This window comes from Pocillopora damicornis, chromosome 9 (genome assembly GCF_964200805.1).
Source record: "Pocillopora damicornis chromosome 9, jaPocDami1.2, whole genome shotgun sequence".
NCBI classification, from domain to species: Eukaryota; Metazoa; Cnidaria; class Anthozoa; order Scleractinia; family Pocilloporidae; genus Pocillopora; species Pocillopora damicornis.
In genome coordinates, this window is record NC_142678.1 from 16,190,318 (window position 1) to 16,251,265 (window position 60,948).

Here is a 60,948-nt window from a genome sequence, read left to right on the forward strand (position 1 = left end):
ATCCTTCAAATATTTTTGCTACGCACGGGAAAAACCTGTTAATGAACAGCTCACCGTTTACTGCATGAGATATATATTAACTTTTCAGCGTTCTTTGTTATGTGGATGTGGATGTGTTACAAAAAAACATCCATTTCTTCTGCAACAACCAAAAACCCTCTCTCATCCTTAATTAAATTTTAACAAAGACTCTTCGCAATGATTTTAAAATTGGGTATATCCTCGGGTATCCCTCAGTTTTAGCAAGGAGATATTCGGTCACGTGATGCGTTTAGACCAATTGTGCTCAAGCAACAATTAATGATGGATTACAAACATTGGTATGAAAATAAGTAACTCTTATTGAACACTGACAAAAACCGTAACTTACTGCTTTAAGTAAAAATGGAAACCATGCCGCGAAGCCATCAGGCGGAACCCTGTAATCTTCAGCATCTACACCCCTGGTGCATACAACAGGCTTTTTACAATCATGCAACTCTGCTTCTGACCAGAAGTGCAGACATTCTTCCTCCTTGCAGCCACTTGCATGATGGGTGTTACAATTTTTCACCATCGCTCTTGTGCAACAAATTGGACAGCAAACTGACATTTCGTAAACCATGTTCTTCAACCAATGAAACTCTCTCCGCATGCATTCGAGAATCAGTCCCAGTTGACGGCACACAGTACGAGCAAACTCTACTTGAGGAGTATCTTGACTGAATGCAGATGGTAGATTCAGCCTTTCATTCTTGGAAGCCTCTGCCTTGCACTTCCCATGGTGAACAACAACTTCAATGAAAGAGGAACGGCAGAGAAGGATCAGAGAGATGCCTTTAGCCGGGTGTGTGTAGAACCTGACGAAATTGTGATGTACTTGAGGGTGTTCTTGGTTGAGACCTTCCTTTGTGCACCATTGCATGACCATCAGGACTAGACGAGGAAACAGTCCAATTGGTAATTGACCGGATTTAAACTTCACAAAAAGAGATGGAATACCCGCAGATGAAAACAAATTGGTGACATTCTTCGGGGGGGACATCAACATGGAAGGTACAAGATACTCACTAGGTGACCCACACTGGTCAGACGACGGCCAAGGGCATAACAAGCCAAATTTCTCCATCATGTTGATAAGACTGTTAACGTCAAAATTTTCTCGGGTGTCAAAAAGGGGATCCCATAAGTCGTTTAGGAGTTTTTTTTCCAAGATTCCCTTTTCCTCAAGCTTTTTCCACTGTTCTCTATGTTCTCTTTTACTCTTCTTGAAGGGCGGAATGGTAATCACCTTCTTGAAGACGTCTACCAACCACTGTGGATCCAAAATAACGATTTTGTCTAACTCCGGGGTGTCGTCAAAATGAATCAAAACTCTCTGGTCGTGTAAGAGGTTCAACATAGTTAGAAACTGCTCTTCGATGGAAATTCCGCATACCTCAAGTGCAATTCTTTTCGCGTTTTCGACGTGAATCCATTTGGTTCCGTCCTTAACCATCTCTCGTAGAGCCTTTTCAAATCTCAGCCATTTGATTGGAATGACCTCTTTCAGCTGAGGCAGCTTCTTGGCAATGTCAAGCACCTCTTTCCTCAAGCGAATAACCCCTTCACATTCTACCTTACTCCCAGATTTAGTGTTGTCTACGACAAAGAAGTCCACAATTTGTTTACCATAACTTTTTTCCTGCAAATTGCCAAAAATCTCACTTGCAAGCTCTTCAGGATCTGCACCTTTGTACGGCTTGTCAGCATGGGTAAAGACCAGAATAACTGGGGGCTGCAGCAGTTCTGGTTGCATGGAAGTTGAAGGGGTTTCGCGAGGCTTCTCACTGTTTGGAATCAAACTAGAAACCGAGGACATCCAAAAGTCGAGATAATCCATATTACTCTTCTCACAAAGAACGTCTTTAATAGACTTGAATAATCCTCGCTTCACTCGGGATATAGACTTCTCCTCTGGATTTCGGTTAAGATTATAAACCAAAAGGTAAATTGCACCTCTTGTTAGGAAAAGTGGGTGGGTAGAATAATAAACTGACTGCCCGCCAAAATCCCACAAAGTTGAAAAGATTTCATCTTTGTCTTCGTCAACGCGCACAACTTGAAGCAGCTTGGTAACCAATGATGCTATTTCTTCTGGCACGGCTTTAACCTTTGGTGCACCGGATGACGCACCATTATGATTTAGGGAAGATGGACCTCCATTCTCCTCAGATACATTGTCGTAACGAGATGGGCTAGGCTTGAGTTCTTTTCTTCGTTCGTTTTTCTCGAGGCTGTTAACAATATATTGAGCTGTGTGTTTTTCAAAAGAGATTGGCTCCATGCTCGAATCTCTTTCGTGGGTTGCCTCTCCCATTTTCCAAACTTCCGTTGATACTTTACAATAGGAAGGATCTGTTTCGATACCAATAGTACTGCTTTCTTTTGAATTGAATTCCTCTCCTTTCAGTGATCTCTTTAAACTTGTTTTTCCCGACTGACCTTGCCCAATGAACATGATTGGCACTCTTTTCACACTAGTTTTTCCTTCTTCGATGGCTCGATGGTAAGCTTCGAGGGCCTTAGGGCCTCGAGCAGTGATTTCCACAGGAACTGCAACAAAATAGTAAAACAATAAGACAACAAATAAACAACAAATAGAACAAAAAAATGGTGTTTCTGACGAATGAGTCTGCGAATAAGGCAGAAATAAATATTTTGTCGGCAAGAGATACCACAAGGCCTGGGCCTTAGGCCCGAGCATCATGGGTAATGATGCAGTGGTATAAGGGAAAGTATAGCACGTGGCGTCCATCTAGGCTTCAGAACCAACCGTTCACCTCTGGCTGATGACAAATTCAGTGGCCTCTTGGAGCAGACCGTTTCTCAGATCAAATGGTCGAACGAAGAATCGGCGGAAAGTCAGATGAAGGAGACCAAGCGCCTCAAATTCAACGGGTCTCTTAAGAAAAACAAAGTGACTAGAGGACCGCTACAACTCAGGTGTAGTTCTTTCCTTTGTTAATATTGAAGCTAGTAGTTTGCCTTTGCAATCAGAATTAGGAAGTGCCATTGCTGATTCTTTCCTGTTAGATTCCTTCGGATTCAGGCTGTCTTGCAGTTGATTTGACCTTTTCTTCTGTACGTGGAGGGCTTAGAAAATTTCTGGATTTTTGACGTACTTTGGAAGTTTCGCAATTTGTCCTAAATGTTATTATGCAGGGTTACAAAATTCCCTTCCTCCAAATTCCAACACCGTTTGCTAAGAGAAACAATAATTCTGCTCGTGAGAATAGTGATTTTGTTTCGCAAGCTGTCAGCGATTTACTTCGTTTGGACCTAATTGCATAACTTGCTTGTAAGCCCGATATCATTAACCCGCTTTCAGTTTCTACCCGTAGTTCGGGAAAGCAAAGGCTCGTTTTGAATCTTCGACATGTCAACCAGTTAATATACGAGCAGAAGTTCAAATGTGAAGATCTGGGTGTCGTTACGCAGTTGTTTGATCGTAATTATTACTTGTTTAAATTTGACCTTCAGTCTGGTTATCACCACATTGAAATTTTCCCAAACCACAGAAAATTTCTCGCTTTTGCTTGGGATTTTGGGAGCGGGGTTTCAAGATATTTTCAGTTCTGAAAATTTTCAGAGCTCATAGAGCCTCTGTACTTCCTTTCGGGTTTTTTTCAGCCCCGTATGTTTTCACATCGATTTTGAAGCCATTAAAGAAATCGTGGAGGAGCCAGGGCATCCCTGTAGCTATTTTCCTCGACGACGGTTTAGGAGGGGGAACAGATTTTGTTTCTGCTAAAGTTAACAGTTTAGTCGTCCATTCAGATTTGCTCAAGTCTGGATTTGTTCCTAATGAGGAAAAGTCCCTTTGGGAGCCTCTCCAAGTTATCACCTGGTTGGGTGTGATTCTCGACACTATTGATGGGACTATACAAGCAACCGATGAACGTATTGAAAAGTTAAACGCTGGCCTTGTTGAGCTGCTGTCTTGTCAACCTCCCCGGAAAGTGCACGTGAAAGGAGTCGCCATTGTAACGGGTCAAATAATTTCCCTCTCTCCCTATGTGGGTTCCGTCGCCCGTATTATGACTACATTTCTTTTCTTGGTTGTGAATTTGGCGCGCTCTTCGGAAAGCGAAGTTTTTCTCTCAGACGACTCTCTTTCAGAAATCAGTTTCTGAAAGAACAACTTGGTATTCTTCAATAGCAAGGTTTGTTGGTCGGTCCAGTCCCTTCCGGTCAGGGTCACCTTTTCAGATGCCCCCAATTCGGCTTGTGGTGCTTTCGTAAAAGACTCAAATTTAGTATCTTATCAGAACTGGTCTGCTGTAGTACGTGCCTAAAGTTCTACATGGAGAGAACTCAAAGCTGTTTGCCTCGCCTTGGAAGCTTTCGCGAGTCATTTTTCTGGTGTTAAGGTTATTTGGTATTCCGATAACCAGAACGTCGAATCTATTCTTCCAAACGGTAGTAGGGAAGCTGACATGCACCAGTTGGCCCTCCTTGTTATCCAAATATGTCTTGAGTTTCACATATCACTGGAGGTTAAGTAGATCCCTTGGGAGCTTAACGCTAAGGCTGACGCAATAAGCAATTTAACCGATTATGATGACTATACCATTAACGAAGCTATCTTTCAAAGAATTAACCTATTTTGGGGGCCCCACACCGTTGACAGATTTGCTTGTTCCTATAACGCTAAGGTACCAAGATTTAACACTGAGATTTTTTCAGACTGGCTGTGTAGTAGTAGATGCCTTCTCCCCAGTTTGGGGGCACGATAATGATTGGATTTGTCCTCCAGTGTGCCTATTAATTAGAGGGGTAAAGCACATGGAATTGTGTAAGGCGAGAGGAACGGTTATCCTCCCCTTGTCGAAGTCCTCTTGCTTCTGGACTTTATTTTGTAGAGACCGTATGCAATGGAACAGTTTCGTAATTGACTGGGTGTTTTTACCCAAGTTCTCAGGTCTCTTTATCAGAGGGAAAGCCCGAAACTCGCTTTCGGTTCCAGACCCCTGGACTTTGATGCTATAGCCCTTCGAATTGATTTCGCCGCCCCAGATCTCCCTGTGCTTACGTAGGCTTCTGTACGAAGTTCAGTAAAGACTGTGATCGTTGTAATTAGCCCGGCGGGCTTTTGTATTCACCGCGGAAGTTTTCTCTTCCGGGTGCAAACGTGATTTTGTTTCAGTCAATCCCAGCGTTATTGCTCTAAGTCATTTGTACTTAGTTTATGGGTTGTTTGGCACTTACTCAGGCTTGAAGTGACTTAAATCATAGAATTGCTCGTCAATATTGCGTATTGCGTTATGACCCGTTTTTGTGTCAAGAATTTATTCAGCATTTTTTTGAAATTAATGGAACCCATTTGTGGTCCACTTTGCAGATTCCAGTTGTCTATGTATTCTCTGTTGGAGTTTGATTATTCCCGGTTATTCTATTTATCTATTTCTTTAGTTATTTCTTGTTGGATTGTACTCCTCACTTTGCCTTATTTTATCTCTCGTTTAGATATTTTTCATTCGGGATTTAGGGCATTCCGGGACGGACCGCTTGACAACTTGCTTGAGGGACTGAAAGATCGACTGAAGACGACTGTACTCTCTTCCAAAGCAAATGGGACTGTTATGGTATACAACCAAGCTTTCCGCGGATGGAATCAGTTTGCAAGCGATAAGTTAGACGGGAAAGCCTTTCCCGCTAGCCCTTTTCATGTGGCTTTGTATTTACAACATCTTCTAGAGGAAACCCACTCCCCTAGCGTCTTCTAGTGGAAACCCACTCCCCTAACGCGGTCGATTCTGCTTTCTATGGCTTAAAATTGGCCTGTGACTTGGCAGGAATCCCCTCCCCAACTGATGACCCAATTGCTGAAGTCGTGAGGACGACGTCCAAAAGAGCTCTTGGTACCAGTGTCCTTAGTCGTAAAGAACCTATTTCGGCCCTTTTAATCCACGACATTATTAACAAATCAGACTTTGATAACCTTGTAAAGTTGCGTAATGTTACCATGTATGTTTTATCTTTTGCCGGTTTCTTTAGGTTTGACGATGTGTCTAGAATTAGAAGTGATATTTCCTTTAAAGAAGGCTTCATGATTATTAAGGTTTTGAAAAGCAAGAATGACCAGCTCCGTAAAGGCGACGAAGTCGTTAACTTACAATTGTCTAGTTCTGTATGCCCCGTTGAGTTGCTTAAGAGGTGTTTAGTTATGTTTAAGATACCCCCTGATTCCAAAGATTTTATTTCAAGCCTATTTCCAAAGGGAAGGGCTCTTGCAAGCTTGTTTCCCCTGATAAGCCCATTAGTTACTCTACTATTAGAGGGGCTTTTCGCTGGGACCTGCAAAGTCTCGGAGTTGAACCGTCCAAGTTGGGTTTGCATTCTCTGAGATCTGGAGGAGCCATTACGATAGCAAATAATGGAGTAAACGACAGAGTTTTCCAACGACATGGTTGTTGGAAATCGGTACAAGCCAAAGACACATACGTAGACGATAATTTTGAACAATGACTCGAAGTATCGCGTTTTCTTGGGCTCTGAAGGCGTTTTCGTGTTCTTTTTGGTGGTATTATATCACCTAGCCTCGTGCGTCTTGCCCAATTCTTTGTCAGTCTATGTATGCCTCGGGTTGGTTCTCGGCAGGCTTCCCTAAATAAACTTATTTGGTGTACACTACTGTGTTATTTGTTGTGTAGTGGAGACAAAATAGGGCATTTACTATCTACAGACCTATTCTAAGTGTAAGATTATTTGGCTCAAGGGTAGGAATTGTCATTTCTAGTTAGAATGGAGAGTAAGTCGGCGGGTGTCATGGGATCACCTCAAATAAGGATCTACCTCGCGATTTTACAGTTATTCCTTGAAATAACAATTTCTGTAATGTTGCAAGGTGTTTTGCTTTGTTGCTTTTTAATACTGTGCAATTTTATTTTAGACTACCATCGTACTACCATAGTTGTACAGTTGTAGGTTGCTTGTTTCATTTTCTTATTCAAATTCTTTTATTATTTTTTTAAGAACACTGCCAGCGAAAAAGAAAAAGTATCCCCGGGTGAAAGCCTTACATAAACTAGAACGGCAAACGATGTTGAAATATTCAGAAATTTGTGAGTAAGTATTTCTTGACAAAAAGATAACCACACAATTAATTTTCGAGGAAAGATACAAAACTCACTTGATTCATGTTCGTTATCGTCTTCTCCTCCAATTTGACGAGCCTGTCGATCATCATAATGCAAGCGTTAATACTTTTAGTCGTTTACTGTTCCATCTTCATGTTTAGGTTTAAATACTGAAAAGTGTCGCCTGAAGGCCCAAAAAGGCAACTCCCCCTTTGACTGTGCTCTAAAGTATTTGCTGTTAACAGGCAGATTAAGTTATGGTCGAAGTGAAAAATCAAAATCAGGAAGGAAGGACAGAATGTCACCTTACCTCTTTAAAAATATCAAGGTCAGGATACCTTTTAAACCGCCGCAACGAAACCAGAGACGTCCTCATTGGCATAGATATTTGGCCGCGTGGAGGCGCTGTGTTGGCTGCATCAACAGTGTGATAATTGAATGTGAAGAGAATCAGGAAAAAGTTTCCTCCATGAACACGTGTTGGATATGAGATGGTTAATACCGATTATATCCTAGGATAAGTGCCAACGCTCCAATAAATGCCCTCCCCCGAATAAGCACCCACCCACTAGGCCATGATGTCAAACAAGTGCCCCCCTTGAAAAAGCGCCCTCCCTCCGTCTTCACTTTCACTGCCTAATGGATCAAGAGGAATGCAACGATCTGCATATCGTTGACGAGAATAATGATAATCGATATTTAAGAACATGCCGATACATCTGTGTGTAAAGTGTTGAATAAGACTACGGTGCGCTTGACTACCAACCACTGTTTTAACAAACGAAAGACATTTTTGTGGACTCTACGTCTTCGTAGCAGTTTTTTTTTCTTTGAAAAGGTTACCCAGCCTTAAATTACATTTCGCTGAAATGAAAACTTATTAAGCGCTCTCTCTATTCAGCCGCCCTCTTTGCCCCTCCTCTCAGCCGAAATTTTGAATAAGCGCCAGGCGCCTATAGAGTGGTAAAGTGTGATGTCACGGTTCCATGGTAACCATTTTCTTGGTTCTAAACAATTCGAGATCGAGCCAATAACAAGAAGAGATTGAACCACATCGACGCAATGCGCTATTATGTTTTGTCACATTCAGTGCTACAAATTTACTCTAAATATTCGTCTATAGTTTTTAAACGTTTACTTCTTTGATTTGCAACTTTAAGAGTTTCTAGACTGTGTTGAAAGGTTTTTTTTTTTGGCGATTATCGTCGCATTCATGTACGATCTTATCGGCCACGGTGAAGTGTTTCGTCCCTGACTGCAATCATCAATCGGAAAGTCATACCTGTCAGTATTTTCGTTTTCCAAAGGATGAAAAACAACATAAACGCTGGAGGACCTCATCAGGTAAGTTTTTCACGGTATCTTTTAGATGAGTTTGTTTTACTTGACAGGGATTACGCTTATGGTCGCAGCCGATTTGCAATTACCGAACTTGCCTTTCAGGAGGGTAGATCGTGTGTTTTTTTATCGTGGACATCCACGCTTCTGGGATTTCTATTCCACTATCCCTGTTGATGTTTTTATCTTACCTTATGTCAAAGTTCTGTCCGAACAGCTTCGCCGCTGCCTACAACAACAAGGCGTACGCGCTGTTTTCAAGTCGGAGACTACGCTAAGATCTCAGTTAGTACGACCAAAAGACGCTGTCGACCCGGCTAAACAAGATGGCGTAGTTTATAGGATTCCCTGTGAATGCGGCAAGGTGTACATCGGAGAGACTGGAAGACCTATGCAAGACAGAATTAAGGAGCACGATCGCAGGGACCGCACAGAGGGAGGGGCTGGGGGGGCTTTAGCCCCCCCACTTTTTTGCAAGAATAAAAATAAATTAAACAAAAAATAATTTAACAAAAAATTTTCCCTCACGCATTCTTCTTTAGCCCCCCCACTCGAAAACTTGCTGCGCGGTCCCTGGATCGAGACATTCGACTCGCCCGTACCGAGATCTCCGCCGTTTCAGAGCATGCCCACAACACCGGACACAAGCCACTCTGGAACGAAGTAAAGTTTATCGATCGTGACCCTTATACTACAAGCGCAAGGTCAAAGAGGCAATTCATATAAGACTTCACCCTAACAACATCAACAGGGATAGTGGAATAGAAATTCGAGAAGCGTGGATGTCCACGATCAAAAAACACATCAACAGGAGAGCCGTGCGACAGCGGACCGCCGAGGGAGCAAATCACTGAGTGAACAGCAAGGATCGAAATACACCAATCAGAGCTGTTGAGAAAACAACTGATCACGGCAGAGCATCATGCTTTATAAGATCACGCATAAACAGTCGACCTCATCGCCTGAAGAAGGCTAGCAGTATGCAGTCGAAACGTCGCGATCTACATCACACGTGACTACATCGTGAGACAACGAAAAACTTAGCTTTTATTGATTTCGTAGCTAATAAGTGCGAAAGGAATAATTAATCAATTGAACTTTGTATTTTTCGTTACTGCAGTGGGAGCTTACTAAATTTGTCCTTGAAACTCTGGAATTTTTTTCAAATTTAAGCAACTGGAAGTCAAAGTTACTTTCGACCGCCCAAATCACATGACATAAGCAAAGCTTTACGACCGAACCTGATTGTCGTTTGAATATCCAGAACTCATTTTCGTGCTCCGAGCGTACGAGTTACGGATTACGACTGAGTTACAAACTTACTTAGACAAGTATTTAGTTAAATTTATTAATTAAACTTCAAGCTTATCCTGAAGCGTTGTGTACTTAAACAAATATTTTCTGCGCAGTAGCGAACAGAAGAAACTATTATTATGGCTACTCGAACAGATTTCAAAGGAGAGCATTTCTATCTAAAGATCATTGCTGAACCTTGAAATTTCGTCGAAAATGTTCCAAGTCATCCTGGAATTCAGTAAGGTAACCGGCCGTTCTTTCTATTGCGTGAGCGTTTTACTTTTCCTAGACCATAACACATGATAAAACGTCAATGTCGAGTACAATTTTAAAGTAGAACGTCAAAGACGTGTACGTATACGTAATATTGTGATATCGCAAGAGATGACATTGAGTGTGCAGCCCACTTCGTATCCGAACGCCCGATCCGAGCAACGAAAAATCCAAGCTCCGAATGACCTTTTCCTAAAATTCTTATGTACGTAGTAAACCTCTAAATGGATAAAACGCTAAAACGGGTTCCCTTCAACGTATTAAGCGGTCAGATAACAAGCAATGCACTGTGGAAGTAAGGTGAGGTATTTTTATTGAGAATTTGACTTATTTTTTATTCCTTAGAGCGGTGGTAAATATTCCCATACAAACTCTTATAATTTTGCCACGACTGTTATTTCGCAAGATGATCATCTCACAGCTGGAGCTTGGGCCGCCTGTGTTCTGGCAAGCCTTTCTCCGATTGCTGCCGTTACCTGCTTTCCTCACGCGACAAACTTTCTGAAAGAGCGAGTTGCGTGACTAATCATGCTACTAAGAAAGTCTACGCAAGAGACTATCACCGGATATTAATTGAGCAAGCAATATCTTTTATTTCTCAGAGAAATATTGTTCCCCAGTATTCTTTCCTCTTTTCGTTACCGCAAGATGGGTTCGGATGAGCAATTGCAATTTGCAATTGTAATTTAGTATGTCAACCAAGCATGGCAACGGTCGTTCGTTTTCATGCGCGATCCAAAATCTCAAGCTTTATACCACACTACCAAACATTAGATTATGAGTCTCTAACGAATGGCCCCTACGTATGAACGTTTTGAAAATCATTTGAAATAGTTCGTTTCGTTTGCATTGATTTTGTTTCGCAAAGGACAGTAAGCCGTGGAATTTGGCCTTGAATTAAACCCACTTGAGCGTAAAGTTATAAAGTTTTGGTTCTTGCCTGTATTTAACATAAATCACGTCTCACTACCACTCACGCTCCTTAGAATCTGAACGAACCAGACGTTTATAGACCATGTGGCACACTTGATCAAAAGCCTTGGAAGTACGGTGAACGGAAAAGGATTCATAACAACTTCGATCGATGCGATTCAAGACTTATAATAATTTGTATGCCTATATCCAACGTTACTTTAAGTTAATTAGTCGTGACATAGGAGAACGTTAAAAGGAACCTTAAACATTCATTCTTTAGCCGTTAAAAGTATTATCACTGGCCTTATTCTCTAAAGAGATAGCACACTTGATAGGCAGCGTAACACACAAGAGGGACTGAATATTGCAACGAGTTCTTCCCGACACAGACATGTTTCATGTCAGAGAAATCGGTTATAATTACCTTGTTCATGATGACGCCTCTGTCCTTTCCCACGGAAAAGATGTCTCAGTCTGTTCATCGGAGTTGCTTGAACTTTAGCTGCGTAAAACACGGACCATATCAAAACTTTCAATTCATTTCCTCGTGAAATGTACTACTTGATCACCAGGGCGGAAGTCGATGGATACGTCACAACATTACGGAACATTCTAAATTCTCGATGGAGGGGGGGAGGGGGGGGGTACATATGGAAAGATTGTAAAGCTGAAGTTTAGCCCTCAGGTGATAAAACCAAATTATAGTATTTCAAGGCCTCACTCTAGTTAAAGACACAAAACATCGTTCAAAATATGGTTTGGCAGCCATTATATCTTTTTATTGTCATAAAAATATTAACAGCTCTACAGTTTTGAATATTACCCAAAATAGATAAAAAGCTAAATTCTATCAAAAGTCGTTCACTTTCTTGCTACTCTACAGACGCTGAAGTAAAATTTAATAACCCTCATCAGAAGCCCAAAATGGGCGCCTGCTCTCATTAGATATGCTATGGCAAGCTGTTCCATAATACTACCATGTCGAAGTCATTTGAACGCCAGTTCTTAAAAGCGATTATTTCACCGAATGACGTTGTTGTGTATTCAGTTGAAATACCTACCTAGATTCAGTTCTCTTAAACAAAATGCTAAACAAAATGTTAAAATCAGCTCGACCGGTCCTTTTTCTACGAAATTTTTTCAATAGGTGATCTAAACCTCAAACGTCACAATCTCAAATCTTACTAAATTGCTGATTAATAAATGAAATATAGATATAAATTGTCCTTAATACAATATCATCCTCCGGACTCTAACTCAGGTAACTCAAACTCAAAGCAGTTTTTCAAGAAATAGATTTTCATTTCATTTACCGTTACAACGATCAACAGCTCATCGTTGTTTATTGTCTACTCAAGTTTAAGTTAGCGAGGTTTTTTTTTTTTAAATAAGGTTTTCCTTTACTGTCCTTTAAACGGTTATGAGCCAAAAGAAAATTGATTGTGTTTTACATTCCTTTAAAAAGTGCTGCATGAAACTATTGCACTTTTCAAAAACTTCTGTCCTTAGGCTTATGTCAAAACTGTATTGAAAATAGGTGTAGCGTAACCTTCCGTTTCCTTTACGAGCGCAATGGGAATCTCCGTTTTTTTTATATATCACTGTATTTCTTCTATCCTCTTTTAACACTGATTTGTACATCACTTAACCCTTTACACCCTAACATCAGAATTCATATTCACCATACTGTTTTCAGTACATTTACTAAGGTGCTGACAAGGAGAATTTGTCTAACAATCAAGAGTTCCTTCAGTTGGTGATCATTTCCTTTATTCTCATGACATTAATGAATGATTCAGGGGTGATTTTGTAAGGAGAAATTAGATGCTAGTCACTCTTAGGGGTCAAGGGGTTAAACTAGAATTAACTGTCATGTTCAGTATTCAAGGAGGTCGTTTCACTACGAAGAAACACAATAATTCAGACAACAACTATTACCCTTTCTGCTTTAAAGCAAATCAGCCCACATAGGGAAGTCGCATTCTACAAGCTTGTCGTACAATTCTCCCACATTGCGAATAAAGCCTTGTTTACGAGCATGGGCCAACGCGGCATCGCAAGGGTTTAGTACTCGATTGTCAAGGAAACGGATTTCTGCCGGACTCAAACCCAGTCGCTCTGCCAGTAACTGCCATTCCTTTCCACCTGAAATACCAGGTAACAGTTTACAGAATTAGAATAATTCCAAACTATTTCATACTTCACAGGCGACATACCTTGCATGCAGTGAACAAATGTCGCCTTGTAAGATTCGTTATAATCATTGTTATTATCAATGTTATGATTGTTGTCATCGTCATTGTTATCATTATTATCTCATTTTGTTACAGGTAATGCTATTTAGTTTTTATGGTTAAACTTAAATGAATCATTATTGTTGTTGGTGGTGCTATTGATTGGTTACAAAACCATAAGGGAAAAGGTTCCGTTTGGGTTTAAATTGGTCCGCGATTAGTCAAGAAAACTCGCACTACCAAATAAAATGCAAAATCAAATCCATTTGCGACTCACATGTAATCATTTGTGAACTTTCCACGCCACGCCACGCTTCAAGAAGTTTGCGTGATTTGTTTTTTTTACTGAGGTCTCTTACATTATTGCTTCCTTGCCCAAATTGTCCAAAGTGATTTCTATGGTTTACGACACTTGATTGTAATGTTCGATTGATTGTTCGATCTTAATAAATATCTCCTTGAAATTATGAATGCTTAAAGTCACCATATTAGTGTACTGTACCAAACTTGTAGGGTACACTCTACTCTCGTCAAATCTTTGTTTTATTGTTTATCGTCGCCAACAACACGTCACAAACTTAGTACACTCTCTCCTTAAACCTTTCACCCTAATCCTTTCGTCTCCTTTTTCAATTTAAGCCTAACTGTGAATGCACAAGTGTCACGTCACCCAACTTCTGTTTAGTACTTACCGCATAAATGGATCGTCAGATTCTCTCTCTGTCTGATGGGAATATTAGCCACGTCACAAGCTTCAGGTAACAATGGACCTAAGTAGTAAAGAGAAAATACTTCCTTGGAATAAAATGAGACGCCAATTAAATCAATCTCGCTTTTATTTAAATGTCACGGATAATTCACCAAAGCGATACACAAATGGAGCAGAGGAAACATTAAATAAAATCGATCGCTTAGAGGAATGCTAACCACTCGGCATTTACAAATCACCGGCGAATGACATGTTATGTGTCGTCAAGTTTTTCTATAGCGTGATTCGATAAAATTATCCTCTCCAGCTGTCTGCATTCAGCAGAATTAAAACCATCATACCTGTTGTGCCAGCAGGTGTAATCTCTCGAAACCTTTCAACAACATCAAGTCTCTCTACAGATTTCGCCTGCAAACAAAGGCAGCGAATCTGGCGCTTAGTCTTTGAGTCTGGCTCTTCAAGTGCTTCGTGTTTCCATGAGCGAATCTTAAGTAGTTGAGCAACAACATGATTAGCATCGGAGTTCTCTAACAGCACCGTATTTGAGAGGGCAAGGGCTTGCTCGTCATCATCTGTTCAAAGTAAAAGGAAAAGATACAAAAAGGAATACGCTTAGGGCAACAGGATACCGAACGCATAGCTTTTTAGCTTCTTGTGGCGCTTAGGGAGGAAAAGGCAGAATTTGTTTCCTGTCCTATATCTCTAACTATAAAAGAACCTTTGAAAGAGACAGATATAGGTAAAGAGTAAGTTGATGAATAACATTTAATTCATACCTAGTATAGACAACTACAAACTCGAAGATTTCATTTTCATATCTAAGAATATTCCCTTCTACAACAAACCACGAATATCAACTCATTGCTCTTTTAAAGCTGACGAAATGTCAATTTCTAAAACTACAATTGGTTTACCTTCGATCACATCTTCAAGATACAAATTAGCTTTGGAGCCGAGTCCCTTTACATTTAGCTGTTGAAAATGAGGGAAAATTTATTTGTCACTACAATTTAATTCACCGTTCCCTGTAAATATGTTTTCGCCGCTTTCAATGATATGCCAATATCAATGAAATCCTTCAAATCATTTAGACATGTATTCTACTTTAACGCGGATTATTCGTCGGAAATCTACTGAGGATATCGTGAAGTGACATTTTCCACCATCATTCTTTTCGTTAATGAGATATCACGTGTGTCTCTTAATGGATTTCCACGTTTTTCGCGTTTTTTAACGGAAGTGAGCCTCATTTTAAACCCTCTGACTGTAGAAAGTAATCCATAGAAAGGCCTTTACTTTTTCGACCACAAATGATTTTAGTTTTAAGCTTTCAGTATGATATTGCCGAAATGTTGCTTTCCCAAAAATAAGACACGCCTTAACATATTTTCGTTACCTGTTTGCTAAACCAAACCCCCATAAGCTTGACTGGAACTCTATAGTCTTCAACAACAGGAGACTTCGTACATATGAGGGGTTCCTGGCAGTCGCGTAACTCAGACTCTGACCAGAAATGCAAACACTTTTCATCCTTGCAACGACGCACATTATGATTATGGCAGTGACTTGCAAACTCTCGTGTACAACAAACTGGACAACATAGTAACATTTCGTACGCCATATTCTTCAAACAGTGGAACTCTCTACGCATGCATTCAAGAGTTAAACCTAGTTTCCGGCACACCTTTTGTGCCACATCTACCTGGACTGTCTCGCAATTTGATTCTTCAAACAGACTTTTTTTTGTCCTGTGAACGACAACCTCTATGACAGAGGAACGGCATAAAAGGATTATAGAACAGCCCTGTGAAGGGTGAGTAAAGAATCTTGCAAAGTTTTGGCAGAGTTTAGGCCGCAGCTGGCTGCAAAACTCCGTGGTGCACCACTGAAATATTATCAGCACAAGGCGAGAGAACAGGCCGAGGGGAACTTGGCCCGATGCAAACTTTACAAAAAGAGGTGGAATACCTGAAGAGGCAATGAGCTGATTGATGTCATCCTTTGGTGGAAACATCAACATGGAAGGTACAAGGTATTCATTGAATGAGTTTTTTTCAGACGAAGAAGGCCAGGGACACAGCAAACAGAACTTCTCCATCAACGCCACGAGGCTGGACGATGTCTCTTCAGTGTCAAACAATGGGCGCCACACATGCTGTAATAGTCTCTCGTCTATAATTCCCGTTGTTTCAAGCTTTAGCCACAGTTCCTCGAATTTCTTTCCTTTTTTCTCCGAAGGTTTAATGGCAATGACTTTTTTGAAGATTTCTATTAGCCACTGCGGATCCAAGATAACAATCTTCTTCAATTCTGGAGTGTCATCGAAATGGATCAAACTTCTCTGGTCATGCAGAAAGGTCAGTAATGCCTGAAACTGAACTTCACTCGAAATTCCACATTCCTTGTTTGCGATTCTCCAAGCTTCGTCGCGGGAGATCCACCTAACTTCATCTTCAAGAATGCCTTGTAAGGCCTTCTCGAACTTTAGCCACTTGATCGGTAAAACCTCCCTCATTTGTGGAAGCTTCTTGACAACATGAGAGACCTCCTTTCTGAGATGTGTAACACCTGCACATTCCAATTTACCACCGGACTTCGTATTATCCACAACAAAGTAGTTTAGCAAATGCGCACCGTAGCATTTGGCTTTTAAAGATGTAAACAAATCACGAGCCATCTCCTCAGGATCTTTTTTCTTGTAAGTCTTGTCAGCGTGCGTGCAAACAAGAAATACCAGGGGCATCCTTTGTGACGTCTCAGATGTAGCTGCCTTCTGTGCGACTTCGTCTTGGGAAACTAAGGAAGACACTGAGGACATCCATACGTCGAGATAATCCCTGTTAGTTTTATCGCAAGAACCATCTTGAATATTGAAGACACCTTGCCTAACTGGATGGCTGGCTACTTCATCAGGACCCCAACTAAGGTTATAAACCAGAAAGTAAATTGCTCTCACGGTGAGGAACACGGAATGAGTGACGTAATAGACGGATTGTCCACCAAAATCCCACAGGACGGAATAGGTTCTATCGTTATCTTTCCTGCTGTCATCCGTTTTAAGCAACTTCTCAATCAATGTTGATACCTCTTCCGGTACTCGCTGACTTTGTATCCACGAAGTCTCAGAGAAGTCAGGCTTACTAGACGTATCTGATATTTCCAGCACGTCTCCCTTTCCTGCTTCCCCGGGCATTGTGTGAAGATTATCATGTGAGACTTTCTTGGTGCAGGATTCCTCCACGAGCTGATCTGAAAACAATGGGTCCGTTGCACACCAAGCCAGGTCTCCTGAGTTGTGCTCTTCTCTCTCTCGTTCGAGATAATCCAAAATATACTGAGCGGTACTGTGTTCATATGAAAATGGCAATGGAATTGAACCTTCTTCTTCAGATCGCTCACCTACTTCCCAAACCTCTGTTGATATCTTACAGTAAGAGGGATCTGTCTCTATCCCTGTGGTACTTCTTTCGTTTGGATCGAACTGCTCTCCTTTAAGTGACTTCTTTAAACTGGTTTTTCCTGCTTGGCCTTGGCCAATAAACATCATAGGCACTCTCTTCACAATTGTCTTTCCCTCTTGAAGGGCTCTATGGTAAGCGAGGAGGGTCAGGGATCCACGAGCAAGAATCTCCAGGGGAACTGCAGGTGGAAAAAATTATCTCACTAAGGATAACTTATGGATGGGGTGTTTGACTATTGACTATAATTAGAAAAAAAATATATAAACCTCTTTTTCCCTCTCTTATCGCGGTTCCATGTTTTACTAGCATAAATATGGAGAGTAGTGAATAATAGAAAAGAGTAAATTATCACTGTCCTTATTCCAGAACTACTCTCATTCACGTTTTGTATAAGTCACATTACAGCTGCTTATTATGTCTGACTCTGGGGAACATACCTTTTCCATGATTTTGATCGCTTCTGTTTCTTTGTTCCATGCTGTATTGGTCACTACTTATATATAAATATATATATACATAAAAAAAAACAGTTAGTTTTTTAGCTGCCAAATTTCTGATACAAATACATCCAATAGGTCGCTAAGTCGTTTTCGTGCAGGAAATTAACATAAAAACTGCTAAAGACACGGTTCAAAGGAGACCTTAACTCCTAGGGATAGAACTTGTGAAACATCCTCTATTACGTTCGATTATCAAGTCTTTGCCCGTTGTTGGTACACATTAGGTTGGTAGTAAAACTTTTTGTGTTGTACAATTCAAAGGTGATCGTGCACGAAATTTCAAATTAGCCTTGCGCAATGCGATCGGCCAACTTGAAGTTACTTGCCAGATTATTCTTTGACCTTGTTCCACCCATTTTTATGGCAATTGCTAAACAACCTACAAGGAACTGCCATTACCTGATCATAATATCTTCATTATGAGTATGACTGTCAGAGGAAGTCTAAAAAAAAAACAATCCAGTCGTTGATGTTAATAGTGATGATGGATTCCAGTAACGGAAGAAATCATCAAGGAAAACGAGAGGATCATTGAGCCGTTGCCTTATGATAATGTTTTGGTTTTCTTCAGAACTTTTCCCTCCTCGACCTCTAAAAATTTAAACGCGTATCTTATGATCACCATGAACACCGTGTTTGAACGAGATCTTCGTGAAATAATGACTACAAGGCTATTGCTCGAAACTAAAACGACACGAACCTCAACTCTTGTCTCAGAATACGAGCCCTTCACTCGTTGGTTTATGTTCTGTGCGCACATTTCTTGGTACAGAACAGTCAAACAATGATTCGCAAGATCGTCAAGGGATGTAAATCCTCTTCCATCTAAAAATGCATTGTTCTTTTAGAATTAAGTGTGCAGCTTCGGTCTGAAGTGTATGAGAGTGCGTGTGAGTATTCACACACCTAATAGATCGCAGATGACGTCAAAATGTGGTAAGAACAAAAAAAGTGCCACGTGATGCACAGTCGAGTGTGTCACTGGTGTCCTTACCACAATTTGACGTCTCCTGTGATGTTTCACTCTACAGAACCTTGGCAACATAAAATGTTTTTGTATGATATAATAGAAGCAAAATTGTTGTTACTGGTGACGTTATCTATGCGTCTGTTCTCCAATAGATCATAGTTGAGAACCGATCAAAATGCGTGCATAATTTAACTCATAAAATATAAACAACTAGATTCCGTGTTGCCAGCCTCTGTTCAATAATACATTTGCGAAGACGTTAAACACGGCAAGAACATCAGCGATAATCGCACTCAGCTGCAACTAGCGTGTCATTTCGTTCTTAAGGGAGGCGTCTGCATCCATCGAACAAATTTGAAATATTTTTGCAAGTCGCCCAAAATTCGTTTTTACTCCTACTTTCATATTTTGTAGCCCTTATAATTGTGGTGTAGCTTTTTTGTGAAAATATATTTTAATTTTCGAGAAATGATTTTTTTCGTTCGACCGCTCAAATATGCAAATTTTCACCATGAATATTACTTGAGTTGTGTGACCTCATGTAACGAATTTAGTTGACCTTCGGTATTTATGTCCACATAATCCTTTGTTTTATCATCTAAACTTAATCCCCTGTCATTATTGAAGCTGGCAAAGAAATATTTATTTTGTACCTGAGTGAAACGCGGCACGACACTCATATCTGTATGAATCCTCCTTAGGAGCGAAGGAAGCGTCGAAAAAGACAGAAAAGGGCATAAATGCTTTTTTTTTACAGGCTAAATTATCTTGCATGTAAACTCGGTATGAAATTCCTTTCGTTCCGGAACGAAACTCTTTTTGGAATTATGTAAAAAGTACCTTTAAGACGGGCCCTTAGACTCTTGAGGCGGGGGCGGGGGGACTTTTGCTAGTTGCACGATGTTTTTCTCTCCTTGAAAGCTGTGCTTGATTTTTTTGGGGGGTTATTGCCCAAACGCTTTGTTCGCGTGGTTAACAATAAACAAAAAAATCCGCTGTAAAAGTTTCAGGTTGTTTTTTATACAATAAATCAAACTAAGAGAACTTGATGTATTTTTCTGATATGTGTAAAAAATTATGATAACTGAAAGCGTTCCGCTTATAATTACTAGAATTTGTTCTGTAGAATGAGCAGTTTAGTTCGTAGCAACGAACAACGCTGAAATGAACAGCGATATTTGAGTCTTTGTTTTACTTCATATTCGCATAGGTTAGCGGACGAAAACATTTTACGAGTCAACACTTTACGAGTTTATTCCTTGCGATTGTTACTTTTCTTCAATCTGTATTGTAGAATGAGCAGTTCAGTTCATAGCAACAATTAATGCTGAAATGATCGGCAATATTTGAGTCTGTAACCATTCCCAATAGAGACCTAAGTCTGACGGAACGCGTAGTTTTGCACAAGGTGGTAAGTAGCCTACTTACCGGAGCTAGGTTGTATTAATTTTCCATATGTCTTGAGCACTATCTGTGATACAAGCTTGCCAATTCCCCTATCAGCTTTTGGAATCTACTTAAACCCTACCTACGGACACTCCGACCATAAGTAATATTATACATTCAACTTACTTAATCTTTTCTGATTGGCCGAAAGTGTACAGGGAATTTTCGAAATCAGTACCTGAGACGTTATGTAGCTGCAGATTATACAATAATGATGTCGAGGTCACTCAAGGTCACGGGTAATCACGTCATGTATGACCGCGGTGCATGATTTCTTTGGGTGATCATGTCAAGTTCGTGCGCTTTGTGTTGCTTGTCGTAAGTGAAGAAGCAAAAACATGACTACCAGGTTTCTTTCGTTCGCTAAGCAAGACATTGAAAAAATAGATGAACTTCGTTTTTACAATTGTAATGTTTTCTTCAATTAAAATGAATAATTGCTATTTACTTCCTCAACCAGTTTTTATTCAATTTTCGTATTGTCTAATGGATAAACTTTTTCGTCAATGTGTCGCTGATTTGTATATTTTTACAAGTTTAGAGATAAATTATTGTTCCACTTACTGTCGTGACCATTTTTTCTTTTGTTTAGTGTACAATAAAACAATTATTAGATTCGGTCTTTGTGATAATCAGAATTATCAAGGTCGAGGTAGGGATTATAAGCCGAAGTCGAAGGCCTTGATTATTGTGGATATTACTAAAACTTCATCCGATGACCGTTCATAATTGGGGGCCCCTGAAGTTGAGAGCCCTTTACCGAAGTATGTCAAGGCGCCTTCTCATATCAGGCACCATGACATCTTATCTCATGACCAGGCGTTGTTTCAATGTTTGTTGGGTCTTAAAAGAGCGCAGGTTCAAAACTAAGGTCCCCAAAATGGTAAATTTAATGAATCATCTCCTAGTTTAACAAATAAACACCTGATTTCTTTCAAAGCTTGTCCTCTTCAGATGTATGGCGGTAAAGTCGTCTACGTAATCGTTGAGGTGATCACTTTTTAGGATGTTATTGACAAGATCCTCAAGGTTTTTAAACGCCAAATCGTCTATGAAAAAACAAATACACTAAACATCTGTCTCGCCGTAAAATGTAATCCCTCTCCTGACACACCATACACAAATTACGATATGGGTCGGTTGGAAAAGTTAGGTGCTACAGGTAAATCAGAGGCCTTTAAAAATGTGCGTGGCATGTGCAATCAAACAGGATATTGGTGAGGATGGTCAGGGGCCACAGAGGAAAAAAATCTTCAAAGTAGTCAATAGTTGGGAAAGGGGAATTGCAAGACCTTGTCTTTGTTTTGGTATTGAGCTGGAAAAAAATGGAGTCCTTGTCCTCTTTGTTTGTTTAATTTGTGTGTTTTTGAAATAAATCGAAATTTCCTGTTCTCTTTTCGCTCCAATTAATTTTGAAGAGTTAGACGAGTTCATTTCTCTAATCATAAACGGTTTGCAACGATCGACTTACGGGGGAAAGGTCGCGATACTGCTTTTTTATCAACCCCACGAATGTATTAATGTTAGCTGGAGAAGAATTTTTTTGCGTTGTTATCCACAGGCATAGCGTCAACGCTACTGTAGCAATTACAATGGCTTCTATTTGAACGTTTGACCAAGGACGTCACCAAAACCTTGAAACCTTCCTCATTTAAGGTATCATTACTACCGATGATCTTACATTATCTTACTCCTAGTTCAATTTTCCATGTCAAGAGGTCAATTGATAGTTTACCCTAGACATGTTATATAGGACATGTGGATCAAACTGCGTGATGCGGTGAACCATCACAGCAGTCCTGAATCTTAAATCTTTGAATCTGATTGCCTAATGGCTCGCTCGTAATCGGTCCAGCTTTTAACAATACGGACCACGGTCTGGATTTTTGCGCGCCATTTGCGACAAAGCAGAGCAGAGTAAACCAGAACAAATATATTTATCTTTTTACGAGGGTACGACCTTGGCCGTACTCAAGACGAAGAGCAAAGTTTTTTTTTTCAAAGCCTTATGTTAAGAATTCTCACAGAACCTTTAATTGGTTCACCTACCTGAGCAATGTATTCCATTTGTGTAAGATAACGGGAAGTGCTTGATATTAGAATTACTATGTCTATAAAAACAAGCAAAGTTAAAGTAAAAGTTTTAAATAAAATTAAATGCGAAAGAACATCTGAGCACCATCTGATCGATACAGCGTAAGCAATAATAGATCAAACTGAAGGCCGAGAAATTCATGTTATGATTATCTTCCTGACACAACGGATCAACATAGCAACAGTATGAAATATCGAAGACATCCTTAATTTCTTCGAGAATTGGTTGAACCCCAAAGGTTTAAAGATGTGTCCGCTTGATTATACGTCCGAAAATGTAACTTGCCTCTTGCGTAATCTTTTCAGAACACGAGAATAGGTTAACCCTTTACACCCTAACATCGGTATCAATATTCTCCATACAGTTCTCTGTACATTTCCTAAGACGCTGACAAGGATAATTTGTTTAACAATCAAGAGCTTCTTTAGCTGGTGACCTTGATGTGTGATTTTGAGGTGATATTGTAAGGAGATATTAGATGCTAGTCACCCTTAGGGGTTAAAGGGTTAAACACGGGTCGCTCATTTAGGCATGTGAATCACACGCCTTTCAAATGTTCTTCCAATCACCCTACAACGGTGACTGCAAATTCATTCTTGCCAAAACTCAGTAACATAACCATAACCACTACAATTTCCTCGAATGTGATTGGTGCATGAGCTGCCTTATTTTTCACTTATCATTCTGTATAGTTGTAATCGAACAGTGTAATCGGACAGTTGGTTGTAATCGGACAGTTAAAGCAGCCAATCACACTTAGTCCTTCTAGCCAAATCCACCAATCCCAGAATTGATCACAATAACCAATAACAACAACCACTTATCCTTTTTTACTTTAGACTTTGTCTCTACTGGAGATATTTACCGAAATGTATTTGCCGTTTTCAGAAATTGTAGCGGTTATGATTAATTGATAAAAAGACTTTGTGTCGTCCAATTCTTTCCGTAACCATACTCGTGATTACAGACCGAATTGGACTCCACTCGGTCCTATTACCATTATTAGCGTTACCGTATCTTTCGTGATTTACAGGTACAATCAATCGTGACGTTCGGTAAATTAAATTTACTTTACAGGCTAAAACTACTGAAGAAATACGGGGTATAGATAAAGGGGATAAGTTTTTATAGAAACTGTGGTGCTGTGTCGATGGGAGAGTATAACAGGGTAATTAAGAGTAATCAAGTGAGTTGATGACGTCAATTGGCCACCCTAAAGTTTATAGGCTGACGTTTCGACCGCTAGCCCCTCTCAGAGCGACGAAGGGCTAACGCTGACGAAGGGCTAACGAAGGGCTGACGAAGAGCTAACGCTCGAAACGTCAGCCTTTAAACTCTTTACGATGGCCAATGTACGTTATCAACTCAGTTGATAATAGTAAATTACAGGGTATAAGTACCTTATCGAAAGTACGCACTTTCCAGGTAAATTTTCGCTTCTCCGAACAAAATAGGCGCCATCAACAGCCTCAGACAAAAGATCTTCAGCCTCAGATCGTGTCATGTCACCATGAAATCTGGAAAAATATGTCAATTTAGTTATATCGAATCGTTCTATAGCGCAGTACAAAGGATGGATAATGAAGGGAAAATGTTCTCTGTGATTAACTATAAGATCCTGGAAACTACTTCTTATTTGAAGCACTATAGCCGCAATAATATTGCGTACGTTTGTTGGAAATTAAGACGACGAGTCAAAAATGTTAAAATGGGTTCCCTACGAAATATCTTTCACATGATATCAATATTCTGTTTGTAATGGTGACCTATATTTTGAAATGTATTATTCAGCCTGGGGAGATTGCTATTTAATAATTTGTGATTATGATGTGTGGTCGAAAGAGACCACAATAATTCTGGTTCGCTTTTATAATTGTCTGTTCAATTTAAGGTCGAAAGATAATTAAATTTGGGAAAACAACTCACTCTTTTTTTGCATAGTGAGAAGGCTTATCAGGATGCTGTGGAGTTAAGATAAGATTTTAGCTTCTTTAGAAAGTAGGAAAAGAAGTAAATCAACTAACATTACTTGTACCGCTTAGGCAACTTGAAGTATTATATTTACTGTTTGGGCATGATGGCTTAACCAAGAACTCAACACAAAAATTTCAGCCAAGGCTTCTACTCGGACCTTTCGATTAGGAGTACAGGGCAAAAACCCTCAGACTACCCAATCTTCTACTTTATAGATGAAAAATATGTGTCAAATTTAAAGAAAAATTCTGAATATTTTGAGTTCTAGATTCCTTTCGCTGTATTTTTCCTCCTTTTTGCCTTTTAAGTTGAAAGAGAAAATTGAACATATCCCTAAGCAGATAAACTTGAAAGTCTAACATATTTCCTAACGTGCGCCATTCTTTGACGTGTCAAAATGACTTCTTTGAGATAAGAGTATATGTGCCTTTTTTCAGGGGATCCACTGAATACGCGAAAGAAAAGATTTTAATCGTGGTGAAAAAGGATAATAAGCAACTATTGGATGAGGTTGAGTATGATATCATGAATTATCAACGCAAACACGAAGTTTGATAATTGCGAAAACTTAATTTAACAATTGTTTTATCAAACATTTTTTAAACAAGCAAATCTGCAAAGGAAGAAATTTCCCCCTAATATTGGAAAATTTTGGAAGTGTAGGGGCTTCAAAACTAGACAGACTTTGAACTCGACATTATACCTGCAGTATTAGCTGCAAATATTGGGTTAACATGTCAACTTCACACGCTATTGTATATTGATTAAATACTCTCGATTTATCATAGTGCGTCTAATGTTCTGTAATCCTTAATAGACTTTGGATCTTCTGTTGTTCATCTGCAATGAGACTGATGCCGTTATAAAATACCTCTTTTCCACAAGAAATAACCGTCGCTATTGGTGCTGCTTTCTTTATTTCCTTTTCTGAAAGGAAGAAAAACGTCAGCTTGTCATCAGAAGAAAAGTTGCCTCTGAATTCTTTGCAGCCGCTTTTCAAAGGTGAGATTTGCGTTCAAAGCACAGTCTATTGTATCGCAAAATGCAAATTTCTGGCAAAATCCATCCAAATACCCCCTCCCCCAATAAAACAAAAACAAACACACAAAAAAAGAAGCATGCAAAATTCTTTCTTAATCAACCCCACTCAAAAAAAATATGAAACAAAATGAAATAAAATAATAATAATAATAAATAAATTATTTTACCAAATCTGAATGACTCACCTAACAATCCCCAGCGATCACCTACTCCTTTGTACCTGCTTAAGTCAAGCTCTTCGCCAAGTTCCCCTAAGTCATGAAAAACTCGTGATCAATAATTCAGAAGGTAGCTAAACATACTATATATGCTCAAATATGAAACATTTTTCACATTATGTTGGGGGTTAGGGTCGGGAACATGGGCAGAAGAAACCAGAGTAGTCCTGTCACTAGCATCTTGATCAGTATCCCAATAGCATTCATTGCAGAATTTTTATTTCACGGTATGACGTAGTTGTCACGATTCTGTGAACTCAAAAGGGTTGTTTATTGTGCGAACTCGACTGCCGCCACGTGTGTATTCGTTGTCTCCTAAGTCTTCTAAATATAAAGATGTTCATCGGCCCAGTGGCGTGACCGTGTAACGCAATATCACGACAGTAGTCACACTATGATACCCGGCGATTTATATGTGGATGGAAAATCAACTCACTTACTCGCTCACACACCATTCTCCTATCTACTGGACAATTAATTTATGCATTAAAACTTGGATGGAACACGTTATCTCCTGCCTACTCTACTAGGTTTGTTTCTGTCCCCCAATTCGAGCTAAGGGGGGTGTAACAAAGGAGGAAATTTTCAAGGATGGAGTTCTCAAAATAATTCGGCGAAATTGTTCAAGATTATTTCTCCTCCTTTTTGCTCCATCCTTAATCAAAAATCGCCTTTGTAGACCCCACAAACGAAGAGTATGCGTGCAGAAGAATACTCATCATGAACTTCAAAGTCTTAAAATCGACGATGACAACAGTCCCAGCGATAGGAATGGAAACATTAAGTCCTAACTTCTTGTCTTCAGGTTGGTTTTCGCATATCAATTTGACTGCTAGGCCATGTAGCCACATTTTTTAGGGTTTTAAGATTTCATTTTATTTGACCTTTCTCTGCGTCGCGCAGTTTTCTCGTGAATGTTTCCAGATTTCCAGACTACCTAGCTAAGATACATGTGAGCAAGCTTAAGCCTTTTTTGCATATTTCCACATTTATAGACTACCAATTTTACATACATACAAGCTTATATTCACAAATTTCAGTTTTCGAACCCAAAAAATATACTTAATTAGCCAGTTATTGTGGGCACGATTCCAAATCACACATTTTCATTCTGTAAGGTTACCCTTGGGTGACTAGTTTTTTATGCTGCACGTCCCATTCTAATGATGTGTTCTGTGCTCTTCTACCCCAAGTAAAAGCAATATATTTGTAATTGTTTGGCCATCAATTTGTCTGACCAGCAAATAATCATTGTCTTGAAACCTCATCTTGTGTCTGTTGTCATTACACATCTGGTTTACTTTTAGCTCCAAGTTTAAGTGCGCTGGCTAACGCTTTCTAAGTTATTGATCTGGTAAATTAGGTGTACGTAACAAGCTATTAGGAGGAGATAAAGTTCTCACCACTTTATTGAATAATTAAGACATACCATGAAGTGCCTTCAAAGAGCCTTTTATTTGAACTTTTTTTGTTGTCCACCAAAAGCACTTGGAAAATAAAAATATCGAAGCTCCAAACTTCCGCCGATCAACGGCGTTATCATATCACTGTATTCCCATCGGTAATTATTTGATATGCAAATTTTTAGCTTTTCCATTTTTCAAGAAGTTTTAGTGACATGATGCAAACAATCGAAGTAATTTTAATTTGGTTGAGACCCAACAGACCATGAAGTCAAAAATATTTGTTGCCTGTTCTCCTGTAACTCAGTGCAAGGACCGAAGATTGTGTTACCAATTTGATGATAGAAAATTCTCCCCGAAAAGGCCATAATAGTATATTATATATTTATTTATTTAAACATTATTATACGCGATAAAAAGTTCATAAGGTACGAAAAATTCCAATACAATGACTAACATCCTAATAACCTACAAATCCTAATCCTAACATTATATTAACTAACAACAATGTGCCAGTTAAAAACCTGATTTCCGTGAATGCTGTGTTTGAAAATTATGATAGAGAAGGCGTTTTGCAGAGGTAGTATATGATATATTGAGTAAATTTTTAGCTCAGGAGGGCTGACTGTCTACCATCATATCAAACTTATTTCCAATGAGCACGAACATTTGCTCTAACTGATGTCCAGGCTGGCGTGGACAACGCTTTACCTACTGCGCTGCTCATTAGAGTATCAATCGCATTAGTGGCAATTGCCATCTGTAAACAGGGCGGCTACTCCGACGAGGTCTTTCCAGCAAGGCTTTTATTCAGAAAGAAGACAAGAACAAAAACCAACGACCGTAAACTTTATCCTGTCGTTGTGACAGCCGTAGACAAAGTCACAAAGCGAGTAAAAATTCACCACATTGGTATTTTTGTGATACTTGCAGTTTTTCTCTGTGTCGTCGAGCCTTTCCTCAAGTTTCTGTCGCTTGGTAATTTCATTCTCCAAAGATTCTTATAGCGCTCGCTTCTCCACTCTTAAATCTTGATTTTCCTTTTCAATAAAGTAATTATTAAGCTCGTGATAAAATAAGAGTGAGTCTCTTGACACCGAAAAATCCACGGTTCTTTTTTGTTCACTTTAGCTCAGCACACATGGTCCCAGTCTTTGTCCTTAAGACATTTGTTATTCGATTGTTGACGATGATTCCTCATTAACTGGTTCATGGCAAAAGAATTTTGTTCTTGTGGGAAAAAATAGTATTCTTCTAACAAGAATGAGACATACATAAGATTCTTCTCATAAGAATTCTTAACCTTGGGAGAAGACCCACAGTTCTTTCCTCGAGGACCAGATTTCTCCTCCTAATTCTGCTCTGGGGACAAAGAATCTGTAACTATAGATTCTTCTCTGAAGAGCCATGAATCAGAAAGAATTTCATTTCTGTTCAAAAGAATTCAACTTAAGAGTGTGCATTGTCTCTCTTGGTTCGGTTTGCCAACCCGAATTTAACCTGCCATGCTCTCGCACGCCTCTCGGTCGTTTCATCCAATGCACTATTCTCGGGTTAAATGATTTCCCCAACTTGGGATATCATTTTGATGTTCTCCCACACAACCCGTACAACCTCTTTCAACTGGGCCTTTTCCTGCTTCAGATTTTCCACATCGCTATCTCTAGTTGAGATGCACATTTCGTGTCGTGAGAGTTTTGTCTCTATGCCTTAGATATTTGCATTTAGAACCTTCCCGAAACTTTCCAGTTTTCTCTGTAAATTCACACTCAGTGCCCGAGCGCACCTAACCTTTTCTGCACATTTCTCGTTTCTAAATAAAAAGGGGCAAAAGATTTCCAGATGTACACCGTAGTAAGGTTGCTGGCTCTTCAAGCCGTTAACATTGCCCTAGCAAAAACTCAAATGCTGCCATGTGCAATTACAGTGGTAAACTAGTTCAATTTAGATTTTCTTCAATTATTATGAGGGGATCTGACTCGAGTTTAAGGTCTCAAAGCTTCCACGACAATGCTTCAACCTTAAAAACTGTGCGCAGACAACCCTAAGATACCCATTTTCTGGTGTAACTTAATATAAAAGGCACTGCATGTGCCCATCGTTGTATAGTTGTAGAGTATTGCAGTAACGTGGTATAAAATGTAAAGGTGTTAATGAAAAGCTCTTGTCAATGCCAAAATTAAGACAACAGGAGGAACTTGGATAGAACAGTTTCGTACACTGGTAAATTGACAGGCCGGGGGCAGCAAATTAATCGAATGGGTTCGTGTATCAAATGTTCGTCAGATGTATTTTCACACAAAACTTCACCAGCATTTGCACGCTATTCGTACTTAGAATGATGGATGTACCCATTCCTTTCGAGTCCGAAAGTATGAGCTAAGGTTCGAGCCCTGGCCACGTCAACTTTTTGCAGTCTTTTTGTTGTCTTTACTTTGCTTTTTTTCTTTTATTTTTTTCAATTTATATCCTTCCTCAAAGGATATGTCAGACGTGTTGAGATTAAAACGCACATGTGAGAGAGCTCAAAGAGATATCTTTTAGGTTCAAATCGATAACAATGTCAAAATGCAGAGATGAGACTCGAGCAAACTTCGAACTAAACCCGAAAAAACCAAAACTGAATGCGAAGACACCTGATCGGATTCGTTCAATGATGGCCAGTATTGGAGCTGAACCAGGACGAGCAGCAAGAGACGTTATGAATGTCTCATGATACTCCGCCATTTTGAAAACCGCGAAGGGTTGGGGGAAGTTTACGGACTTATACGACACAATGCAACGTAGAGCGTCCGGCCATCTTAGAAGGATGGCACAGCAGGTACAGTTAAAAAAAAAAGGCTCGGGGCGAGATCTACATCTAAAATGAAACCTCCTTTACAAGGCCACAAAGACTTTCGTGCGAAGATCTCTTCCTACATAGGTGTTCAGTTTTTTCGTTATGAAAGTGAATAGATCTAGATAAACCTGGTATTGAAAGATTTCCTTTACAAGAGGAGATTACCTACCACGCAGTTTTTCGGCGACGTCTCTCTTTTCTATCTTTTCAAGAGCCTTTATAAGGATTCTCACCGTTGTTCCTTTTCCAGTCTCTCGTCTCCACTCTTGAAGCATTTCCCATGTCTTTTCACGATATGTGCTGTATCCAGTCTCAACAAAGTCAAGCAACGACGATTGAAGCCCTAAGACTGTACCCAGGTGTCTCCATTCTGCTCCTACTTCGCCACATATTGACTCTATGTGGATTTCGGTGACAGAAGCCTGTTTAAATCGTTTACCACAAGCGGTGGCTGCAAAACAAGTAAACATCATTTGAACAAAAATTGTGACTTAAAAAGAGCCGCAATAATTATAACTCCCTGCTCCATATTTAATAATAACAAGTAACGACTTGGAAGGGATAATGAGTAAAACTTGTACCGATATATGAATTTATGAACATGAAAACCCTCATTGCTGGCTTCTAAATCATCCATCCGTCCAAGAAAATCGGTTTTGAATCCCGTTAAAGACTTAGCTGAACCTTGTTTAGCTAATATTTCAGAGAACGTCTTTGTTTGGTAAGAGGGGATAAAAACACGATCACTCGATTGAGTTATATTTTAACACAAAACTTCACCAGTATTTGCACCGACGCTATTCGTACTTAGGACGATGGATATACCTTTTTCTTTCGAGTCTGAAAGTATGAACTAAGGTTCGAGCCCTGGCCGCGTCAACTTTTTGCTGTCTTTTTGTTGTCTTTACTTTGCTTTTTTTCTTTTGTTTCTTTCAATTTACATCCTTCCTCAAAAGATATGTCAGACGTGTTGAGATTAAGACACCTGATCGGATTCGTTTAGTGATGGCTAGTATCGGAGCTGAACCAGGACGAGCAACAAGAGACGTTATGAATGTCCCATGATGCTCCGCCATTTTGAAAACCGCGAAGGGGTTGGGGGAAGTTTACGGACTTATATGACACAAAGCAACGTAGAGCGTCCGGCCATCTTAAAAGGATGGCACAATAGGCACAGTAGAAAAAAAAAAGGTTCGTGGCGCGATCTACATCTAAAATGAAGCCTCCTTGACAAGGCCACAAATACTTTCGTTCGAAGATCTCTTCCTACATAGGTGTTCAGTTTTTTCGTTATGAATGTAAATAGAGAGATTTCCTTTACAAAAGGAGATTACATACCACGCAGTTTTTCGGCGACGTCTCTCTTTTCTATCTTTTCAAGAGCATTTATGAGGATTCCCACTGTTGCTCCTTCTCCAGTCTCTCGTCTCCACTCTTAAAGCATATCCCATGTCTTGTCATAATATGTGCAGTTGACATTCTCATTAAAATCAAGGAACGATGATTGAAGCCCTAAGACTGTACCCAGGTGTCTCCATTCTGCTTTTACATCGTCACATATTAAAATTATGTGGATTTCAGCGACAGGAACCTGTTTAAACTGTTTACCACCAACGGTGGCTGCAAAACAAGTAAACATCATTTGAACAAAAATTGTGACTTAAAAAAAGCCGCAATAATTATAACTCCTTGTTCCATATTTAAGAGGCTGTCTCTCTTATTTCCACCCGGTCAATTTTGCGTCAAAAATAATTTTGCCTGAAACTCTGTTAACAGAAAGACTTTACCTAGGAAAGAACTAAACTAGATTTGGTTTGATTCGAAATAATTTTCTGACTGCATTACGGGCCATAATTATTTCCCAGTCCGTAGGGACCGTCGCAACGTCTCGAAAATTGAAAAATAGGCATATTTTGCAACGTTGTAAAATATCTGATTCGCATAGTTAAGCCACAGAATTTATATCAAATTGCTTAAAAACCTTTCTAGTTTGCCAAGAAAGTTAGAATTTGCCCTCTCAACAAATTTGAAAAGGCGAATTTTAGCATATTCTGATCACTAGAAATCGCCATCGGCCGATGGCCGTAAATAACCTTGATTTAGACGCTAAGTTTTGGGATTTGGGACCTGGTTGACGATTCTATCCTACACAGCCGTTAAGTTTAGACCTTTATAGGCAAAAATATGCAAAAACCCCTGTACGTTTTCGATTTTTCAAAAGTTATGACCGTTTGAATCAGTACATGTACGAGCATTCGCGATTTTTTCGCCTACACCAAAATCGAACCACTGGAGCAGATTTCGTCATAAATACAGCTTACCCACTTTGCAGCCCGGCTTCATGGCTCACTTCAGAATTTTTCTAATAGCCAAATTGGTGAAATCCATGATAACTTCAACAAATAGCTAGGTATTGCCTTCGAAAAGTAGGCGGCATCCATCGCGATTCGTGGTATCAAAACAAATGCCGGAATTGGCCACATTTCGCGGTGAATCACCCATTTAATATCGCTGCAGAGCTGAATTTTTTCCAAAATCAGAATATTAACTCTCCATGTCAGGAAGCTGAGGGAGAAATGAAGGTTTTAGGCTTCTGAAGTGAAGAAATAATCGCTTAAATTTAGATCCAGTTCGATGTTATACTGTTCTCACAAAGGTCCGCACAAAAGAGAAGACCGCTGATAGCTTGTGCCGTACGTTGTGCCATGTGGTTTTGTTTTGTATCCCAGAATAATATTTGGGCAGAAAAATTTTGGATGAAAAGAATAAATGCTTTTACCTGGAGTTTGATATCATATAATTAATAAATCAATTTCAAATATCCTGAGCTTGCTTCTCTCGGTTCCGCGTCGATTGTGTCCACAGAACAGCAACCTGTCAATAGCCGGAGAAATCATGGGTTTATGTGAAATTTCAGATATTCCTCGCTTCCTAAACTGGTGAACTGGACTTTATGATAACTCCAGCAAATACCCCCAAAATTAAGCGGTCGGCATCTGTCGATGCTCTTCTTTGACTCGTTGTTGCGAACTAAACTCGAAAACTAAAGCCATGTTTCGCGCTTAATGTCCCGTTGAAACTTTGGATTGCAGCTGCATTCTCTTCAAGAATCAGTCATAGAACTCCACTTGTAAGTCTATGTGTCGAAGTTTGGCGTTTTGGAATTTAAAGCTGAACGATTGCACTATCGTGCATAACAGAGGTCCGCATTAATCATTGCGAGTGAACCCGCTAACCCTTTATTTTTTTTGGAAGGCCTGCAAGTGTAGTATGGCATGCAAGTGCTTTTTCGAAACCAGAGAGGCTTCAGTCTGTAGCGAGTCTTCAGCGAGGTTGTTAAAGCTTTCATTGGACAGAGGATACGCATTGACGAAACACCCAGTGAAGGGAACAAAAGCTGCAGTAAGAATAGTAGACGAATCAAAGAACATTCTGTATAAATAAGATCGAGCATTTTAGTAGCTTCCGCAACTTCGATTCGAATATGGAGATATCGGTCTGAGAGTTTGGAAATGTTATGGCATCGGTAAAGGGAAGTACATTCCATATGACGTAATTTATATTAAGCACCAAGGTCAAACGTCCCTTCAAACCATAGAATCTCAAGGGTTTTATGATCCTCCTGAAAAGCGTGTGGTCAAGAGTCGTTCAAAGGGCAGCAAGGAAACAGAGAGTACAACGCCATTGTTTGAATGCTCTGTGTTTGGATGTGTTGAAGTGTTCGAAACCTTTTCGCAGCTGGAGCTGCACCTGGACGTTGGAAAGCATACAGTCAGCAGGTTAAAGCCAGTATGATGCAATCAAAAGGGACTGGGCCCTTAAGTTCTCGTCGATATATACCGCTGGTATCGAGTGTTCGAGCTGTTCGTTAGATTCTAGTACACCACTCACTTCTCCCGTGGATACTTCGCCCCACTCGTCTTTACGAACAGGATGGGCCGTAAGCAAACCAAGGCATGCTGCAAAGGGCAGCGTTAGATTTTCAGAGAAGGTAAAAGAATACCTAACGGCACGGTTTACACTTGGAGAAAGAACTGGGCGAAAGGCCGACCCCGCCCAAGTTGCAGTGGACATGCGAAATGCGAAAAATGAATCAAATGCACATTTGTTCACTAGAGAACAGTAGCTTACAAAGAACCAAGTTCAGAGCTTTTTCTCTCGGCTAGCAGCAATGCGGCGAAAAGATCAGGGTGTGATCGGGATATCACTGGATGAGGAGGAAGATATCCAATGCGTCCAGGAAAATTCCGAGAGATAAGATCTGGTAGACAAAGTTAACAAAGAGATCAAAGTCTCACATCCAATCTGCTACGATACGTAGGACCTCTGTGAACGTTACCACAATAACACACTTCAGAAATTCAATGTGGTTTTGTTGAGAGCCATCTGTAGTCATTTTGAGATCCCTGTAAAATTGAGAGACAAAAAACAGATCCTCATAGACAAACTGTCGGACGTGATTAGTGATTGTCAGTGTGTTTCTCAGTAGACTTATGTAAACAATGTCTTATACGGTGGCTGAAAGTGTAGAATATGCTCTACAGATACAAACTACCTTTACTTCCGATATCAAGTTCTGACGGCGTTGTTATAGTGTAATATATTATAATATCTAGTAGTCAGTGAAATGTTTTGGTGAAATCGATTGAAAATTTACCAAAAGCAACACTTATAACATCTGTTCATACGAAGCATGTGTCAAGTTTTTAACACGTTGGTAGCCGATTTCTCCGGCTATTGACAGGTTGCTGTTCTGTGGACACAATCGACGCGGAACCGAGAGAAGCAAGCTCAGGATATTTGAAATTGATTTATTAATTATATGATATCAAACTCCAGGTAAAAGCATTTATTCTTTTCATCCAAAATTTTTCTGCCCAAATATTATTCTGGGATACAAAACAAAACCACATGGCACAACGTACGGCACAAGCTATCAGCGGTCTTCTCTTTTGTGCGGACCTTTGTGAGAACAGTATAACATCGAACTGGATCTAAATTTAAGCGATTATTTCTTCACTTCAGAAGCCTAAAACCTTCATTTCTCCCTCAGCTTCCTGACATGGAGAGTTTATATTCTGATTTTGGAAAAAATTCAGCTCTGCAGCGATATTAAATGGGTGATTCACCGCGAAATGTGGCCAATTCCGGCATTTGTTTTGATACCACGAATCGCGATGGATGCCGCCTACTTTTCGAAGGCAATACCTAGCTATTTGTTGAAGTTATCATGGATTTCACCAATTTGGCTATTAGAAAAATTCTGAAGTGAGCCATGAAGCCGGGCTGCAAAGTGGGTAAGCTGTATTTATGACGAAATCTGCTCCAGTGGTTCGATTTTGGTGTAGGCGAAAAAATCGCGAATGCTCGTACATGTACTGATTCAAACGGTCATAACTTTTGAAAAATCGAAAACGTACAGGGGTTTTTGCATATTTTTGCCTATAAAGGTCTAAACTTAACGGCTGTGTAGGATAGAATCGTCAACCAGGTCCCAAATCCCAAAACTTAGCGTCTAAATCAAGGTTATTTACGGCCATCGGCCGATGGCGATTTCTAGTGATCAGAATATGCTAAAATTCGCCTTTTCAAATTTGTTGAGAGGGCAAATTCTAACTTTCTTGGCAAACTAGAAAGGTTTTTAAGCAATTTGATATAAATTCTGTGGCTTAACTATGCGAATCAGATATTTTACAACGTTGCAAAATATGCCTATTTTTCAATTTTCGAGACGTTGCGACGGTCCCTACGGACTGGGAAATAATTATGGCCCGTAATGCAGTCAGAAAATTATTTCGAATCAAACCAAATCTAGTTTAGTTCTTTCCTAGGTAAAGTCTTTCTGTTAACAGAGTTTCAGGCAAAATTATTTTTGACGCAAAATTGACCGGGTGGAAATAAGAGAGACAGCCTCTTAATAATAACAAGTAACGACTTGGAAGGGATAAAGAGTAAAACTTATACCGATATATGAATTTATGAACATAAAAACCTTCATTGCTGGCTTCTGAATCATCCATCCGTCCAAGAATATCGGTTTTGAATCCTGTTAAAGACTTGGCTAAACCTTTTTCACCTAATATTCCAGAGAGCGTCTTTGTTTGGTAGGTGGAGACAAAAAAAAAGATTAGTCGATTAAGTCAATGTACAACAAATTCCTTCTTGTATTAATAGCCCAGAATGTTTTACAAACTTGCTCATGGAAAATAATTTTGAGGCTATCAACGATGTGTACGCGCTTTAAGTCAAGCTTTTCGCCAAGTTCCACGAAGTAACGAGAAACATATGATCAATAATTTAGAAGGTAGCTGAACATACTAAATAGGCTCAAATGTGAAACATTTGTCGCATTAAGTTGGGGGTTGGGGGTCGGGAACATGAGCAGAAGAAACCAGAGTAGTCCTTTCACTAGCATCTTGATCAGTATCCTAATAGCTATAACATTTATTGCAGAATTTTTACTTCACAGTATGACGTAGTTATACTAAGGGGCCCGGCGGTTTGCGTGTGGATGGAAAATCAACATGCTTACGCGCTCACGCCATTCTCCAATCTGTTGGACGATTAATTCATGCATTAAAACATGCATTAAACACGTTATCTCCTACTTACTTTACTAGGTTTGTTTCTGTCCTCAGCGTCGCGCAGAGGGGGGTGGGTCAAAGGGTAAAATTTTTGCCTAGGTTCATGGATGGAGTTCTCAACAATAATTCGGCGAAATTGATCAAGGTTATTTTTCCTTCTTTATGCTCTACCCTTAATCAAAAATCGCCTTTGTATACACCACATACAAAGAGTGAATGTGCAGAAGAATATTCATCGTGAACTTCAAAGTCTTAAAATCGACTATGACACTATAGTCTAGGAATGGAAACATATAGTCATAACTTCTTGTCCTTTGGTTGATTTTCGCGTATCAATTTGACTGCCATGCAGGTCGTGTATACTACAGCCAATTTTTGCTCATCTTTGGCAGCTGATTTATCGATTTTTCAGGGTTTTAAGATTTCATTTTATTTGACCTTTCTCTGCGTCGCGCAGTTTGCTCGTGAATGTTTCCATGCAGATTTCCAGATTTCTAGATTTCCAGACTACCAAGCTAAGATACATGTGAGTAAACTTACGACTTATTTGCATATTTGCATGTTTCCACATTTCTAGACTACCAATTTTACATACATGCAAGTAAGCTTATATTTACAAATTTCAGTTTTCGAACCCAAAAACATTTACTTAATTAGCTAGTTATTGTGGGCACGATTCCAAGTCACACATTTTCATTCTGTGAGTTTACCCTTGGGTGATTAATTTTATATGCTGCACGTCCCATTCTGATGATGTGTTCTGTGTTCTTCTACCCCAAGTAAAAGCAATATATTTGTAATTGTTTGGCCATCAATTTGTCTGACCAGCAAATAATCATTGTCTTGAAACCTCATCTTGTATCTGTTGTCATTACGCGTATGGTTTACTTTTAGTTCCGAGTTTAAGAGCACTGGCTAACGCTTTTAAAGTTATTAATCAACTGGTTATTTAGGGGTACTTCACACGCTATTGGGGGGAGATGGAAAGAGTTAACGTTCTCACCACTTTATTGAATAATTAAGACATACCATGAAGTGCCTCCAAAGAGCCTTTTATTTTAAAATCTTTTGTTGTCCACCCGGAGCAGTTAGAAAATAAAAATATCGGAGCTCCAAACTTCCGCCGATCAGCGGCGTCATCATCATCATTGAAAAGTTTCATAATCATTGTATTCCCACCGATAATTAGTTGACATGCAAACTTTCAGCTTTTCCATTTTTCAAGAAGTTTCATTGACATGATGCAAACAATCGAGGTAATTTTAATATGGTTGCGACTCAACAGACCATGAAGTAAAAAATATTTGTCGCTTGTTCTCGAAAGAACTATACATATTCCTGTAAGTCAGTGCAATAAGGGGCCCGAAGGCTGTGTGTTACCAATTTGATGATAGAAATTTTTTTTTGTCCACCAGAAGCACTTCGAAAATAAAAATATCGGAGCTCGAAACTTCCGCCGATCAGCGGCGTCATCATCATAATTGAAAAGTTTCATTATCATTGTATTCCCAGCGATAATTAGTTGATATGCAAACTATTAGCCTTTTCCGTTTTTCAAGAAGTTTCGGTGACATGATGCAAACAATCGAAGTAATTTGAATTTGGTCACTACTCAACAGACCATGAAGTAAAAAATATTTGTTGTCTGTTCTCAAAAGAACTATACATATTCCTGTAATTCAAACAACAAGGGCCGAAGACTGCGTGAAGTGTGTCGAAGTGTGTCTTTATTGTTCAAAAGATAAAATTACATATCTTATGTTACATTAAAAAGAAAAGGATGTAAATAAGCTTAGGTGTATCTAAATAAGATAAGTATATACGTGGAAACAAATACAAAAGTCTAATACAGGAAGTACACTTTTACAAAGCTACATTGTACTTAAAAACAATTCTATTAAAAAATGTATTCTTAAAACGGTTTGTGCGAATGGCGGGCATGACAGGGGATTTATTTCTCAAATTATACCTCGTGATCTTGGTCTCAGGGAAGTAGGCTCTAAGAGGATGGCTCAGGATAGTTGAAACCTTGCGACAAATTTTGTGATCTTGCGTTTTAAGTAAGTCACCTATCACTAATTTCTTAGATATGTAACTACGTTTAAAACAACGATCTAAAAACTGCTGGGCTATAGTTAGCTCTGACTCAGAGGCCCCATACACAGATAGAGCATAAGTAATATTAGGTAGGACAATGGTAATAGTAATATTAGGTAGGACAATGGAATTACATAAAACATCTATTGCGTGATACCAATTTGATGATAGAAAATTCTCCCCGAAAAGGCCATAGTAGTATCTTATTTATTTATTTAATCAATATTTGTACACGGTAAAAATTTCATCAGGTACGAAAAATTCCAATATAATGACTAATATCGTAAGAACCTAAAAAATCCTAATCCTAACATTATATTATATAACAACAATGTGCCGCTTAAAAACCTGATTCCAATGAATGCCGTGTTTAAAAATTATGATAGAGAAGGCGTTTAAAGTTGTTTAATGAATCAGACTCTCTTATGTTATAGGTTAAGCCTTTCCAAAGGGTTGCGCCGCTCTAACTAAACCTATTTTTCATGCAATTAGTTCTTAGAAAGGGGACAACAAGTTTGTTTACCGAGTCCCTCAAAGAATAGTTTGATTCATTTCGCCCTATAAATTTAGACGTGAGATATTCGGGAACTAGACAGTAAAAAGACTTGAAAACCATTAAGGCGTTCTGAATTTGACGTTGAGATATCAAGTCTTTTCAGCTGTGTTTGTAAATCAAGGAATCGACATCTACGTCGTAGTTTGATGAAGTTATTACAGGTGCAGCACGGTATTGTAGTTTTTTGTAGCTTGTTAGATAATGTTTTGCCACAATTACCCCAGACTCGGCTACGGCTATCACAGTGAGATTGAACTAGTGAGTTGTATATATTGATTAGTGTGGTTGAGGCACAAATGGCTTAACTCGCATTGTGACTCTAATAGCGGAAGCGATCCTTTACACAGTTTATCAATGTGAGAATGCCACGTTAAATTTTCATCGATACCTATTCCAACGGATTTCACAAAGGAAACTGGTTCAATCGGAACATTATCTATGGAAAGTTCGAGTGTATCAGATAGAGTACTAAATCTTTTCCTGGAGCCGATCAACATAAATTCAGGTTTTGAAGGGTTCAAGGTAAGTCTGCTTGACACAAGCCATTTGCCTAGCTTGTCAAGGTCGTGAGATAGGCTAGACCGAATCAAATGTAAATCAGAACCAGCACAAATAATGTGGGTGTCATTCTAGGTACGCTAAATGATAGACAGACAGGCAAATCGTTGATATAAATTAGAAATAAAAGAGGGCCAAGGATCGTTCTCTGTAGCACACCACATTTAAGGGTGGTGAAGTCAGAGAGACAACCGTTAACTGAGCACCGTTGTGTGCGATTCGTCAGATACGATTTAAACTAATCAAGAGTTTTCCCTGGAGTACCAAACCGATTCATTTAAGTTAGTAATATCTCATGATCAACAGTGTCAAACGCCTTTTTTAAGTAACCTGAGCTAAATACCTTCCATTTCAATGATAAAGGCTCCTTCTCGCTAGATTCTTCGATGACGGATTTCCTTCTGTCTTCTCTTCCGCACGCACTCTCAAAGAACATTCAGGGGCTGTCACGAATCGAAACTAAAAACCCTTTCACATTCTTATAGTAATCTCCATATCGATTGGTGCATGACGTGCATAAACGAGTCACACACACGAGTCACACACATGAGTCACACACACGAGTCAACTTCGAGCCCGAGTCAAATTCGAGTCACGAACCAAGTGCGGGTCAGTTTAAACTTTTCCCCTTTTGTAAAATAACATCGTTAAGGCAATACACAACTAGGGAGAAACAAAAGCGTTGTAATCCTAAAGCCGGATAAAAGGAATGGGGTTGTCGTTCTATATCGAACTGATTATTACTAAGGCATATTAAAAATCATAAGCGACACGTCAAAATTTCGACCTCCTAAGGAGGATCCTACTTTGCTAAGAGAAGGAAGACTACAACGATTTCTTACTGAGGATGAGAATGAGAAAGTTGAAGAGAAGCGGTCACCTTGACAGTATTGTCTATAGCAGTATCTATCCCAAAGGCCCACAACCAGAAAGGATTTACGGCTTACCAAAAATGCATGAGGAACGTGGACACAACTCAATCCTGCCATTTCGCCCTATTGTGTCCTCTATTTGAACAGACAACTATTACCTGGTTAAATATCTGTGCAATCTGCTTGCACCCCACATTCAAACGGAACACTGTACCTCGGACTCTTTCACCTTCGTACATGAAATCTAAGGTTTATCTTTGTCTGGCAAATTCATGATCTCGTTTGATGTAGAGAGTCTTTTAACAAAGAATGAAGAAGAATGCATTGACCTAGCGGTCAGGTACATTTCTGATGGCAACTCCAACCTCAAGTTAAGTAGCACTGAGCTTAAAATCCTTTTCTCCATAGCCACCGCTCAGAAAAAATTTCCTATTTAAAGGGTCTTTCTACGACCAGATAGATGGTGTAGCTATGGGCTCTCCCCTCGCCCCTGTTCTTGCTTATCTCTTTATGGGACATCATGAAAAGTTATGGTTGGAAAATTGGCAGGGCTCAGAAGTATTATTTTACCGCCGTTATGTTGAAGATACATTCTCTTTATTTCATTCGGAAAACGATGCGCTACTATTTTTCAATGAGATAAACTCCAGAGATCCTAACATTAGGTTCAGGAAGGAAAAAGAAATAGATCACAAAATACCATTCCTCGATGTTTTAATCAACAATGACACTCAATTTCTTGTCACAAGTGTTTACCGTTGTTAACCTTCTCTTAACCATCAACTTTATCATGTTAATACAAAACTTTCCTTGTAAATGCTGTTGGAAACTGAACGATATGTTAATTGTTCTTCATATGATTGACAATACACCTTTATCACGCAACGCCATTATAGATTACGTGCGCACCAAATCGAGGCTGGACGGGCATAAGGTATAACTTTGTGTCACATTACAGTGTTTTGGGTGAAGATTACAAGCAAGATCATAGCTCCGTTAATTTCTGAAGTAACGACAAACGAAATAAAAGTGGTGAGAATTTATCTTTCTTCAACTTTCCATTGAATGATTTATTGAGATCGAAATGGATTACCGCTATAAGGCAACATGAAGGGCCGGATTTCGAGGTGAGTTAGAGTCGCGTCGTGAGCAGTGAGCTGTTAGATGCACGTGTTATTAGCGACCGACTTTTCCTTTCGATTGAGGACTCAGCCAGCAGTTTTTTATGACCACTGAAATGGATTGAATTGAAAAAGAACTGACCACGCCTCTCTTCTGCTTGCAAGTCCTCAATTTTTAATTTGTTTTGTCGGCGCTCTTTACCCTCCTTAGTCCATGCAAACTGCGATGTTTTAGACGTGTAAGCCCAGCTGTAGTCTCATACGTATCATCTGGCTTGAAGTGAGCCGAGTACACCAGAGTAGAGCTTTTCTTTATCTGGCAAATTCGTTTAAAACCGCAAATTATAACGCGAATAAACGAGGGAGAATCTTATTATTACATATTACCACAGTTAGTAAAAATAAACAAAACATAGCCATGTGCGTTTGACAACCTGAGCCAAAAGTAAGACGATTCGTGGGCACTAACTTCCTATTAAACATGGCTTAACTTGACAATCATGCTGCTAAGTTCCTAAGCGCTTAAACGCCCTGCAAATACCTAATTTCATACTACACTGCTCGCAGAACTTATTTGATTACCCTGTGCCTCTCCCAATTACATGCTACTTTTAATTGTAACTTTAGCTCTGTACTTTAACGGTAACGAAATTACAACTCACTTAATACACAATGAAATTTATAATAAATCTAGGAAATCAATTTTTTTTGTGGAAACATTTCAAGATAGTATACTCATCGTCAGGGTTCAGTTTTGAGCCGATTATCAACGCTGTTTCGCTCTCATTGATCACAACAGAGAAACAATGTAGGTACTTAATCACTTTATTGTACCACGATAATATTTAATGCTCGAGCACACCATTTCAATCTCCTGCTATCTCGAGGTAGTTGTTGTGGCGCCTTTTTGTATTACCAAGCCAAGCAAAGAGTTAGAAGTAGACTTAACACCCGTCCAAAAAACTGAAAAGGCTTTGCTGAATTATTCCTGAGCGATTTAAAGCTAATTTTTCTAAATTTCGAGGCCATCACGCGATACGATGTCAAATTAACAATAAACTTTGTTCTGATCCTTTGGACCCTGATCCATAAGAATCCTTCATCAGCCAGTGTAACCAGATTTATTAAGTAAATTTTCGCGGTGAAACGAGAAAGGGTTTTCACCAGCGAGCACGACAATACAATGACAATCCCTAAATCACATGGAAAATCAATACCATGACACCTTGCTACAATGCTAAACTGTGTGGTAACGCTAGACGCGTGACACGCGTGACAGAACAAACTTTGTGCATGGAGACAAGTTGATCGGTAGATTTTACTAAATGTTTCATGGTTGTTCAAACAAAAGCATACGCAATCCTTGTATCAGCATTACCCAAATCCATTTCTGATAAAACAGCGCCGAAAAAGCGATAATCTCTCTCCAAAATCGTAAATTTGGACGTCGGAACAACCTTTTGCAATACTTTTTCCTCTAGCGAGTTGCAATGTTTGCCCCGTGGCGATCCCAGAAATCTGTGCGCAAACACAAGGATATGATTACTGGCAACTCATTCTTTGGGTGGAATAAGTCTAAAATTATCACCACTAATCGAAGTTATGATTACGATATGGAAGCCTGGCATATAACGGTATATAACGGCCGCCCACACACTCCACTCACGCTCATTTAAATCGTGATGATGGCGGCTTACTACCTGGCGCCCATTCACACCTCGTCAGAATAAATGGCAGCTAATTAGCGAGCATGTAAATTGACCTCTTTTTGCGGCGATTAGGTCACCCCTGATGAAGGCACCAGACAGGAGTGTCGAAACGTTGGGTCTATGAATTGTAACTTCTCGGTTGCATTCATCAAATCTTTAAACTCTTCACGGTGGTCAGTTTACGTTATCAACTCAGTTATTAGCACTAAATTAACTATTATTAGAGTTTTTCTTCACTCGTTATGTATCATTTTATTTCATTTTTATTAAACAAAATTGTTGAAATATAAAGTTGATGTACGTTCACTACAAACGACAATTTTACTAATGTTAAAACAAAAATCTACAATCTATCCTAACGGCAGTCATCTATAATTAGAAAACCTCTAGAGCAGTCAGGGTCAAACAAGAGTCACTGTGAGGGAATTTTCAAGACTCTTTTGACCATTTTGGCTACCGCAATGGGAACTTGGTCAACAACCTCAGCTACAGTTTTCTTAATCCAGAATAAGTAATCGTCTACTGAGATTTCACTCAGTTTTGTCTCAAAGTCAATAATAACAGCTTCTTTTAAAGTGATCACACTAAACGATTACACCTATTTAGAAAACCAAACTATATGTTATGCTCCAGTTTCCTTCGAGGTATTTTCCATCAGCTTTCATCTTCTGTCACCTCCTTTATTTTATCTTGGGCTAGCTATCGAAGTCAGTTTTCGCGATGTGTATTTATGGGAACATGTTTTAATTCAAGACAAACCTTCATATTTTTTCTCTTTTTTTTTCACGCGAAGCTTACTTCAGACCACCTTTTCAGTTCAGCGCAGATGTTTTCATATATAAAAGCGCAAACTTGCGTCAATTCTTACTAAGCTTGGACACAACTTTGTCAAAGAGAGTATCAAGTTATTGGAGAGAGTCTGGTACTGATATCTGACTCCCATGAAGCGCAATCTCTGACACTGTTCAGCGATCTGACAAAGAACATCATCCACTGGGGTAGGAAGACACTCTTGATAATCAAAAAACGTAAGGTTCTTGCAGTGTGTCGCTACAAGGTTCAACATGGCAGCAGTTCCACGACCTTTACGGACTAAACCAATTTCTAGACCCTCTAGGTTAGGCAGCTTGGTTAAAAATTGTTCCATTCCTGCGTTGGAGATTCGTTTAGTGTTTCGTAAATTGATGTGTTTTAAGGTGGTGCACGAGTTCGCAAGGGAGACTATACCGTAATCCGTGACCTTTTTGCAGCCCTCGATACTGAGGTAAACTAAACAAACACAAAGCTGTCCGATCTCAACGAGAACCGCATTAGTGACCCACAGACATCCACTAATGTCCAGTTCTCGTAGCAGCTTCGAGCGACGCAAAACAAAGCCGAGTCCTCGGGATAGTATCAGAGGGCACTTCGACATTCCGAGGACTTCCAGATAAGGGCAATGTCGTGCTATCATCTCGATTCCAGTGCTCGTGATTCGATTACGATTGCAGATGTAAAGTTTGCGAAGTTTGTGACACTGATGGGCGATGTGAAACAAGCTGACGTTTGTAAGACGCAAACACCCAGGTCCTGATAGGTCAATGTACGTGATAGCAGAGGACGTAACGCGAGAAACTAAACAAATAACGGTCCTGTCACGGATTCGCGGGTGGGCACAAGAGGACAAATCAATGCTTTGCCACAAACTTGGGTCCAGGCTCACGCGGCGCCACTGCTGGCAGACGCAAGACATGCGCATCAAGTCCTCAATTGTAAAATGTGAGAAAATCTTTAGCAAAAGAGCGTCTGACAAATGAGGGTATTTTCCAGTGTTGTTCTCCGTATCACTCAAAGCCACAACAACGGGTAGGCTGAAAGAAAACAAAGTGTATGCGTCGGATTTTATCAAAGCAACCAAAAGTTCTTGCAACCCGTTTAACTGAATAATTCGCTGTTCTGAGCATAACAAAGAAGCTTGCTACTTTTCTTGCGTTTTGTTCACTTCAGAAGTGTCAGTGTGTGGACCAGATCTCAAACCCGAATTTCTTCTGTTATTGTAATTCCCACGTTTTTCCTCTACGCTTCAGAAAAAGCTAAACGCATGTTCTCTTACCCTTTCTGTTTGCACAAGATGTCATATACCTCAAAAAGTGTGATAAATTGGACTGTTTTTGCTATGGCAACTCCTTTAAATATTCTTTAAAAAGAGAAAATATGTTGTTAAATTTATTGACGTGTTAATGATGAGGTTTTATTTAGAGCCACAATTTATCGTTCGATCCGATAAATATTAGGAAATTTCATCTAACTCTTTCGCTCCCAAGATCTCATCAGTGATTCTGTAATTCTCTCTACTGTCTGCCATACAATTCTTATGATGTTAGTTCGGAGAATTTGGTATTGCATCTACTTATAATCATCTAAATCATCTTTTTCTTTATTCTCATCACTCGTGTACTAATATTGTAAGGATTTTGTCAGGAGAAATTCTGTCTTGGTCATTCATGAGAGTTAAAGGGTTAATCGGATCGGAATCTATCGTATAGTCGCTATTCCAGATGTTAAGGCTGGTTTTCATAAAACGAAAAAAGGAAAGATAATTAGGAACTTTACTTGTTTTAATTCCTGCACCGTCACGATGATTTTCAAAATAGCATATTATCGAGGAAGTTATTTAAATTTTTCGGCAGGACTGGAGCCGAGCAGTTGAAGACGCTTTCCCCGACGCCATTACATTAAAAACTGTAGTTTTTCCCATAAACTCCTACATGTATGTGAGTGACGGCCCACAAAGAAGATCAAGCTTTGGGAAAATAGAAACGCTTCCAATTTTCACGATTTGTCCCTCACTATCCGGGATAAATATTTGGTTTATCACTAATTGGTTCAACCTGCTGGAGACGATGAGAAAACAGCGACATGCTTGATCGACGAAGATATTTTAGACATTTCGAAAACCAGCATTTAGTTTCCAATCTGTCGCGGAATCTTTTAATAAGGCGTCACATACAATTGTATAGAATTTAACCTGCTGCGCAAAAAAAGAAAAAAAAAAAAAACCTCACATAACTGACCAGACCAGTTAATGCGCACATTTTAGTTTCTTTCCTTTCAAATATTTTTCGGCCGATTTTGATGTTCTACCTCTAACTCTTAGCTATCAGGAAATGCGACGCTTGAAATCTCATTAGTGACAGGTGTGAAGTACTGAATTAACAATCATTCAAATGTGTATACTTGATCGAAGTTCCTCCCCCTAATATATGTGCTATAATAAGTTTTGCTATTGTTATCGCAACGATGGTACCTAAATGCATTTCACTGAATGAAATTGGACGTGATCGAAAACGTGTTGTGATGTGTTTCATTATAAATAAATATTATAAAAAGCTGTTAAACCACCGAAATGCAGTTAGAAATCTTTTATAAAACGTTCAACCATGAAAAACTACTTCAATGCTCCAAACTATGGGATGTAATAGGAAATGAAATATTTTTATTTGATGTTTAATTTTCCGAAGCGAAATCGAAAATATGTCAACAGAACAGGTTGTTTTTAACGAGGGAATTATCCGCGCTGTGAATACGAATTTTTTTTTATTTATTTCCCTATGGAGGGTAAACATGAGGTAACATCTGGTAGACTTACGAAAGTAACTATTCCACGTTTGCCAAAACAAGTCTTTACTCACTTATAAAATGTACGCTTTCCTGTCACCAATTATATATTATTCACTTTAAAGATACTATTTTATCAATCCTTTTTTCCGAGCCAACATCAAAAATTTCGTAAACTAGAACTGTTTTTAACTAATTTTCTTGTGATGCCAGTTTCTTTTGAATTTGCACAACATATACAATCTTCTCTACAATTTCTAGTTTTCAATATTCTCGGTACTGTTCATCATATCATAGTAAACTGTGCAACAAAAACCATTTACTAATTGTTGTAAAAATTTTGCTATCAGTTTGGTATACTTACCTTCTCTGCTCTTGAGAAGTCTTGTTTTGAATGATCATAATATTTCGCGAACGGCTGTGGTACGACAAAGCAGATCCCATATCGATCGCCGTTTTCACCGCCTCTAAGCTCGAGCGGAAGCGACTTTCAATGTAAGCGCACAGACGCATCAATGTAAAACGCCGCAACTGGTCATTCCCACCCGCTCGCCGCTCATAGTTTCAAAATATGCACTCCATTGGCTATTACTGATGTTGTTTTGTTGCTTTCAACGCGTGGAAATACGGCGTATGAAATATTTTTCTTTGGTCACGTGCTATTTGTTTCCACAGAAACAAGTCGAGTGCACGCGCATTGACTGAAGCAGATCGGAATTAACAATAAATGAACTTTCCATGCGCAGAACGCCGAAACATCCCTATTCACGGCATATCTTTCAGCGTCGCTTTTCATTACTGCAATTAGATTCGAGTTTTTGTAGCGCGCAAATTTTTAATCAACTTATTTCCTCGGAACAATGGTTACATTAAGGGCGACAAATATAGTTGAACTGTAGGGGAGGCAAGTGCAAACTGTGCCAGAAACTATCGTAACCGCAGACTAGATAAGAGAAAATTTTGGAATAATTTGTTGGTCGAAACACGATTGTACAAACCGCCAACAACCTGTAACAGCTAAGCGGAGGGCTTAGACACCTGTCGAAGTTATTAGCATTTTCATAAGCAAATGACTGCTTCGAGGGCAAGTTATGTTTATTCATTATCCTCATATCTGAGTGCCTGCCTGCACAACTTATGGCTCACATAGATTTCTTTGTCAGCCCGACTAAACAGACGTTTAGAAATTCAGGGCGCTGTCAAACTTCTTAAAAGCAAGGACACCTTATGCCGTCTCAGTGGTGTGAAGGTGATGGGCTGTGGATTTTCAATCCGACACAAAAACCGACTGGATCTGCCAACTTATAGGGCATCGATCACATCGGGGTATGTGCCTGTATCCATGTATACCTGTTGTAATTTTTTGACGACTTTTTACACGCGCGCAATATAAATTCCGTTCGGCGGATGACAATCTCTATGAACGTTATATATTAGTGCGATGCCAGTATTGTTAACTCTTAACTTTAATCGTATCGGCCTGGTTAGGCAAAGTTGTTGACTTCCTAACTCGAAAAAATCTTGTTGAAAGCATCTCGCATGCTTTTGTTGTTTTTAATAGGCAAAAGGGCATTGTTGATTTTAACAATGCCAGTTTGAACCGCACTGGTGACTATTGTTACGCGATTTTCCGAACGAACGGAGAATAAATACATGTCAGGAGAGGGGATTGAAACTATCGAGTTCCTCTTTCTCGTTTCGAGCCAAATAAAATTTTTTCTCGAAGTTCGTAACTTGTTATTAATGCACCGTGTCATAATATGCCGCAGCAATAAGTTTTCAATTTGATCACAAGAAGGGGGTATTACTTCTCATGTACAGAAATGACGGAAATACATATAAAGAAAAAGAAAAAGCGATATTTGCCAGTCTGAAGCATAAGCTCGAAATATAATTTAATTTCTTTCGCCATAGTCTGAAAATTCACTAGAGTATTGTCGCCCTCCGAATTTTAAGCCGTATGATTTCAACGCACCGACGTTTTTGTCTCGTTTAGGAATTACGGTTCGATTTTAATTAAATAAAACTAATAATGAAAACACTTCATGAAATATCAGTAGATACTTTAAAAAATGCGCCCATACGTTCTTTCTGTAATGCCCGCAGGTGAATTTCCTCATTTCCATGCGAATCAATAATCAAAGAAGCTTTAATTAGCATTTCCTTTTGAGCAGATTTTTGAGGATTTTGTCGGTATGTTTCGCTTCGAATCACAGAATTTAACTCCTTGGGAATGTTCTAAATTTTTTATCATCTCCAATTCAAGGTTTACCGAAACACCACTAAACGAGCATTCTATTTCTGTCTTACCTCGTCAGTTAGCCCACCAAAACCACCATCTTAACGCTCGCTTGGTTAGATCCTGTGACAAGCGTCATGGAAACCGGACCACTTCGAATTTTCCAAAAAATTCACTTAGACACAATTTTCCTCAGTGCGTTGTCTGATGAAACGAAGTTGTTAAGAGGATGTTGTCAAACCTCTTTATTACATTATGTATAATTAAGGAATTTGTCTTAAAAGCTTTAACTTACGATAAGGAAATCATTTTTCTCCCAACGCTCTTCTATCGGTAAAATAGCAAAAATTATTCATCATGTTTTGTATTGCTTGCGACACTGCCTTTTTTCTTTCTGAGCCTGTGTTTTGAAAAAAAAATAGTAATGTACACACGAAAACGCGTTTGGACACGTTTGGAATAATTTCTGCCTCAATAGCTTCAGTTTGATTCTTGGTAAATATTTGCATGGGGACTGACTGAATGCTGATGACTATTAGTAAGATAAATATGTGGTTTCTGTAAAAACCAGACGCTGTTTTGCATAAAACAATTCTTCAGCCGCGCTCACCTCTCAAGTCAGAGAGGGGGCGGGAATTCTTTAACCGAGGCTGGCCTTTGCGGCGAGACATCCACATGCATTTTCGCCTCGTCCAACCACTTTTTGAAAATCACTTGTGACTATATTATGAAGGCTAGCTTTATCTCACTAGATTCTTTTTATCGCTTGAAATACTTCTGGATTAAGAATATGACCATGTTCATATACCTTGTGAATTTGAAGTTTGTATGAAATTGTGGAAAAACTGACTTCTCCTCCCGCCAAGGAGAAACATTTTACGGGAAGGGGGGTTTAAGACCGGTCGATAAAGATGCATGTTAACCTGACGAAACATTGCAAACATCACTCTGTTATATTTTAAACATTTTGTACATAAATCCTTGGTAAAATTGACCAGTGATTTCAACGGCGTAAGGTTGATTTAACATCAAATGGAGTTTTACCTAAGTAACGACTTGGCAAAATACAAGTATGCCTTACTATTATGAATTATTACTTTTTCACACCGGCGGGGAACTAACGTGCACCATAGCCCGCCCCCCCCCCCCCTTTTCCCCTTCGCTAGTAACTATTTTCTTCCCCACCCCACCCACCTCCCTCAACCAATGCAACCATCCCCTTCTGTTTATAACTTACCTTCATATCGTTTCAACTTTTATGCGGTTCTTAAAGGTCACTAGATCTTCAGCCTTAAAGATGGTTTAACCAATTGCAGTTGATCATGTATGAGCGCACGATTCAAATTCACCTTGCTGACAGAGTTAATTATTATTAACCCTTTAACTCCCAAGATCTTCTTAGTAATTCTCCTTACTCTATGCTATACAATCTTCTGATGTTACTTATGAGAATTTGGTATTGGATCATCTAATAATCCCATAATTGATAATTTTCTTGGTTCTCATCACTTGTCTTCTTGATTTTGTATTGATATTGTAAGGAGAAATTTTGTGTTGGTCACTCATGGGAGTTAAAGGGTTCATTAGAGAACGTATCTCTCTCTATGCGTTAAGTCCATCAAAACCTCTTTTACTAAACATACGTTTTACGTTGAAAAACTGATTTTATGTCAAGGTTGGACCCCAGGACGAGACCAAGACACTCTTCACGCGGCAAAAAGTCCCCTTTCTTTAATCTCGAGGCAAACGAGTGTTTACTTCTCAATTATTATTACTTTTTATATGGATTCTGCTAGACATTTTGAACATAAACTTTCACATTACAATAGTGGATGCATTTTCGAAATATCCTCCTCTTAAAAACACTTCAGCGATTCGGTTACTAGTGTTCACCACACTAGTGATTGGTGCTTTTTGCACACCCTGATCGGCCAGTTCAATGTGAGTAGTGAGTTACATTCATCTCTGTATGAGCAAGCGAAGAGACAAAACCGCTCAACAAGAGTTTAATTTCCGACCTCGGTATATCGACAGAAAAAAAAACAATTTTTTGGTTTCTGTGTAAAATATACATAAACATTTATTAACCACAGTGTCGGTTAAAGGTGAATTTATATCGAGCTGCTTTAAAGCATTGGTAACAAGGGCGTGACCGCAGTGGTTGGAATGAAAACAAAAAAATAAAAAAAAGATGTTCGCAAAGATTCCATTAGATTTAAAAAATCTCTTCGCATCAAATATTGGCCATAAGGTATGTTTGCCCATATGTTTCCAATATGAATGTTTTTCAAAACAATTCGTACGTGATTGAACTCAAATCGCCATATGTACAGGTCGAGGCACATTGCTTTCAAAGCTATATGAGGCACAGCTAAATGTACTGCTACATCAGCAGTACATTTTAAGAAGCACCAAATATATCGAAAAATTCGTTTTAGGCACGCTGATCACGCTAAGAAAACATCTAATTCAATCGATCAGCTTTTAAAGGAGCTCTGCCTAGATTTTAATGAGTTCTTTTCTCAAAACCAAATATTTTCAGAAATGGATGTCTGATTTAAATTTCTTACACTTTGCAATTTGCCATGTCTAAAACCTGAATTTATTTTTGATTATTCGTAATAATTTGTACGAGGTTTTACAAACGGTAAGAGTCACGTTTGGAAAAAGTGGCGTGTTACGCAAGTTGAGTGTTGTCGACATTTTGGCATTAAAAAGTTTCTTATCTTTATTTCTTTTGTTGTTCCTACAGAGCAGCCGACGAATATCTTTTTTTCACTTTAATGCCCTACTATTAAACATTTACTATTAAACATTCACCGCCACATAGACAGCATTTCAATATTATACCCGTAAAAATTCCGAATCCGCACACCGAGACTGCTTCGTGAAATGCAAAGCTTATTTTATCGCTTTTTTGAGTTAAATGTACATTTTTGTGGGCTCGAGTATTAGAGGGGACATTTTATTTTCATTTTCTTATCTAAAATGTTTATCTCAATAGAGAAAACGAAAAAGGTTCCCGTTGACATTTTGAAGTTTTAGGACTTTATCCCAAGATCAATATTTTGGAGCGAAGGAACGTAATCGGAGTACCACGTTCTTAGTTAACAAAACTGCAGTAAGGAATTTACCGAACGGGCTCTTAAATAACGAACAAGATTGAACTGATTTGATTTAAGACGTTCCTGGCATCTGTTCACCATACTTTTGGATTTCACTGAATTTTATTCCTATTAAGTAGGTTATTGAATTTAAATCACTGAAGCGGTATTTCAGATCCTAAAATTGACCTCAAATGCTAGCGAGGAGAGATTTGCCTTTCGACGGTTTTTAGATCGTAGTTTTGAATTATTTGTACGTGTTTGAGCAGTCGTAAAACTTCTAAAGTAGAGTCTTTGAGGAAAAAGCAGAATGTTCAAAACCGATTTCCTTTATTAAAAGTACGTGCTGTACGCAATATAGTCTTATCTGCAGAGATCTTTTAAATTACGAAATAGCTTTTCGCAGGAACATATTTAAGATTGTGATGACAAATTAGGCCAAATTATCCGTAGATAACTAGTTGAAGCTCCAAAGTTACAGCACAACATCTTCAATTATTCTGCTCTATTCTTGCTTTTTGATATTAGCATTTAAAAACTAAGTTCATGAATAAGAACCACGAGAATATCTATATTCAGCCGGGAATATCAGTTGATATTCTCTTGATGAGGACTGAATTTTGCTCCTGCTCAATTAGTTCTCAATCTGTTCTCTCCAATATTGTCATGAATACTTAACTTTCGTTTCAATTATTTTTTTCCTTTTTGTTTTTTATTTTACAAAATTGTACGTCTTTTTGTAAACACGACTTCTACAGTCTATTTATTGGAGGGAAGAGTCGTTATGTGGGTTTCATTCCAAATAGATCTGTGGCTCTTTTCTGCAAGCCACAAAAACAAGCCACAACAAGTCCCTTTTAATTTTTGATGAGATAAACACTCTCGAGGACTGCTTCCAATTTTCGTTCGCATCTACTCCTTAACAAGTTACCGGGATCCGCCTCATTTCATCATCAAGTCACGAACAATAGCATTAATAGGAATGCCGAGGGCTCACCGCAAAATATCAGTTATATTCCATCCTGACATGAAGTTTTCCTCAAATTGTCGACGAATGGAATTAATTAAGAGACTATGCGGGTAAACATCCTCTAGTTAGGGCTTTCTCCAAAAGCTTTCAAAGGAGAAGGGTAAAAACCGCAAACAGCAAAGAGAAATAAAAATTTGCGTGCTGTGACTATTCTCCAAATTAGACTTCCTGTTGTGAGTGTTTGATTTCAGTTCATTTTTTTTGTGAAATAAAACGTTATCTGTGGTTGGAATGCCGTTTGTCTGTCAGCAAGGGCTGGTACATCCATCGCAGACTTTGGCAACAGCAAACACGAGTACTATCGATTGTCATAGGTTTTCTTCAAGGAGCAAAAGTCAATGTTTATGTTTAACATATGTGAAAATCAACAAGGTTAATCGGAGCGTGTGGAACCTTTCTGTGTTTCAAATAGCGAGCTATTTACGGTAAGGGGCATTCTAGAAATAGAACACGATCTTTGATGAAAGGTATGCCAAGGTGAAAATTTGGCAAATGTTAGGACCACAGGTACCCAAGCTCACGTCATGAATTAATCGCTGGCTTTTTCTCGAGACGTGAGTTTGGTCAGCCTGTGGTTAGGACGCGAGCTTTCATTGGCTGTCTATTAGTTGTGCCATATATGTTGACTTATTTCAAAACGTGATCATTATGGAAAAGTATAGCCTTTTCAGGACACGATGTCATCCCGCCAAAATTGGACATTTCCGATGATACATTCAAGAGACACGACCGCCATAGCTCAAAATTAGAAATTCAACACCACAAGAGTGCATCTGAAATACAGCTGCAACATATGTAAAAGTGTGGTTTTTTTGAAGATCGGCTTCATTCATCAGATCTTCATCGCCGACGAAGCAAGGCCTGTCTTCCCTGCAGTGAATATGGCGACGTTACTTGCCTGCACGGGATTTCAAAAGTAGGTGTAGATTTTGCCAAGGTGCTTATGTTCTGCCTCCTAGTGTTGTTTATTATTTGTTTATGTCTAGTATGTTGCACTTGCGGTTGAAAATTAGTTCCGAAACTTGAGCGAATTTTGAAGGCAGCAACTCAGTGTGTCTAGGGAGAAAATTGAAGCGTTAGAGAGAAGGCATCCAAAACAAATGGTGTTTGGCATTAAAAAGGATTTTTAAAAGAAAGCCAATCGTTTTGATCGAGGATAGGTCAAACCTCTTCATTAATAGCTGTTTATTTTTCCAACTATTTGCGAAGGTTATTATAAGTTGGCTTCGTTAATAATTAATTCCCCGTCAGCATGATGAGGCAACCACTCAACTAAGTTCCAATTACTGGATTTATAAATCAATTTCATCTTGGTTTTCTTGTTTAGGAAGGATTCTTTGAGTACGACAATTCAAATCTTATGTAAGTCCTCGGGTCATAGGGCAACAAATAAATCTCTTGATAACTGTTAACAGGATCAAACACTCACATGATCCTTTCAGCAATTCTACTGTTTCCCTCTGCTTTCATTCTCCAAATATTTTCCACATAGTCATATGATAGCACATACTTTTTAGTATTTTTGAGCTATTTATGATTATTTCAGATAGGCATATTTCGTATTTTTAGTATTTTTGAGCTATTTATGATTATTTCAGACAGGCATATTTCGCTAAATAAACCTCACAAATTACAATTTTTCTTCAGTTCCGACGTTAAGCTGATTAATAGATATAGAACTCCGTCTTTGCTATCTTGTCACGTCAAATCCGTCGCTGTTTCTTGTCCGGCTTTCATCGCTGCAAGGACTCTGAACCGAGAGTTATGAATCAGTCAAGTCCTTTATGTTCCATAGCAAGACACATTGTTCTTACCGTGCCTCTCCTCTCCTACGACTAAACTAAGATAGGTATTGGCAAAATGTTATGGCAACCTGACAAAATGCTGCGTAGCGGGGGTAGGGGGGAGGGGAGAGGGGGTACCGCGATGCAATATATAACAAGCCACTATCTCATTTACGAGAAGTACTGAACACAATTCTTTGTCGCTTGATGTGCTAATTCATGCTAAGATTCGACGAGTCAAGATAAAACATTCAGATCCATGCATGTTTCTTCTTAAAACGGGTGATGTGGAATAAAAGGGAGCCTCAAAGTTATTTCGTGATGACTGGAAAACAATTTTAGGTATTCCATGCAAAAACAGCTCAGTCACGATTACAGTTGTTAAAGCCTAACTAGCCTCCAACACGAAATATTAGAACAATGTTCTTAATTATTTTCTTCATTGGTGCAACCATTCGAAAGGTTTTGGTCGTCAAAATCACTGCTGTAAAGTTATGTATGTTTTTGAAGACTACAAGAAATCAAATATTACTTTGAAGATATACGATATTTAAAGCATGACTTGAATATAGTTATTCGAGACTGTGTTGAAACTCAAACAATTGGCTCCTTGTCAGACGATGTTTGTTATTTTAGACTGAAATTTTTGTCAAGGAATCTGCGAGTTCATCAAGCTGGCAAATTTTTGTCGGCTGTTGACAATAAACAACAATTCGTATTTCAAGGTCCAAGCAATTTGGGTTCATCCATAGACTTTTGTTTGTTATCGTTTGTTTAGTAAGTGCATAGCATGATAAATGAGACCAAGTGAAACACGTTAACAATTTGAAAACTGAGAGAAACTTTTTTCCTTCACATTAGTTCACATCAGTTAACCCTTTTACCCATATAAGTGACTAACATCTCATTTCTCCTTACAGTATCGACCCTGAATCAATCATTGAGGTTATAAGAATACAGGAAATGACCATCCACTGAAGAATTTCATGATTGTTTGACAAATTCTCCTTTTCAGTACCATAGGGAATGTATAGTTAATAGTATGGAGAATATGTATACTGATGTTAAGGTGTAAAGGTTCAACAAATTTCGCTTCTTGGTTGACAGTAGATCTCACCTTAACCACAATGTAATTAAACAAAAACTTATACAAACTTCAGTTTACTAAAAAATCAGAAACATTTTTTACGCAGCAAATTGATTTTAAAACTTCACTACGTCAGCTTTTTAAAAAGAAACAGATTCTAGCTATAGGACAACCCCAAAGTATTTAGCCTACGTGTAGCCGTACCCTTCCCCCAGGTGAAATGGAAGCTTCCGTTTCACCTGGGGGGAAGGGAGAGGGACAGCGACACGTAGGCTGCAAAACATTTAACATTTAATCCCTGCTTGAGTTACGCGCTCAAGATTACTCAATCTTTACAGTCTCAAGGTATTGCGTTTGACTGAATTGCGTCAAAACCTCGTATAATGGCATTTAGCCGTCTACGCCTCCTTGAAGGCGGCAATTACATCAAAGTAACTAAACTAACAAGTCTCTCAGACGAGTGACAGTCACACACTAGCCCCATTAAAACAGCAATCTGCTGATATGGAAGTTTTCGTGTCATGGTGACCTCTCGTGATCGACATGCATCGGGCAGCTGAGTTGAAGTTTTAACCTCACGCTTTAAAACAGAGACTTTTTCTTGCCTGAAGCTTTGAAATTTACGTTCAAAGTTCAAAAGCATTTTCTCCGGCTCCCAGAAGACGAGTTGTACCTGCGTGAGACGGATATCAGTTTTTTTCCAAAGGCCCCAACTGCCTGCTGATGGCTGTAATTCTATCTTGTGTAGGAGTTCGGAAGTAAGTGTTGTGTTTTGTTTTAGCTTTTATTCCGGTCGTATAACGAAGATATACAAAAATTTATATTTTGAATGATTTTTTGTATTGATATCAGTAAGTTCTACACATATTCCACTCACTGAGAGTCATTTTCAGATGAATATGGTGTTAACACTCAAATAGTGCTTTACGGGGCTATTTGATTCAACCTGAAATATTTCGTACAGACAGCGTTCAGTAGTCTGATTCCGGTGGTAAAAATTCATCTCAGAAGCCTTTAGCCGGTTTTCTTTTTTTAAATCTATTCTCTCTTCTCTATTTGGATTAATTGTTTGTTGTCAGTTAATGCTGCTTTATTTAACTTTGAACTCACCGACGGATTTTTCAAATCTGGCAATCACTCATGACAGAGCAGAGTCGTATCAGAGATCACCGTGTAGAAAAATAAGAAAAAAAAAGACAGAAATTTGTTTTTGATTTGGGAAAAAGTAAGATGGAACTACGACTGAAAACGGTGAATATAGTTTTTTCTTGAGCCAAGGAGAAAAAGTTTAACACAATTTCAAATGGAATAATAAAGAGCTGAAAGATTGGATTGTCGTAAGTTGTTCTCTGAAGTACTTTGTTATTAGTAGTTTTTTTTACGCAGTTCGTACCAATTAAGTGCTAAAGGTCAAAAGACGCCAACATACGGAAAACAGAAAAATTTGGGCGAAACTGACTTTTTTATGCGGAACCGTACTGGAGAATTAACAAATTCCGAAATGATCTGATTGTATCTTCCCCGAGTCTTAATGAAATTTACAGACAGCGTAACGAGAGCTTTCAGTTTCGTTTCCGAGCTGTATGACTGGCGGGATTCCTCCCGTGACGGGATAGTGGTTTCGATGGTAGTTTCAAATCAATTTATCCTCTCGGTTCCTTGTGTTTTTCTTTTGATATTTTCTTTTCAATGGAATCTGTTGTAGGCGTCAAAATCCTGATTTCAAAATGCCAGCAAAATTTATGAAGGGATAATCTCCTACCCTCAACGAAATACAGAGAGCGGAAAAAAAGAAATACCGCCCTTTTAACGTAAAGGCCGTTTATCCTTTCCTGATATTCATTAGTCTAGGCAGTGGTTTAGGGGGAAATTTGCCTCTTTCTGCTTGGTAACGGTACATGCCCTTTCACAGCAATGTCAGTTTTCCAACCCTAACTTACCGGTTACACAAAATAACATTACCAAAAGTTCATTAGCGAAGCACGCGAGGGACTGTTCTTTATATTCCGTGACAAATTGAAGATAACGAGGTTGAGAGAACGTGAGACTGAATGCACTGTCGAAAATTGAGGAAATAACATCATGTTAAAGACGTTTTGATGACATCATTCTTGCGATCGTGATCTTTTTACCTGTCAACACTTTCAAGTACGAGGTTCAGCGAAGTTTAAAGCTCCATATCAAGTGAATAATTCTAAAGTTCAAAATTCACAGAGACCATCAGCGCAAAACTGTCAATATTTACGTATGATGCACCTATAATATTTTTTCATGCTACAGCTCTCATATCAGCTCATTTCACTGAGCAGAGTAAGAATAGAACTCCACTGGTGATGAATTGGTCGAACAGGCACGAATTTATCCAAGCTTTGTTCCATATCATAGATATTTCAGAAATCATTTCTATTCTTGAATTCTGCTCAAAAACCCCATGCCTGTTGGACTGGACGATCAAGACTTTAATCAGAAAAAAATAAAATGTCGTTAGTCACCTCAACGCCATCTAAAACGGTCTGCAAAATTTTCCTTGTATTCCACGAGGCGTCAGTTCTATATGTCGGAGATTCACTCTATTTTCAATAACATCGCTGTATTTTCAATTGATTGTTTAGTTTTAATGGTCTACTAGTTCTTCAACGTAGCTTTTAATTTTTGACCTTTGGGTAGTTCGTATTTCGGTCACCTATTTCTCACTAACGCGCGTTCGCTACATCAAGAGAAAATAGACTTCTTCTTAATTTCTCGTCATAGACATTCTGATACAAAAAACTGGAAAATTTAAATATTGGAACAGTTTGCTGAGGATGAGAGGTGACAGAACTTAAATAAGGAACAAGCTTGAGGGCGGTTTAAAAAAAAGTTAATCGACTCGATTTAAACAAAAATTAAATTTCTAAGTTAAAGTATTACAGATGCTCAAGCCGTTTTGATGCTCTTTAAAGCTAAAACGACTCAGCATGACTCCGTGAAAAATCTTAAGTTTATTATTTTTTTGTCTATATCTCCTTTTATCAAGGTTAAAACCACAAGAAACAGTATTTCTATCACGTCGGAGTCGGAGAGTGTCCGACCATCTGGAAGATGAAAGAGTTTCATCAGAGCCGCAATGGCTGTTCCCAGATAACATCTGGCTTCGCATATTTTCCTATCTGTCACTGCAAGAAAGAACTCAAGCTTCTTACGTTTGTCAACGATGGAACAATCTTTGTAAGGACTTTTTATTCTGGCGCGAAGTGGACTTTAAATTTTGCGGGGCTGCTCAGCCAATAACGAACGAGACAGTGAAAGCTGTAACTTCATATTCAACGGGGATCCAAAGTATTGACCTGTCAGGTGACCACTGTAAGCCAATCACTGACGAGGCCATTGGTCACGTGGCACGTTCCTGTCCGCGCTTGCAGAGACTGAACATAGCTGGGCGAACAAAGGTTTCTAACCGAGGGCTCACTGTAATCGCGAGGAATTGTCCCCTCTTGAAAGAGCTGGACGTAGAAAAATGCCACGAGATCAGCAACAACGGAATCAAATCAATTGCCAGTCGGTGCCGTGAACTAAAAAGTCTCTCGGTGGCGAGATGTCACAAAATTACCGATAAAGGGATGTGTTTTGTGGCACAGGAATGTAAGAATTTACAACGTCTTAGCATCGCAGGTTGCAGCAGAATCACGGATAAAAGTTTGACAACTCTCGGAAAACACTGTGACTTGTTACGAGACATTAACCTTAAAGACATTCAAAGCATTACTTCTTATGGCATTGAGAGACTGGTCAGCGGCAACCCGAATTTGACGCATGTGCATTTGGGGATTGTTCAGGACACTAAAATCACTATGGCGACTTTGCAGATTATTGTCAAGCATTGTGAAAAATTGGAGTTTCTGAGTTTTCAGCATTTTCATCGGGCTGGCGTTGTGACCGGAGGGGTACGAAAAGTAAACAAGAAAAAACTTGGCGCTTTCATCAACAACCTCAACGCCTGTGTAGTTTCAAACAATAACCGATAATTCAACAAAATGAACAACACAATTCTTGATGCGCCAAAGTCCGGTTTTAACGGACGGAAAGGCTATATTTTCAGTCCAACGAAGACGAATCAATATCGCTGATCAGAATGATCGAATGGATTCGAATAGTCACTGTCGATTGCGATGGAAAAGTTGGCTTTCACACACTTTTAAGTACAAATTTATATTTCTTTCTGTTACAAGAATGCATAAGAAACGGTCCGTTTGTCATTAGCTAATGGCTTTCTTCGGTTTTGCTTTCAAGCATGAAGTCCAGAGTGACGAGACTTTCAGTTCGTGTGTCCTTTCTAAAAAGTGTGAGGAAACAATCGAATTGTTCATAGAGAGATAACTTTTAATACTTCTTTTTCTGATTTGGGATGATCCATTTTTAGATTTTCTTTTGGTAGTATTTTACGCATTGTCAAAAAGTAAAAGTCAATGTATAACTAAACTTTTTTTACTCTAATTATCAAATTGATCATGTCAACCTCCACATTATTTATATTAATGTGAAAAGAATTCATTTATGAATTATTAAAATGTTGAGTAGATTTACATAAAGCAAAACTCTTTCCAGGTGAATTCGCTTTCGATTTTTTGAGTAACAAGGGCAAGCTATAAAGTTCAAAGGGGAAGGGCATAGTTATTAATTTCCGCGCGCCTTATTTTAAGTGACTTACCCCACTGTTTCACCTCGTGTATTAGCGGGTCCGTATTCGATGATGAGAAAGAACTAAAAATCTGACACTTGAAAAGATTAACGCGTTAAATTTGTGTTACTGACTTTAAAA

General features: G+C 39.0%; 4 protein-coding genes and 1 long non-coding RNA gene across 7 annotated transcripts in view; 1 reads left to right on the top strand and 4 right to left on the bottom strand.

Moving 5' to 3' along the window:
• Positions 1-7,559, bottom strand: part of LOC113682803 (uncharacterized) — an 11,376-nt gene extending 3,817 nt beyond the window's left edge. Inside the window, exons 1-3 of the mRNA XM_089182371.1 lie at positions 7,411-7,559; positions 7,154-7,196; positions 371-2,574 (exon numbers count right to left, since the gene is read on the bottom strand). Of these exons, the coding sequence (XP_089038497.1) occupies positions 371-2,574; positions 7,154-7,196; positions 7,411-7,482 (2,319 nt within the window). The 5' untranslated portion in view covers positions 7,483-7,559. The remainder of the gene's footprint in view (positions 1-370; positions 2,575-7,153; positions 7,197-7,410) is intronic.
• A 4,117-nt stretch (positions 7,560-11,676) lies between these two features.
• LOC149040386 (uncharacterized) lies at positions 11,677-30,888 on the bottom strand. The gene is made up of 15 exons (XM_089181558.1): positions 30,798-30,888; positions 29,982-30,263; positions 25,538-25,603; positions 25,183-25,238; positions 24,264-24,298; positions 23,738-23,854; positions 22,292-22,353; positions 21,167-21,291; positions 18,226-18,269; positions 17,764-17,819; positions 15,262-17,504; positions 14,780-14,837; positions 14,207-14,437; positions 13,849-13,926; positions 11,677-13,067 (listed from the first exon to the last, which is right to left on the bottom strand). Exons 1-15 carry the CDS (start codon positions 30,886-30,888, stop codon positions 12,871-12,873), a joined length of 3,741 nt encoding a protein of 1,246 aa, XP_089037684.1. The 3' UTR covers positions 11,677-12,870.
• On the bottom strand, positions 30,125-35,974 carry LOC149040387 (uncharacterized). Its single transcript, XR_016179747.1, has 3 exons — positions 35,805-35,974; positions 31,151-31,432; positions 30,125-30,263 (listed from the first exon to the last, which is right to left on the bottom strand). It is a non-coding gene; the product is annotated as an uncharacterized LOC149040387 (long non-coding RNA).
• Positions 35,975-43,556: 7,582 nt separating this feature from the next.
• Positions 43,557-47,563, bottom strand: LOC113672456 (uncharacterized). Its single transcript, XM_027188739.2, has 2 exons — positions 47,271-47,563; positions 43,557-45,159 (listed from the first exon to the last, which is right to left on the bottom strand). The coding sequence occupies exons 1-2, from the start codon at positions 47,417-47,419 to the stop codon at positions 44,142-44,144; spliced, it is 1,167 nt and encodes a 388-aa protein (XP_027044540.2). The 5' UTR covers positions 47,420-47,563; the 3' UTR covers positions 43,557-44,141.
• A 95-nt stretch (positions 47,564-47,658) lies between these two features.
• LOC113672457 (uncharacterized) lies at positions 47,659-60,724 on the top strand. 3 transcript variants are annotated; one of them, XM_027188742.2, is made up of 3 exons: positions 48,023-48,232; positions 54,116-54,195; positions 59,167-60,724. In XM_027188742.2, the coding sequence occupies exons 2-3, from the start codon at positions 54,161-54,163 to the stop codon at positions 60,152-60,154; spliced, it is 1,023 nt and encodes a 340-aa protein (XP_027044543.2). In that variant the 5' UTR covers positions 48,023-48,232; positions 54,116-54,160; the 3' UTR covers positions 60,155-60,724. The 3 variants fall into 3 exon arrangements, with proteins under 3 accessions (XP_027044541.2, XP_027044543.2, XP_027044544.2); XM_027188740.2 differs by lacking the exon at positions 54,116-54,195 and having other exon boundaries at positions 47,659-48,232; XM_027188743.2 differs by lacking the exons at positions 48,023-48,232; positions 54,116-54,195 and adding an exon at positions 56,444-56,908.
• The last annotated feature ends 224 nt before the right edge of the window (positions 60,725-60,948 follow it).

Coding starts and splice junctions, on each gene's coding strand:
- LOC149040386 (XM_089181558.1), bottom strand. CDS start 30,888: ATGGCGGAGCATCATGGGACATTCATAACGTCTCTTGTTGCTCGTCCT. Junction 24,299..25,182: donor TTATTTCTTGTGGAAAAGAG/GTATTTTATAAC, acceptor TTAACTCCACAG/CATCCTGATAAGCCTTCTCA. Junction 14,838..15,261: donor GGGTTTGGTTTAGCAAACAG/GTAACGAAAATA, acceptor CATTTTCAACAG/CTAAATGTAAAGGGACTCGG.
- LOC113672456 (XM_027188739.2), bottom strand. CDS start 47,419: ATGCGTCTGTGCGCTTACATTGAAAGTCGCTTCCGCTCGAGCTTAGAG. Junction 45,160..47,270: donor ACTTCTCAAGAGCAGAGAAG/GTAAGTATACCA, acceptor GTTTTCTTTCAG/CCTACCCGTTGTTGTGGCTT.
- LOC113672457 (XM_027188740.2), top strand. CDS start 48,159: ATGGGCTGTGGATTTTCAATCCGACACAAAAACCGACTGGATCTGCCA. Junction 48,233..59,166: donor AGGGCATCGATCACATCGGG/GTATGTGCCTGT, acceptor CCTTTTATCAAG/GTTAAAACCACAAGAAACAG.